Source organism: Brienomyrus brachyistius, unplaced genomic scaffold, assembly GCF_023856365.1.
Source record: "Brienomyrus brachyistius isolate T26 unplaced genomic scaffold, BBRACH_0.4 scaffold320, whole genome shotgun sequence".
Classification (NCBI taxonomy): Eukaryota; Metazoa; Chordata; class Actinopteri; order Osteoglossiformes; family Mormyridae; genus Brienomyrus; species Brienomyrus brachyistius.
In genome coordinates, this window is record NW_026042595.1 from 58,403 (window position 1) to 130,491 (window position 72,089).

General features: G+C 44.3%; 1 non-coding gene across 1 annotated transcript; it reads left to right on the forward strand.

Annotated features, from left to right (window-relative positions):
• The first annotated feature begins 17,845 nt into the window (after positions 1-17,845).
• trnad-guc (transfer RNA aspartic acid (anticodon GUC)) lies at positions 17,846-17,917 on the forward strand. The gene has a single exon. It is a non-coding gene; the product is annotated as a tRNA-Asp (tRNA).
• Positions 17,918-72,089: the final 54,172 nt, after the last annotated feature.

The window sequence follows — 72,089 nt, forward strand, 5'->3', positions numbered from 1 at the left end:
AAATTGAACGGGGTCTTTAGAAGTCAGAGGGCCTCCTTCAACACCCGCTTTAGATTGATTTCCTCTTTGTTGTCCAATCAGATTTACTCTTTAAGCAGTCACGTGACTCTTTGAAGGTGCCCTATTGGTTAGTGCTGTATCGATTTCCTGGGCCGCCCAGCGTCATGTCGGCATAGATGTAGTTTAACATAATGTTTGTTGGAAGTAAAGCCCCCTCGAAGTTTTTGAATGAGCATGTTTTATGATTTGTGGCGTTTCGTTTGACAGACCTTGGCCGACCCTGGGAAGTACGCTCTGATTGGAGCCGCCGCCCAGCTTGGTGAGTGTCCGTCCGCGGTCAGCCTGCTTTTCAGAGCTCGTCTAGAGGTGCATGGAGGCACATGAGGCTTCGGGTTTGCGTCTGTTTACGAAGGTCTTTGCCAGGTGGGATCGTGAGGATGACCCTCAGCCTGACTGTCATCATGGTGGAAGCCACCGGAAATGTCACCTACGGCCTACCCATAATGCTGGTTCTGATGACGGCGAAGATCGTGGGCGATTATTTCGTGGAGGTCAGTGTTGACGTTTCGGGTTGGAGCGGGTTGGTCCATTTGGCATTATGTGTGAGCCTGTCAGTGAGTGATGAGCTCATCGCCTTTCAGACCGTGCAGAACTTGGAATCGGGCCAGTCGTGTTTCGTTAACTGCTCCGGTCTCATGTTTGCTTTTGGTGTGGGTGGTGCAGCTAGCCACCAGTCTGACGCCATCTTTTTTTCATCTGTCCTTCCAGTGACTGATTTTGAGAACCCTTCCGTTGTTTTTGCACAGCTGTCTAACTTAAGGTGGCACATCATGCTGTGACAGCTCGTTTCGCTTCTCTGTTCCTCAATGTGCCAGCAAATCTGCTTAGAGGAAGTAAAACTTCAAGGGGTGGCAGCTTGTGAATGTTGTGCAGATGTGATCCTAAGCTCTTCTGAGTGACTCGAATTTTCCCACAGGGGCTATACGACATCCACATCAAGCTGCAGAGTGTGCCCTTCCTGCACTGGGATGCCCCAGCCACCTCCCACTCCCTGACTGCCAGGTATATTGCCCCCTACAGGATTTTCCCTGCTAATGCTTCAATGAGCCCAGTACACGCCTTTAGCAAGACATTGGTGCTTCATTCTCACTGTATATTCAGGTTTGGTGTGTCTGTCCATTCAGGGAGGTTATGAGCTCTCCAGTAACCTGCTTCAACCTGGTGGAGAAAGTGGGCACTATTGTGGATGTGCTCAGCAACACCTCGACCAATCACAACGGGTTCCCTGTAGTCTCCGGGTTGAGTGATGGCTGTGAGGTATGTCCCTCCCACTAGGGGTGATTTTGTTTTCCTGGAGATTTGTCACATGATGTACTTTGGGGCTTTGCTAATCTGAATTTTGTGCTCTTAGCCAGGGAAAATCTGTGGCTTAATCCTGCGTTCCCAGCTTATCGTGCTCCTGAAACACAAGGTGAGTGTGACCTAAGGTTCCTGCAGAGGTCAGCTGAATAAGGAGCATGTCTGTCCACACTAACACCTATCAGGGTGCTTGGTGTATATGCATGCCTGTGAATGACAGTGCGATTGACCAATGAGGGGTCTGTTTACTGCGTACACGGTTGCGAATGTCAGTGCAGCAAGCCAATGAGAAGTGTGCTCATCCACGTTGTGACCGGTGTACTCTTTTCAACCAGGTGTTTGTGGAACGGGCTCGTTCTCGTCTCAATCTGCGCAAACTGCAGCTGAAGGACTTCCGGGATGCCTACCCTCGCTTCCCTCCGATCCAGTCCATCCATGTGTCCCAAGACGAGAGGGAGTGCATGATGGACCTGACGGAGTTCATGAATCCCACCCCCTACACTGTCACGCAGGTACTAGTCTCAGTCTCAGCCTTGGTCTTGGTCCTTGAGAACCAGAGACACATTTGACTAAACAGTCATGTTCTGCGACTGTGTTCTTCTGCCTCTTTTTCAGGAGACGTCGCTTCCTCGTGTCTTCAAGCTGTTCAGGGCCCTTGGTCTGCGGCACCTCATTGTGGTGGACAGTGACAACCAGGTGCGTCTGCCTTGCGAGGTCCTCAGGCCTTCGTCATCTCCAGCACATATCTCCATTCTCATTGTAAAATTCGAAAATTACTGCATCGGTTTTCAGCCAGTGGCCGTTGGGCATCCATCTAGATCAAGGTTATCACCCTGGTTTCCTGTGCTACTCCCACCCCTCCCTCATAACATAACCAGCTATCTATGCCCTGTTCTACGTACCAATCATGTTCCCGGTGCCCAGGTGGTGGGACTGGTGACGCGGAAGGACCTGGCCCGTTACCACCTGGGCAAAGACGGCCTGGAGGAGCTGCAGCTGGCACAGACGTGATGCGTGGAAGGCGACTGCCGCGCTGCTCACCAGGCCAACCCCCCCTGCCCCCAGTCAGCCCCCGCCAGAACCCGCACCGGTCGTGCATTTCAGCAAAGTCCGGAACCCGGGATGCCAATGACTGACTTTCTGGTTTCGTTCACCGAGGGTTGGTTGTGATGGGGGAGGGGATCGATTCCATGTGTGTTTTGCGACTTTTTGTTGCCCCCTCCCAGTTTGCACATAAAATAATTTATCCGTTATGTTTTTAAAGCACTTCAGAGAGAGAGTGAGTGTGTGTGTGTGTGTGTGTGTGTGTGTGTGTGTGTGTGGTTCTACACACACTTGGGTGTCAGTCCCGCTCTGTGGTCATTTGCAAAGCTTTGGTAGCATTGTGATATACATTAGTGTAAATGTGTAAAAAGCATTTCAAGCTGTGTGTGTGAGAGAGAGAGAGAGAGAGAGAGAGAGAGAGATTAGCCAGGCCAATAACGTTCCTCTTTTACTCAGAGTTTTTTGAGTGTGGTCTATTGACAGAGGGTACCACAGTTTTCTTGTGACTTTAGTTTTACTTTAGGGGAAGTTAATTTTCCTCTCCCAGATAATTGTCTTGCACATTGTACCATTAACCAATGCCTCCCACCCCTCCCATGCCAGTGTAGGTAAGACCAACCCTGCCCCCCCCCCCCCCCCCCCGGAAAAACCCTGACTCGCTTTGACCTTTTTCTCTCATGCTGGATGCTAGCGGTTTTTAACATACAGTGTTTTTTCTCGTGAATTCGCCCATTGGCTGACTGCCACACTGCCTGCGTCCTCCCCCACCCACGCCAGTACGTGACAGTATGTATCCCCCCCACCCCGGGTGATTCTCCAGGTCCTGTGTTTTTGATGGCGATTTGTCTCTTGTTGCGCCGTACAGCCTCTAGGTGGCAGAAACCCTGGTTTCTGATATATACCTGAATAAATTATGCAAATCGGGGTCAGGTTTACATGGGTCGGGTGCCAAACAATGCCAGTAGTGTGTGTGTGTGTGTGTGGGGGGGTGACTTCACAGGTGCTCTCCTGAAAATGTGTGTATATCATTGTTTTTAAATGGCACTTACTGAAAGCAGAGTGGGGTTCAGGGCAGCTTAATGATTTGCAAGGTGACCATGGGTCGTGTTTGGCCAAGGGGGCGCTAGTGTGTTGAGGAAAGGAACTTATTCTGGTCTTTGCAGGCTGTGCTAGAAACCCAAACCCACCCCCATGGCTGTATGTGGCTCCGCACTTTAAATGCTTCTTACCCCACCTCGTTTCCCATCTGCGCCCTACAACTTACAAATCCTTGCAATGTCACGTGCAAGGGGGCCCCCTACTGGCCAAGCAAGGCCCTACAGTCGCTGGTGCCCTTGGGGGTCCAGCCGTACAGTTTTTGCCAACAGCAGAGTTTACACTTTGACTAGTTATGTGCTGTTTAGTTATTTTGTTTTTAATTAAGGTGAACTTGCCTAAGTGACCCTGATCAGTTAAATAGGGTTTTTACCCACCCAACAAGCCTATCGAAAATGGACATACCAGTTAAACGGTAAACGATGTGAATCCCTTATCAGATTTTGATTTTATTCTGAATATTAAATGTCGTGTTTTAACTCAACCTTAAATAAATTAAAGTATCTCCATTTTAAAGAGCACTGTGACTGGATGAGAGAATTGTTTCGGCGTTGGCAAGTACCACCTTAGCGTACATTTATAGAAACGGCTGAAATATACTGGATAATTTTGCATAATTTTTATTTTGCCAAGCTTGATTTTCTTCTGTGATTTCTGAAATCTAATAAAGGTTTTGATGCATATGCCTATTTGTATTGCACGAGTCAGTCATGCTGTTTAATAAGAATCATTTGTATTTATACAAACAATGATAAAAAAATTATTGTATTAAATGGCGTGTTTGATGATACTGCTGGTGACTCCGTGGCACTCTTTGAGCAACGTGTCCGTATCCTAATTTTCTACCTTCTGACACACAAATTCTCAGACTAAATGAGATTACTGCAGTCCCGTTGCCGGGGTAATGCAATTGTTTAGGTGGATGTCGCTGAATGCATTTCAGTGGGAGGTCCAGAAAGCCTGGGACGCGATTTGACGGGGTAGAAATGAGATGAACGGTTCTGTTGTACCTTGCAGATTTGTACCTTGCAGATTTCCCTCGATTTGCTTATTAGTTGCTGGAAATCAATATTTAAAAAAAAATGTGCGTTGAACATGCCTTTCCATCCCGATCCATGAACCCAGTTTTCCCAGATATCAGCAAAACAATGAGAAATTCTATATATAAAAAAAAAAAAAATCAACATTTGATTAAGTTTTATTAATGCTTGCTTTCATGTTAAAAAATTTTGGTGCACAATTTAATTTTTTTTTTAACACACAACATTTGGTTGAAATTGTAACGTGGAACATCAAGTCTGGGGCGCAGTTAAGGGGGGGAGATTAGGACAGTAAAAAACTTGGAACATAACTGCATTGGTGTGGGTTTGTGGCCCAATATGATATGCATTCATGGGGCCCAAATTCTCTAGCAGAATCACAGCATAGATTTCTTTGTATATTTTTTAGGTTTAAAGGACTCCGGAGATTGAGATATTGTGTTTTTAAAGTTTCCTTGGACTCCCACAGTAAATTTTACAGAGCTGGGGTCTCCATAACTTTTGCTGTGCAATAAATTTTGCTGACTGGGAAAGGGGGGGGGGGTTCCCCAAGATTTTTGCCGGCTCGCCTACCCATCGGCTCACCTTGAAAATGCCCAAAATGCCACCTGGCTGTTCAGCCCTGCTATAAAGTTGCAGAAAGACACGACGTTGTACTGTGACCTTACGATGTTACAGATCCGAGAAATAGCGTACTAAGCAGCACGTGTTTCCCTGCTGTGTTAAGGTGGGCCTTAGAAACCCATAACGCACTAATGCAGCTCTGGATGGCGGGCTATGCGTCAGTAATGCTGTCAGAGAAGATTCACTCATTAGTCTGATGTGAACTTAATCAGATTATGGGTCCTTTTTAGTCGCAGAATACAACATAATCCATGGCAAATGGACATCGGTGCCGTCTTTATGATGTTATGCTGACAGTGCCTTTAATCCCACCCCCCACCCCCCACCAATCCCTTTCCCAACTTCATGTTGTCTCTTAATCCTGTATGTTTCAGTAATATGAAGACGGAATTTCAGTATTCTCTGTTGCGGTTGTTTTATTTTTATCTCGCGAGTTTCATGCATTTTTAAGAACCGCGCAGAACATCAGTTAACTCTGTGCTGCTGGAATCCTGAGGATTGCCTTGATGGGTAGTGTAGGAGTTGAAGGATTTGCGTAGTCAGATTTAATTTTTTAAAAAGGAAATCTATTAAAAAGTAACATGCAAAGTAGTTTATTATTATTATTTTTTTTTTTTTTTACATAAGAATTTCAAGAGAAACTGAGAGCCTCGTTTTAATGGGCTTGTCTGGTAAAGTTAGTTTGACACTTGTACTGCATGTATTATTAAACATTTATCTATCCATCCATCCATCCATCCCGGCTCCGTCAACATGCAAACTTCAGTAATTCAAAACACTTAGTATTGAGCTTCCATTGTGAGCCTTAGCAGCCAATAAACAAACCGCCAATAATGAATATCACAGGCTTTGGTGATGGACACAGACTTCCAGACACGCCCCATATTCCTGACGCATTCCTCACCATGACCCTGTCTACTTCACATTCGCAGCCCAATATTTCATTCAAACTGGAGTTCGAAAGCTTGTTGGAGCCGAATGGACAATTTTAAAGACCAACATGGCAGAAAATTCAGTTCTGAAAGAAAGGAAGTTTCGATTTTTAATGAACTTATGAGATGCAGCAGAGATTCATCTTACCCTCAGTAATCTTTAGTTATAGCTTTCAGGGACTGGGATATAGATAATTTAGAAATGTGCTGCTTTTTAAAACACTAAGTAGGATTCCAATACTTTTCCAAGACACGGTATAATAGTATAATGTATTGTTGGTGCGCTGTGGGAGGGAGGTGCTGTCCTGGCAGGGGAGACAGGTGACTGAAACCTTTTGTAGCGATTTGTTCCGCCTGTCTGTTGGGCAGAATTTAGTTTGCTCTCTTTGTGCTTCCAGTAAATCTAGGTCCCGTTCCCATCATACCAGCAAGTCCGTGCAGGGTGGATCTCTGGCTAATCTCTTTTGTTGTTTGATTCCCTCCACGGAGGAAAAAAAAAAGAACTCGAGGTCACCTGCGGTTCCGAACCACATCTCCAGCAGGTCAGTGATCTCAGAGTAGCACATGCCGTTTATAAGCCAAAAGAAAAATGGTTGAAAAGTACGACACCTGTGTTATTCTATTTTGGTATTTAAGTGACAGAATTCCACTAAAGGTGAATTAAAAACTTGCTTAATTTATTGAGAAATGCTGAAGAAGTAAATGAACAAAGGATGAGAGAAGCTGCTGGAATCTGAAGCAGACATGATGCAGGTTCGAAACTGCACAGTTTTGATCTGGAATATGGGACACAATCCACATTATAAGCACTGAGCTAAATGCCAAGTTTTAAATGGCTATTTATCTATTACAACCATTGTTTCAGTGAAAGTTGTATGCAGATGTTTATTACTTAGTAATAAGGCAATATTTGGCTCAACTATGGTTTGTCTGTTACTAATGAAATAAACTTTTCCTATATATAGAGACACAGGACTTTTCTCACTTCTGATCTAAACCATAATTTAGTCTGTTCTTATTTAACATGACACTATAATAAAAATACATCCGAAGTTAAAAATCCTGGAAGACTGCGTCAAATAGAGCAGCAGAGCACCGCCCCCAAACAGCCTCTGTGGGGCAGCAGTGAGCTCAGAGTGCATCCCCCCCCCAGGAGGCAGTGTTAGGAAGAGCAGGCTGCTGTGGGACTTGCTGGTGACCCCAGGGACTTGGTCTTGCCGTTGTCCTCTAAGGCCTGGGCGAAAAGGGCAGGGTTACGGCTGGAGTGCCGCTGGCGTCTCACAAAGGGAAAGACACTGGGGCATGATGGGAAGGAGAACATGTTAGCGTTCCGCTAACACTTGTGGCACTGCCTTTTCTAAGTCAGCCATGTTGGAAAATCCTTGACTACCGTGGAATTACAAACAGAAACTGGAGAGCATCACAGGGGACGCAAAAGCAATTAACATTACAGAACTCTGTGTAGTCTTAGTGACGAAGCTAAGCTGAAGCCAGCAGTTCACACTAAGCCCAAAAATCCCTGGAATTAATCGTTAACAACCCCAGAAACAGAACCTGTGTGTATCCCACACCAATATGAGTCTTATCCCCTTATATAAAATACATGGAATATATTACAGAAAGACCCCTTTTATAGAAGATAATAGTTTTACCTTTTTTTGGTCTCTTGTGGTTCTATGGCTCTAGCCAGCATGTTTTTGTAGAGATCGGACTTTAAATAGCGGGCGTAGGAGTCCTGAGGGTGAGAGGAGAGGCCGAGAGCCCGTTTTAATGAAGCTGTCATCCACTTTCATGGCTGTGCACAGTTAATGCTCCTACCTTCTTCATCAGGAAATAGATGTGCATCTGGGCGTCATCCAGGACAAAACGATGTGGGCTTTTCATGCCCTGCAGGGTCTTCTCCATGGTCTTGCTGTCCACGTTTACCCACTTGCTGGCTCCCGGGGCCAGGAACTGCCTGGGGGGAAGGAAGTGATGAGCCTGAGCTTTGCAGTCCCACTGGGAGTAAGCAAGTGCCACATCAGGGCCTGCTCTAAATTCAACTGGGATGCAAACTGTCCCACTGGGCCACAAGGTCGCACTCACTTGTAGACCTCTTCCACCTTCTGCGGGATCGTAGCGCTCTCGCCGTGCCGGATGTCCTCACAGGCCTCCCAGAAACAGAGGTTCTCCACTGTGAATGAAACAGCGCATGCATCAGCTACCTGCAGGAGGCGCTCATCACGATGCCAATATGGAGGAGAATTGCCTTTCATAGAGGGATCATGATTATTAATTTAGCAGATGCTAGATCCTATTTTTTTTTTTTTTTGAGAGGGCAGGGTCAGTCAGTCCCTGGAGTAACTGATCGACGGCCCAATAGTGAGGTCACTCAGCTGACTCTGGGATTTGAGCTGATGACCTCCTGCAATGAATCCCAATCTGCTGAGTCACACACTGCCCAAATAGGCCCGCAGTGATCAAATAATGAATATGATTCTTACTTGCTGACGATGCCTCCATGAAGCTGATCTACTTGGGCGGGGGGGTCTACATGCTGCTCACCACTGAACTCCTTCTCCAGGTACTCCCTGAACTTGCACCGTCCCAGAGGGTCCCTAAGGAGCTCCGTGAAGCCGAACCCCCATCGTTCCACCCGCAGCTTGGTGGGTGTCTCCACCCTGCACCAGGAGGCGTGGAAGTGAAGAGACGACAGTCACCTCTGGGGGTGTGGCCCTGAAGAGGCAGGATGGGGCGCGGTAACGCACACTCACATGTCGGCATTCAGCGTCCAGAGTGCCGTGTCATCTGTTATCCAGGGGTTGCTGGGGGGGCAGCCTTGCATCATGGGGTCATGGTTCAGGTACTGCTCGCTGAACTTAAGGAAGCTGAACACAGAAGACCAGCCATTCCCAGTTTTAGTCCTACTTTCTATAATCCTTGCAAGTCATCAAATATTCAGGTTCAATGCTGGCATATTCCAGCAAACTGGAGCTCGAAATGGTGACGAAATGATTATACGTCATTGAACCCTATAAGGAAATTCTCTTTTCATCTCCTCCATCTTGCTCTCCATAGGTGAGAGAAAGCTTGGTAGCAAAGGGCAGCTGCCCGTAGAGGCTCCCAGGAACCTGGGGGTTAAGGGCCTTGTTCAAGGACCCACAAGTGTGCTGAAGCCAGGCTTGAACCGGCGACCTTCTGATCAATATTAAGTAATTATTTGCAGTTAAATACAGTTCAATTCAGTTTAATAGTCAACCGGTTTCAATATTAGTTAGGCATCATTAATCCAGGATATGTGTGACTCTGAGATTTATGGTGAAAGATGGATGGGCAGATGGACGAAAGAACGAAATAACGAGGTTAGATTTTCACAAAGAGCAGTCCCCAGCATTTTTGTCAGAATTAACATGAAATAGATCCCCCCCCCACCAATCAGAGGCACAGTATACAGAATACCCAGAGATATCCCCCAGTTAGGGACTAATGTGGACTGGTGTCGAACCAGTGGTCCCCCAGCTATGCTGGGACTGAGGCTGAATCACAGGTGTTGGGGGGGGGTAGGTGGGGGAGGCTGTTATCCAACCTTTCCAGGCAGATGGAGGACTTGACCCTCGAGCGGCCCAGGGATTTCCTGATGTGTTCAATCTGGTGTCGGGAGCCATGAAAAATCACACGGGGAATATAAGAGTCAGAAAAAAGGCACAGCATGGTACACATCCAAGCCCTGATAAGAGCCATGCTGTTGTACCTTTAAACAGAATTTGTCAATATCTGAGAGCCAACAAAAGAAAACGACAACACAGATGTAGATCCTTCCGAAGCAATTTTCTTATGACAGCATTCTTAAGAGCCCACTTAATCACCCTCTTTGGTTGTTCTTGGCAACCATCCCATCAGCTGAAATAGGTTCACTCTAAATTCTTTCAGGCTTACCTCTCTTTTGTAGTAGTCCGCGTTCTGTTCTGTAAAGAAGGAAGAAACAAAACCGTCTCTAAACATGATATAAGCCACATGTTTATGGGAGTTTTACTTGCGCAAAAATGTTCTGAGGGCACAAGGTTCATTGGTTCAGAGAGATAACCAATCAGACTGTAGAAGTGGTGGATACAGGCAACTAGAGGAGGGGGGGGGGTCAACCAATCAGATGTCTTGTTCCTGCCTCCTCTAGTTCCTTAGACCCACCTCCTCTACAATCTAATTGGTTATCTCTCTGAACCAATCATTTTTCCTTCTGCCCTCAGAACATTTTTGTGAGGGTAAAACTCCCACGAGCGAATCACATGCAAGGAATCAGACAGTAGGAATTCTGCTCACACTCAGCTCCTGGCTTTACTAAGCAGACATCCAGTCTAGAAACCATGAATAATATAGCACTATTACGAGTATGTATTGTGGGACTGCTGACGTACTTACGTTAGCATGGAAAACGAGAGCAGGAAGTGAGGAAGAAGTGAGACAGAAAGATGAGCACAACGAAGTGCTGTCACACTCACACACGAGCTTCCCTCGGATGCCCTCCCACCAAAAACACTGATTATCACTTCACTTCCTTGGGTAATTTGGGGGCCCAAGGCAACAGCCTATTCTGCCTATAGCTGCCATATATATATAGATATTAATATACATATTTTTTCTTCATGACTTTGATCTTATCTAGGCCCCGAGCGGCTCTCTTGTTTGCCCGGATCCGGTCCTGTGACTGACAGAGGCGATAAACAGCAGGTACTGGCATTACGGAAAAAATGTATATGCTTAATAAAAAGCTCAGACCAGCTGGACTCGGGAGTTGTGCCGGTTCCTTCGCTCAGGGCCTTGTTCTTGAACGCTGAATGTTCCCGGCTGCAGAAAATCAGAGGGTGAGAAATCCTTAGCTGAACTTCAGATGAAGAGTGAGCTCGTTTCTCTCAAGCAGACTGACGCCGGTCTAACGCTGCATTAATACCCCTTAGCACTACTGGTCACATTTCCCATGATGCCACTGGGTACAGCCCATGGCGACACTGCCCAGTAGGGGACAGTGTGACAGCTTTCCAAAAGGACCATTCGGTCCTGGAGGGCCAGTCGGTGACACAGTATCCATGATCAGGACTGGGGTACCCTGCTTTACAGAATAAACTAACCAAATGTCGATACTGAATGCAATCTGATTTAACATGGTTTCCTTAAATCCCAATTAAAGTGCTTCAGATCAGCTCAGGACTTAACAGCAGAGAGACTATTTGGCAAATTATTACGCTGCTATTTGCAATTACATCCATTATCTCTCCGCTAACATGCAGCATTAAGCCTGAGCCGCAGGAATAGAGGTCAGATAATGGATCCGGTATTCCGGAGGTGGGATCCTCTTCCAGCTCGTTTAAAAGGCCCAACAAGTGGGGGGGTGGTGGGGGGGGAGACGCAAACACAGCATGTCTGCATTTTAGCTTCAGGCCGTCTCCCAGTCCCTTCGCACTCCTCTCTCCCAGATCCAAGCATCACCAGTCTTAGCGATGCGTCTCGTGTTTCTCGGGCAAAGAGAAAGGAGGCAGGAAGCGGCCATTTTGTCATTTGCTGGTTTTAATCCCCCCCCCCCCCCCCAGCTTCCCCCGTCCACCTGGCCGTACCAGAGTGCAGAGCGTCCCTGCCTTTTAAACACGAGCAGCACCTGACTGGGGGGCCCTACGCTGCGTGGTTTTTGGCTCAACTGTGTTTCCGTCTAATTGGCGTCAAAACGGTGGGTTTCATCAATGAAGGTGGTGTGTGGCTGAGCGGGTTGGCAGTCGCCGCCTATGACTGGAAGGTTGCCGGTTTAAATCCCACAGTCAGCAGAGTGACATCACCACTGGACCCCTGAGAGAAGTCCCTAAACCCCCAACTGCTCTAGTCTCAATAAAAGGTACATCTGCAAAATAAGCTGAATTTAGGATGTGATCCGCAGCTGCGTGGCTGCCATTCCCACCTCCTGATGCCGCCCCGGATGGGGATAATGGCCCACATAAACGCTGATGCTTATTAGCCCTGAGAGATGCTGCGCACCCAGCAGAAAGGGGCCCTAGTGACGGCCGGGATTAAGCCAGATACACACCACACTCTGCTCCTGTCCCACACTTTCATTCTCCACTCTCCTGTGTTATTCATGAACTCCAAATTACACTCAGCGAGGGTGCAGTTGCTCATTCCCGCAGCCTGCTGTCCTGTCTGTCTTCTGAAAGCTCTCGTCCCACAGAACATAGGCTTCTTCCCAGCTAAGTAAATATTTCATGATCACACTGAAGCAGTAGTGGGTTATCAGGCCTGAAGTGATATATTCCTCCCCCACAAAGTATGCATGGAGACACTCTGTGTGTCTTACTTAACGAAGATAAAACTCCCCCCCCCCCCCCCCCCCCCCCCCGTGAATTTTGCTGAGCTCAATGCTCTGGAGATGACGGAGATCGAAAATTATACCGGAAATGTTCCATATGTCCTTACAGATGTTTCCTTTGCCTTCCTTCATTGAACAAACCCGTTGTCGTGGGAGAGAACTGCACAACCCCCCAGCTCTCTGTGGGGGAATGGGACCCTGCCTATGCCTTCCTGCCAATCCTGCCAAGTTTCCCCTGTAAGTTGAAGGATCTCCTAACAGGCCTGCATGTAGATTAATGTCATACCCAGGACAAAGCAATTGCAGGTTAAGGCCCTTGCTGAAAGGCCCAACGGAGTAGAATCACTCTGGGCATTCACAGGATTTGAACCAACAACCTTCCACTTGCTTGCACAGATCCCTAGGCCCAGAGCCACCACTCTGCCCCACAACCTCAAAAAAATCCTAGAATCGCCCCCAGCCTGAGGCGATATTCGAGCTGCCAAGGTGCATTGAGTTCAGGTTTACCCAGTGTGTGCTTTACTCTAATCACAGCATACTGGGTTTTCGCCGGGGCAGATGTAGGGAGTCAGGGGTTTCGGGGGAGGTGCTTACTGGCGGTCTGTTGACGAGCCAGTAGGCCTGTTCCTGACATTCCAGCACGATGCGGTCCGCCTTGCGCCTCTGTTTGGCTGCCCTGGTAGGAGCAGAGCAGTCGATGGAGAGTCAGAAAGCATACTGGGTAATTAGCATATAGCGGTAATCACTGAACTGCAAGGTAGGGTTTTCATTTTTCTGTTTCCTTTTTCACTTAGAAATGGATTTCCGACTCTAGTGTTTAGGCTGAGGTCTGATTTAACAGATAGGAGGGAAATTATGACCACACACCATGTTACTTTTTAATTTAGGTAACATCATCATCCTCTTAATACGAGATTTATTCATCCATTCTCATCTGTCCCCTTGTGTGCATTTATGAAATTGATTTCATAGCTCGATGCGACAGTATTCCCGGGCTGGGGTGGGGTTAACCTGAGCTGCTCCTTCGCCTGCATCACCACGAAGTCCCAGGTGTGGTTGATCCGTTTGTGCAACATGTTGTAGCTGTCCTGCGGAGACGATGTTTAAATGCGACATTGCCAGGTCGCACGGCTGGCTGCGTTGCTGCATGGGTTCACGTTATGACTCACAGGCCGAACCCCTCCCAGGATATCAGCTGGCAGTGTCGGATTCACAAACCCTCTTACTGATGAGAACCTAAAATGCGTTGACCCTGACGCAACATGGCGGCAAGTTGGTGGATGTCTATGTGCGATCCTACTATGTGCATAATTGGTGGGAGGTTTTCTTACACAAAAATGTTCTGAGGGCAGAAGGAAAATGATTGGTTCGGATAGATAACCAATCAGATTGCAGAGGAGGCAGGACCAAGACATCTGATTGGTTGCTCCTGCCTCCTCTAGTTGCTCGGATCCACCTCATGTACAATCTAATTGGTTATCTCTCTGAACCAATCATTTTTCCTTCTACCCTCATAATATTTTGTGTAAGTAAAACTCCCATGAGCATTCAGCTATCACATGATCTCATCAAGCAATGCTTCAGACCAGCGAATAAGAATAGCATTGAAATGTACATAAATAAAAATTTTCTCTTACCTTTTCATAGTCTATCAGCTGCCCTTGCTTTCTGATATTCTTCTTAGTCAAATAAATCGCTTTAGAAGAGCAAAAGAAAGACATGGCAAGAAACTGTGTTTTTCTATTATTCTAGTAAAGGGAAGTAATGATGTAATAGGCGAGCACATGATTAATAATTGGTAATCACCGTAATCTAGCTCGGAGGCTGGCCACTGCTGAGAGCTCCAGAAGTACGGAGTCTAGCAAAAAGGAGATGCTGTCATTTGAAACTATTCAGAAGCAGCGTGACAAAGGTGCTTTGTGATTTAACATGTCAGGGACAAGGCGGGTGGAAGGCATTTTGCTACTTTAACTGGCATTGGTTCTCATACATCAGTGTTTCCCAATCCGGTCCTCGGCGACACACAGATGATCCACGTTTTTGCTCCCTCCCAGCTCCCTACCAGACAGTCTACGTTTTTGCACCCTCTCAGCTCTGGAGCCCGGACCAGATTGAGAAATACTGTCCTACACGGTAATTCCGCAGTCTCTCCAACGAATAGTTTCGATATGCGTGCCCCCCCACATGGCCACCACCCTCTCGCGCTGCCCTCCATCTGAAGAAACCGTGGTTTTAGGTTACCTGGAAGCGATACGGCGTCTCGTCGGGCCCCAGGACGAGCGTCCTGGGGTCCTTTAGGGGGTAAATGTAGCCGTGCTTCACGATCAGATTCCCCACATGAAGTGCCTCTGAAAACACACAAAGTGGTCACTCATTTCCACGTAAACTACTCAAAGCTCAAACAAATCCACTACTCGTAGCCCAGATTTAGGCATAGTAATTCTCTAAATTTTTGTCAGTGGAATACAGTAGAACACACGATAACTAGAAACTGAGTAGGCATATTATATTTTATTTTACGGTATAGCAAGTAACTGGAAAAAACGTTGACATGGTGCACAGAATAAGCCGCGGGGATGGTGCATTCCTCATCGGAACTATAATTAATTACGAGTAATTGGGACTTTCCACTTTCCGGCTGCCTCCGCGGCCATTGGCAGTCAGGCACTCCCGGGGGTTTCAGACCGGCGCAGCAACAGCGCTGCTAGGGGGAAGCCTAGTGTTTACAGGGAGGGGTAACTGCTTACCGGGGCAACAGGTTTTTTGCCCATTCAAGTCTGTTAATGCATCTGCCATCTACTGCCTAAAAGTCCCCTCCTTTCCATTCCGACTTCTTTTCCAATCTGGGCTGTAAATCAGGGAAATCTGCTCCCTTGCTATTTAAAACCTCATCTGCATCGCCCGGGAATTCAGGACAACAGCGTCTTGCAGAAGTGCATAATGAGGGAGACGGATAGCGATATTTCTCCAGGCATGACTGACTGCCTCTGGCTATCAGCGAAGTTTGCATCGGGACTATCAAACCGTACAGCTCAGCATGCGTAGCGGCGCGACTCGGGACTGGCCTACAGATTATTTGTACTAATAGCCTCTCAGCAGAAAGATAAATAATTCAGCAGATAAATTGACGCCAGGGGAAGAAAATCCCAAAAGCTTCAGGCGAATGGGGTGTCTATGTTATGGACAAGCTCAATTCTGACATTTATTAATTCACAGGCTCAGCAATATCAATGGAACAGAACATGCTTCTGTCAGACACGTGAATTGCATATGCTTACACATAAATGCAGCTAGGCTAATCTGTTGTATGGATGACAAATTCTATTACTTCATTTGTATTTATTATTCAAAAGACTCGTTTATTTCTGTTATTTTATTACAAAAAAAAAAAAACCTGATGACGTCTTTCGCCAGCAGGGGCGCCATCGTCGTCACGAAGGGAAAAAAACAATCGATTAACCTCACATAAGAGCACCAGGTGACGCTTCCCTACATACTTCTCGGCCCTACCTTCTTCCATGATGGAGTACTTCTGAATTAGCCACTCCACGATATCATTTCCTGGGAAGGCATAGCGAGGAAGGCATCTAGTTAGAGTCGAGAAATGCATTAAGCCGTCATAAATCAAAAACGCTGAACTCGATAAATAAATTACATAAATAAATATGAGCGCAAGGAGATCGATGACAGTCTTAATGCACAGGATTCCCGAAGACCGCCGATGTATGGGCTTTCCTGTGAAGGGCTTAAATGACCATTAGGACCCGGCCCCCGGGACACTGCACGGCCGGGTGTAAGACAACCCGGGCGGCATGAAAAATTATTTTTAAAAAGTAAAATATGTATCGTGCACCTGTCATCGCATGTGGAATCACTGTGATTAACAGTCTTTGATTCTTCATCTTTATCCCCATGTCGGGATCTTGCATCGCCACAATGACTTGTTCAATCTGGGATAAGAAGAATAGTCAAAATCGTGAAATCAAGGTGACGACAGACATAGTGAAAACGTTCAACCTAGTAATATAATAATTGCTTAATGTGTGATTTGATATGTAATCGTTATATTCATCATTAAATCACCGGAGAGACACACTCATATATTTAGGCATATATATAAGTAAACTACAAGGTTTTTCCTCTGACTATCTTAACTGCACGTCAAAGACGTTATCGGATATTCCCGACTACAGACTTTCGGTTTGATCATTTATTCGCGTTATTAATTCGGCTCCTGATTACATTAAACTAAACATGCTCAGATTGTTACAACCTTTGCTTGTCGGTTATTTTTGGGATCTTTCTGGATGGGCTCAAGGCGGGGTCTGTAAGCACAAGCAAACTGCCAGCACTTTTGTTTTACATGAAAATAGTTTGATGTCGGCCTATTGCGTTATTGTCTGGCTATAATTTGGAGGCAATATTAAACAATAGGCCCATGTATTGTAAATATACATGTTGTGTTGTTTTGTTGTTATCACAAACGTATAGCCTGATCATAAATTTCATGGATACCTGGATGTTGTATGTTCCATTATATTTATGAATGAATGATTTATGTGAAGTCTGGCTTAGATTCGAGAATTAATCATATAGATTAAAAAAAGTTTTCATTTAAAACTTATCTCATATAATAAAATCCTCGTCCGAACGAACATATGTCAGAATGAAAAAACATTTAAATTATTTTTGTGATGCATCAGTATCAATAGCTACAACGTCATAACAGATATAGATATAATGCGGTTCATACTTTTGAAGTTGATGCGTATCTCCCGAAAAAAATCAACTCCAGAAGAGTCCGCGTCTGTAAATGCCTGAACTTCGGAATCGATCCTACCTTTGTTAGGCGCGGCATCTGTGTCTTGCAGCTGTTCCCTTGGATAAAGATGTTAATTGTCATGCTTACAGCATCTCGATCTCCGGCGTTTGTGAAGTTGGGATTGATGCTGTCCTGTGTTTTTTTTTTCCTTCCACACTTAAGCTCTGCTTGTTACTGCCCCATAGCGGAGCGCAAGTGAAACGGACTACCGGAGATTTGCACTGTTTTTCTGTTAGTGTGTATAATCAAAATATGACTCAGTTTGGCCAGTTAGAAAAATATGATAATAGAAAAGTATTCTTTTCCTCTCACTTTTTTTTCTTGATTTAATTACCGACTTCACGTACTTACACTGTGTCCTGTTGCACGATGTAATATTGCGAAACTATGATTTTGTGGCAGTGTTTTGTAAAGGAATTTTCCGTTTAATCATCGTCTTAGTATAAAGCTATATGGTTGTTCTGGTATCAGTGGACGTACATTATGTATTTTTTCTTCTCTTGAGCACCATGGTCATGACATGAAGCTCAGTCATTGATTACTCGCAAATGTTAGTAGTCATCCGCTGTTTATCTTGAAGATGTAAAAGTAGTGCGCGTACATCTCCTCGTTAGTATAGTGGTGAGTATCCCCGCCTGTCACGCGGGAGACCGGGGTTCGATTCCCCGACGGGGAGAGTCTGCATCTTTTTGCCTCGGTCTCAAAAGGCACCAAGCTAGAACCGGCCCCGTGTTAGTGGAAACGGGGCTTGTGACTTGTACTCATGCATAATATTCTGCGGGTCGCTCAGCAGCGCAGCATATGAAACTAGACTCGGATTGTAAGTGTGTGGTTTTGATAATTGATGTATGGATGGATGGATCCTTAATAAGAGATATAAACAATAAGGTCCAGTCGCCAACTAATCATGTAAAATACGTCATAAACTCATGGTTGTTAAACCCAGAATAAAAATGAAGACGTATAACTAGGAAAGTCAACTTGCACATTTCAATTTTGGTTCGATATAATCACGTTGTCCTTAACCCTCCAGTGCAGGAGGGGACGGTAATGCGCATCGAATGTTTCCGAACCTGTGTGTGATACAACCGAGGAAGAGCCGATGACTTCGGGGGAGGAGGGGCAGGCGACTCGGAAGAAAAAGCAGCAGAACCCAATGCAGCCTGTAGCCCATTCAAAGGCCTACTGTTGGACCTCTGCTTATTTTGCAATACGTCTTTAGTACGGACTGAAAAATGTCCGATTTCGATGAGTTTGAGAAGCAGTTAAGCGAAAATCGGCAAGGTAAGTTTGGCTTTGAAGATCGGTGTATGCTCCCTGTTTTAGGGTAATAAAGTGGCCGGCGTGTCCTAGCGCCGAGGATGGTGCGGAGGGCACTTCTGCTGGTTCCGAAAAGAAAAGCGCGGCTGGGAAATCGGTGCCTTTTATCCGAGCGCTCGCCGATTCTGAAACCTGCCCGATTCTTCTTCTCCCAGCTGCCGCAGGATCCCCGAAAACTGACCGCTTTGGTAAATCAGTGACATTCTTTGCTTGGCATTGTTATAGAGATCGCTAGGCCTGCATCCATCAGTGCCCGGCGTACATAACATGGACATTTCAATGAAACGTTATTGGGGTGCACTCGATGTGAAAGCCTGCGGTTTTATTTATTTAATTATTTACCATTATACACTTGGATCATAAATTGTGACCCGCGTATTTTCATTCGCAGTAACACACTATGCATGGATGTTTGTTGCAAGCGTTATATTTTCAAGATCACGTTTAAAGTTTTATGCAAATAAAAACGACCGCGACCACTTGATTTAAAGTCCGCACTTAATAACAGTGTTAGTTACTTGGTTTTTAAATACTACGACGAGTTTTCTATATAATGATATGATTTTGTCTCTTTCCGATGCACAATAGCCTTTCCCTTGGGTCCGAAATGCTGGCCCTGTCATCCGTACAGAATAAGTCTTTCTCACACGATCGCCGTTTCTTCATGATGTATAGACTCTAAAAATCAGCCGCGTTCCCTGGAATCATAACAACTGCTTTTAGGTCGTTATTGCAAAGTCTTGCACCTGTATCTACCTTTACAGCGGATAGCAGTAACTAACAATGATGTACAGTTATATAACAATACACATATAACTTCATTAAAGTGCAGAGAATCCAGTAAACTGAATAAACTTAAGCCATACTAACGCAACTGAAATATACAACATGCGTTACAACGGAGTCGAAAGTAGGATTGATTTATGTACCTATCAAATGGCAATCTTGTCATATCAGCTCCTTATCACTAAATCACTAAAATGTCATTCGAAACGACCTGATTCGGCTAGACGAGCACTAAGTGCCGCCGTGTTTGATAAACTAGCAGTTCCAGTCATTCATATCTGCGCTCTGACTATGCCTGCGATTGCGGTAATTGGTTATTACCGATTTACGTAAGATGCATTGGCCGCTCCGTGTCTGTACTTTTGCAGCGGTGCATTACCGTAACGCTGTTATAACTGATGCATGAAGCTGATTCCTCGAGCAGCACCTGCGTTTAAATGCTTCACTGAAAACTGCACCTTCAGGGATTTATTTAAGCTTCTATATGAAGGACCTGCTGGGATAGAAAGGTGATATTTTATTGCTAGTTTAATAAAGTGCTGTCTGTCAGATTGAAACGATATTAATTACCCATCCATCGTCCAACCAGTTATCTTAGTCAGGCTCCCCTGGAGCCTATTCCAGGCAAATTCCCCATACAGAGAGCAGAGGCAAAATTCAGGCCTCCAGACTCGGAGGCGTGAGGCAACTGTACTCACCACTGTGCTCCTATATCATTAATTAGTCTGGTTATGTTTTTATTGTTTCACAACAGACTGACATTCAAGGGGATGTCCTTGTGCCCTTGAAATTATTAGCCATTGAGAGATGGGTGTGTTTGTTTCAGGAGGGTGTGATTGAATATGTGAATTGAATGGAGGTGCTTCATTCTGGTGAGGAAACTGGGGAGTTAGACCCCGTACCACATCTTGGTCTCCGTAAGTGACTTTTAAGGCATAGCGCTGGGTCAGTCAGCATCCAGCACCCCAGGGAAGTTGGTAATATGATTACTCTGTGACTCATGGGCTTCAAACCCACAACCATCCGGACACACATTCATAATCCCTCTGAGTTACACATCTTGGATTTATCGAAATGGATGGTAGGGGGGCAGTCATGTCGCTCCGCCCACCGTCTCACTGGTACCACGGTGTCGTCCCCCAGAGCGGGAGAAGGAGCGACACAAGAAGCGTAGCCGCAGCCGGTCTCTGAGCCGTGGCGAGAAGCACCGCCGCTGGAGCAAGGACTCCAGGGGGCGGAGTCACGAGAAGCGCAGCAGCAGCCGCGACCGCAAGGGTCGTGACCGACGGAGCAGCTCACGCGAGCACAAGAAGCACAGGTACCCCCCCTCACGGTCCCGGTTACAGGCACTGAAGCTGATATCTAGCATGGTTTGAGGCCTCTTAACAAGTTTCTTTCACAATCAACAAATTGGTTTCTTCGTGGTGGGAAGGGGGACTGTACCCATATTAAATTTTAACTGGCGTTTATAAGTAGCCCCCGCCATAGCGATGGGACCTCAAAGCCAGCCTAAAAAGTGGCGCATGGTCACACCCTCATGACCTTAAACTGCCTGCGATCCAAAGTTAAATGTAAACATTCTGCCATCTGTTTGTTTTTGCCAGATTCTGAGTGTTTACACTGTATTGTTTGGGGAAAACAACCTTCTGTTTTGTGTTTGGGCAGCTACTCTCCTCGGAGAAGCCGTAAGAAAAGGACATACAAGTACTGGGATGTTCCCCCTCCGGGATTCGAGCACATCACCCCCATGCAGTACAAGGCAATGCAAGGTTTGGATGCGACGCTTCCATGTGTGCTAGTTCAGTATTGCAAGGTTATGGTATATTGGTTGCAATGAAAGCATTTATTCTGGAGTGCCCTCCTCCCCCCTGCTGGTCAAAGAGGGAATAACACTTGGGATGATTTCAGACAGTGTGAAGAGAGCTTAAACCTAGGGGTTAGAAGCAAATGAAGGCGACGATCCGGATGTTCTGGCCGTCCCTGGTTGGGGTCTTGAAGCCCTTTCTCCTCCCCACAGCTGCAGGGCAGATCCCCACGATAGCTTTACTGGCAACATCCACCACCAGCGGCGTGGCAGTGACGCCCACCCAGGTGCCGATGGTCGGCAGCCAGATGACCCGGCAGGCCAGGCGGCTTTATGTCGGCAACATCCCCTTCGGCCTGACGGAGGTGAGTCCAGGCAAAGTCCCGCGTTGCCTTCTGTCATGCATACTGGTGTCATGTGTAGCTCAGTGAGTTAGGACACTGAGCCGGTCACAAGAAGGTTGTTGGTTCAAATCCCTTGGGCAGCAGAGTGATTTCACCATTGGGCCCCCGAGCGCAGCCCTTAAGCACTATTTGCTCTAGGAACTGTCTGGTCCTGCTTCTTCAATGAAATGTATGTTGCTTTGGATGAAAGTGTCCGCAAAATAAATAGATAAATGTACTAGACTTGTCAGTCATTTTTTTTCTCGTTTGCCTGTTTTGATGTCTTCAGACGTCTGCCTGTCTTCATTCAGTGTGTCTGCCTGTCTTTTTAGGAGGCCATGGCGGATTTCTTCAATACCCAGATGCGATTGGCTGGCTTATGTCAAGGTCCCACCAATCCCGTCCTCGCTGTTCAGATAAACCAGGACAAGAACTTTGCCTTCCTTGAAGTAAGAGTCTTTCCTGCCTAATGGCTGCTGTGTCCAGGCGGAGACCGCAGCCTTCCCTGATTAACGACGTTCTTCGTTCTGCCCTAGTTTCGGTCCGTGGATGAGACCACGCAGGCAATGGCCTTCGACGGCATCATTTTCCAGGGTCAGTCGTTAAAAATCAGGCGGCCCCACGACTATCGCCCCCTGCCTGGCATCTCAGAGCAGCCCGCCTTCCACGTACCAGGTCCGTTTTGCTTGTCGCCGTCATAACCTTAATCTTTATTTACCTTTGAAGAGCCGATCGGCAAGGCCAGTTTTTTGTACTCGTTACGGACTGACTGTCCTTCGCAAGCTGCGGATGTCTTGTCATATAAAGAGGGAGACTTTCACTTTTATTTACTTAATGTTGTAAATATTTAGCAGACAGTTTTATCCAAAGTGAAGAATGTTTTTTTTTTTTTTTTTTTTTTTTGAGAAATCAGGGTCAGCCTGTCCCTAGAGCAAACTCGCCGGCCCAGTGGTGTGATCACCAGTGATGTGAACCAGTGATCTTCTGATGATAACGCTGGCATCCTAACCAGCTGAGCCACACACACACACACACAGCTCAGTCACTCACTTCTTACTGTTAACATAGGGGTGTTGTGTGGCTCTGTGATGTTTGCCCATGAAAAGAAGGTTGCTGGTTGGCAGGGTTGGCAGAGTGATTTCACCACTGGGCCCTTGAGCAAGGACCCTAACCCCCAAATTGTTCTAGGGTTGCTGGCTCCTATTCTAGTTAAAAATTCTGGACACACCTACTGAAAATGACTTGTTTTTCAGCAAGATAATGACCCAAAGCCCACCTTGAAGGTTATGCAAGTAGCTTATTACCTTGTGAACTAGGAAAGAGATGGTCCCCACAGCCCCCCAACCTAAACTCTATAGAGCTGGTTTGGGATCAGTTGGATGAGAGTAAGAGTAAGGTAGCCAGCTTGCGCGCAGAACTTGTGGAAACTCGAGGACTGTTGGAGAAACGGTCCAGGTGGGTACATATGTTAGCTGGTTGAGTCCGCAATGCTGTCATCGAAGCCAATGGCTCCTATTTTGAAGAGACAAAAATTTTGTCTTTGCAGTACTTCATATGCATAACTTCCATGCCCAAAGGCCTTTTACTATAAGGTGAATAACAGCTAAAATAGAGACAAATGCATTAAGAGCAGGTGTGTCCATACTTTTGACTGGTGCTGCATGTGTCAGCATCTCCCATGGAGAGCAAGATGGGAGAGACAAAAAACAGTCGTCAAACTGCCCCAGTATTTAGGTATTTTTTTGCTGGAGTTACATTTATCTGATATTATATAGGAGATAACGACGTCATACTGATTTGAAGTTGGCTTATTTCACTCGCGCCGTTTGCTCGTGGTCATTATCCGGCATGTTGACGGTTTGCTGTGATCGGCCGGCTTTGGGCGCCGTGCCGCTCTGTCTGCAGGGGTCGTCTCCACCGTGGTTCCAGACTCGCCACACAAGCTCTTTGTCGGAGGCCTGCCCAACTATCTCAGTGACGATCAGGTACCCCGCCCTCAGTCTCTGTCGCCGGGGAGCCGACCCACAACCCTCCTGTGTTTCTGTCCCACTGCTGCACGTGGAACTCAAGCAGGCATGCACACACACGCACACGCACGCACGCACGCACGCGCACGCACATACATACATAAAATAAACACTCGCCTCTGTGTAACTGATTAGTAGGAAAAGAAAGCCTGTCAAAGTTACCTCACCGCTTAAAATTCATTACAAGATACTGGGGGGTCAAATGTCAGCATCATGTTTAAAGCTAGCTGCTGAAAATAGCCGCACATTTGAGGTTTTTTTTTTTTTTTTTTAAAGATATTCATGGGATTTATTAAACATTTATTAGACATGTAGGTAATGAGTTGACAGTTACATTACGCTCATTGTTTATCCAGCTGTAAATTATGAAGATATTGAGACCCCGCTAATGTAAAAGGTACGTTTCCCAAAACCTCATGTTATCGACTTGCATAGTTGGAACCATTCAGTTGTTATCTAATGTTGTTAGCAAATAACCTTATTAGCAACAAAGGCTTTGGGAAACGTGCCTTACAGCTGGCGGCTTGCCAAACCAGTCACGTAGCCAGTCCCTGTGCTGCCTGTTGCTGGGTACCCTGGAATATTTGTATATCGGGTTAATTGCTGAGTGTTAGTCGGATGAATCAGCCGCGTCGTTTTGCTGCATGAAAATTTAAAATCGAGTCATCTGCGCGTCACCTAACTGACGAATACCTCCACATTGCCGTACACCTGTGTTTGCCCAATCCCAGTCCTCGGGGAACCGCCGACTGTCCACATTTTCGCTCCCTCCTAGCTCCCAGCCAATCAGGAACACCGAATACCTGGTACAGGTGTGCTGAGAGGAAGCAAAAACGTGGACTGACCGGGGGGGTACCCCCGAGGACTGGGCTGGGAAACACTACCATAGACTGTGCTTGAAATGTGGGGGAGATCGACCAAGTCCCCAAACGCTTCAGTATTCGCAGACGTGCCGTGTCTCACGTCCATGTCCGCACACTGAGAACGATGACTTCACATCCCGTTAACAGCGATGGGGAGCTGCGGAAGAATCGTTCCCTACATTGCTGTGTCGCTCGAAAGGCAGAAAATACTTCGGACCTTTTTCCCGGTGAACGATTATCAGCTTCACTGGAGTTTTCACATCGTGCCCCATGCCCTATTCTGTTATGACGTCAGTGATGGATAATATTACCATAACAACATGCACAGATGAGGTCGTCTTACTCTGAAAGTGTTGAAAGGGTCACATTTTAGACATTTTCTACTTCTCATTAGCATCTTTTATGATTTTTTTTTTTTCTTCCTATATCGCCACCCCACTGAAATCGGCCCATTATAGACATAATCCATACAGGCATTTAATAGTTTACCTATTTATTTTGCAAAAGTTAATCGCAAAACGTTTTGCGTCCACCCCTGCATTGTAACATTTTGAGCTCCGGTGTCCCACTCACTTTAGCCTAAACTGTTAAAAATGGCAAGACTCAGCCCACAAGATAGTGATCGCGGTTTCAGTGAAAGGTAAGTGAGAAGTGCAGTCAGTTTGTTTTTCTTTGATTTTTTTCCTCCTTTTCGGATTGTCATCGTAATCTTTCTTATCCAGTGTGAGTCACATGTAATCCAAGTCAAGAGGAAGGCTGTACCAAAGCAGCACTGGGGGGAGAGAGTTTGAATCCAGCAGAACTGTTAATGTATTTCACGTCAAAGCCAGTAAATGTGCCATAGACAGGTGAAATGGAAACCGCTGCTTGTATCCTGGTGTTTACATTTTTTTTGCAGTCCCTGCTACCGCTTTGATACTTACAGCTCTTTCATTTTTGTTCCCCACTTTGTCCCCAGCTAGGGGCCTGTAAGATCGTTAAGTCTTCGCTCATAATTTGTTCAGTAGTACTGACCTACTGCTGCCATGCCAACATGTAACACAAGGCAAGTAAGACATTCCGTCCCTCGCACGGATATCCTCCCTGTCGACGGCCTGCCCCTGTGGGGGGGCTCTGTCCTGGAGTGCTCTTAAGCATATGGGGTCCTTTTTTTGGGGGTTGAAGGCTGGGGAGAGACTTATTATGCTGATCACAGGGTATAAATTTGATTTTTTTTTTTTTTTGCCCCTAAGAGAAGGTAGGAGGTAGCGCCCTCTTGTGGCTGCCAGTGTCCCAGGTGACTCCTTTCTGAAGTCAGTGGTTAATGCGGCTTTACAGTAGATTCCTGTAGAATAAGTGAGGAATGATGTTAGCAGAGCTATTTCGTCCTGTTTGGCTTCAAGCCGTGGCCCCTTTAGCAGGACCCTGTGGCGGCTCTTAGCTTTACCTGTGAGTTTATCTCCTGTAGGCTTTGTCCCTCTAATTAACTGCACCAATGTGGTTCTTGGTTTTAAGAACAGGAAGTCAGTGATTCGGCTGGGTTTGTGTTCTGCCGAGTCGCCCCCCCCCCCTCCACATTGTATACATGGAACACTTAACATATAATTAGCTGTTTTTATTTAGTTTTTTTTTTATATACCATCTAGCTTAATTATTGTGGCCCTTAAAATCAGATGCAACTCGGTCCATATTTCAAAATTCGTAGTTGGAATTATCAGAGAACTTGATTAGGAATTCAGTTGTGTTGTATATGCTGTAGGATGGGGGGGGGGGAATCTGTGTTATCATTCATTGACAAGAATCAAAATAGTTACTTTTGTACGCTCCCAGTAAGTAAGTCATGCAGAAAGGGCACAGGGGGCTTTGAGCTCTAGTGTTGCACCGTAATGTCGAGCCACTTGTCATAAAGCCATTTTCCTGATGTCTTCACTGTTTCCTCATGTCGTTTTGCAAAGTTTAACATGCTGCTTCTCCCACAGTTAAGATTAGCATTTCTAGCGAGGCGCCGTGCCTGGACTGTCGGGCTAATCGCCCCCCCGCGTCTCCTCCTCTTGCCCAGGTGAAGGAACTCTTGACGTCGTTCGGACCTCTTAAGGCCTTCAACCTTGTGAAGGACAGTGCCACGTCACTGTCTAAGGGTTATGCTTTCTGTGAATACGTGGACATCAGTGCCACTGACCAGGTGCGTGAGGTGGGGCAGCAGCTGGAAGGTCTGGGGTGACTCGGGGCTTCCGGATGGAATTGCTGACGCTTGTGTGGGATGCATCCCGCAGGCCGTGGCTGGACTCAATGGCATGCAGCTCGGAGACAAGAAGCTCATCGTCCAGCGGGCAAGCGTGGGGGCTAAGAATGCCAACGCTGTGAGTATTTGCCCTCGGCTGCCGCCTTTCTGATGTCCTAAACCCAACTTGGTTCCTGGGTGCCTCCCAGGAAGCTTAATGCCCCTATTTCTTGGGTTTATTTGGGTCCATGTAAATTTCTCGCTGTTACTCGAGACGATTGGACGATCAGGGGGTATCTGACACTCTTGTCGCCCCCCGGGACAGACGGCCATCATCGAGACGCCGGTGACGCTGCAGGTTCCAGGGCTGCAGCGGCTGCAGAGCTCCGGCATGCCCACGGAGGTGCTGTGCCTCCTCAACATGGTCATGCCCGAGGAGCTGGTGGACGACGAGGACTACGAGGAGATCCTGGAGGACATCCGGGAGGAGTGTTGCAAGTACGGCAACGTGCGCTCCATCGAGATTCCGCGGCCCGTCGATAGCGTGGAGGTGCCTGGCTGTGGCAAGGTGGGACCCGTACTCTCCTGTACCAGTGGCAAAAAGAAGACCTCTGTAGGCACTAAACACAGGCTCATGGGAGCATTTCTTGCACAAAAGTGTTTTGAAAACGGAATAATTTTTTGTGTAAGAAAAACAATCTGATTGGTTCAGATAGACGACGGACGATCTGATTGGTTCAGATAGGCGACGGACAATCTGATTGGTTCAGATAGGCGACGGACAATCTGATTGGTTCAGATAGGCGACGGACAATCTGATTGGTTCAGATAGGCGACGGACAATCTGATTGGTTCAGATAGGCGACGGACAATCTGATTGGTTCAGATAGGCGACGGACAATCTGATTGGTTCAGATAGGCGACGGACAATCTGATTGGCTCAGATAGGCGACGGACAATCTGATTGGTTCAGATAGGCGACGGACAATCTGATTGGCTCAGATAGGCGACGGACAATCTGATTGGCTCAGATAGGCGACGGACAATCTGATTGGCTCAGATAGGCGACGGACAATCTGATTGGCTCAGATAGGCGACGGACAATCTGATTGGCTCAGATAGGCGACGGACAATCTGATTGGCTCAGATAGGCGACGGACAATCTGATTGGCTCAGATAGGCGACGGACGATCTGATTGGCTCAGATAGGCGACGGACGATCTGATTGGCTCAGATAGGCGACGGACGATCTGATTGGCTCAGATAGGCGACGGACGATCTGATTGGCTCAGATAGGCGACGGACGATCTGATTGGCTCAGATAGGCGACGGACGATCTGATTGGCTCAGATAGGCGACGGACGATCTGATTGGCTCAGATAGGCGACGGACGATCTGATTGGCTCAGATAGGCGACGGACGATCTGATTGGCTCAGATAGGCGACGGACGATCTGATTGGCTCAGATAGGCGACGGACGATCTGATTGGCTCAGATAGGCGACGGACGATCTGATTGGCTCAGATAGGCGACGGACGATCTGATTGGCTCAGATAGGCGACGGACGATCTGATTGGCTCAGATAGGCGACGGACGATCTGATTGGCTCAGATAGGCGACGGACGATCTGATTGGCTCAGATAGGCGACGGACGATCTGATTGGCTCAGATAGGCGACGGACGATCTGATTGGCTCAGATAGGCGACGGACGATCTGATTGGCTCAGATAGGCGACGGACGATCTGATTGGCTCAGATAGGCGACGGACGATCTGATTGGCTCAGATAGGCGACGGACGATCTGATTGGCTCAGATAGGCGACGGACAATCTGATTGGCTCAGATAGGCGACGGACAATCTGATTGGCTCAGATAGGCGACGGACAATCTGATTGGCTCAGATAGGCGACGGACAATCTGATTGGCTCAGATAGGCGACGGACAATCTGATTGGCTCAGATAGGCGACGGACAATCTGATTGGCTCAGATAGGCGACGGACAATCTGATTGGCTCAGATAGGCGACGGACAATCTGATTGGCTCAGATAGGCGACGGACAATCTGATTGGCTCAGATAGGCGACGGACAATCTGATTGGCTCAGATAGGCGACGGACAATCTGATTGGCTCAGATAGGCGACGGACAATCTGATTGGCTCAGATAGGCGACGGACAATCTGATTGGCTCAGATAGGCGACGGACAATCTGATTGGCTCAGATAGGCGACGGACAAGCTGATTGGCTCAGATAGGCGACGGACAAGCTGATTGGCTCAGATAGGCGACGGACAATCTGATTGGCTCAGATAGGCGACGGACAATCTGATTGGCTCAGATAGGCGACGGACAATCTGATTGGCTCAGATAGGCGACGGACAATCTGATTGGCTCAGATAGGCGACGGACAATCTGATTGGCTCAGATAGGCGACGGACAATCTGATTGGCTCAGATAGGCGACGGACAATCTGATTGGCTCAGATAGGCGACGGACAATCTGATTGGCTCAGATAGGCGACGGACAATCTGATTGGCTCAGATAGGCGACGGACAATCTGATTGGCTCAGATAGGCGACGGACAATCTGATTGGCTCAGATAGGCGACGGACAATCTGATTGGCTCAGATAGGCGACGGACAATCTGATTGGCTCAGATAGGCGACGGACAATCTGATTGGCTCAGATAGGCGACGGACAATCTGATTGGCTCAGATAGGCGACGGACAATCTGATTGGCTCAGATAGGCGACGGACAATCTGATTGGCTCAGATAGGCGACGGACAATCTGATTGGCTCAGATAGGCGACGGACAATCTGATTGGCTCAGATAGGCGACGGACAATCTGATTGGCTCAGATAGGCGACGGACAATCTGATTGGCTCAGATAGGCGACGGACAATCTGCCAATCAGATTGTCCGTCGCCTATCTGAACCAATCAGATTGTCCGTCGTCTATCTGAACCAATCAGATTGTCCGTCGCCTATCTGAGCCAATCAGATTGTCCGTCGCCTATCTGAGCCAATCAGATTGTCCGTCGCCTATCTGAGCCAATCAGATTGTCCGTCGCCTATCTGAGCCAATCAGATTGTCCGTCGCCTATCTGAGCCAATCAGATTGTCCGTCGCCTATCTGAGCCAATCAGATTGTCCGTCGCCTATCTGAGCCAATCAGATTGTCCGTCGCCTATCTGAGCCAATCAGATTGTCCGTCGCCTATCTGAGCCAATCAGATTGTCCGTCGCCTATCTGAGCCAATCAGATTGTCCGTCGCCTATCTGAGCCAATCAGATTGTCCGTCGCCTATCTGAGCCAATCAGATTGTCCGTCGCCTATCTGAGCCAATCAGATTGTCCGTCGCCTATCTGAGCCAATCAGATTGTCCGTCGCCTATCTGAGCCAATCAGATTGTCCGTCGCCTATCTGAGCCAATCAGATTGTCCGTCGCCTATCTGAGCCAATCAGATTGTCCGTCGCCTATCTGAGCCAATCAGATTGTCCGTCGCCTATCTGAGCCAATCAGATTGTCCGTCGCCTATCTGAGCCAATCAGATTGTCCGTCGCCTATCTGAGCCAATCAGATTGTCCGTCGCCTATCTGAGCCAATCAGATTGTCCGTCGCCTATCTGAGCCAATCAGATTGTCCGTCGCCTATCTGAGCCAATCAGATTGTCCGTCGCCTATCTGAGCCAATCAGATTGTCCGTCGCCTATCTGAGCCAATCAGATTGTCCGTCGCCTATCTGAGCCAATCAGATTGTCCGTCGCCTATCTGAGCCAATCAGATTGTCCGTCGCCTATCTGAGCCAATCAGATTGTCCGTCGCCTATCTGAGCCAATCAGATTGTCCGTCGCCTATCTGAGCCAATCAGATTGTCCGTCGCCTATCTGAGCCAATCAGATTGTCCGTCGCCTATCTGAGCCAATCAGATTGTCCGTCGCCTATGAGCCAATCAGATTGTCCGTCGCCTATCTGAGCCAATCAGATTGTCCGTCGCCTATCTGAGCCAATCAGATTGTCCGTCGCCTATCTGAGCCAATCAGATTGTCCGTCGCCTATCTGAGCCAATCAGATTGTCCGTCGCCTATCTGAGCCAATCAGATTGTCCGTCGCCTATCTGAGCCAATCAGATTGTCCGTCGCCTATCTGAGCCAATCAGATTGTCCGTCGCCTATCTGAGCCAATCAGATTGTCCGTCGCCTATCTGAGCCAATCAGATTGTCCGTCGCCTATCTGAGCCAATCAGATTGTCCGTCGCCTATCTGAACCAATTTTTTGTGTTTGTGAAAACGGGTCTTTAATCGGGGAAACGGAGCGGGTAGAGCAGGACGGAACGCAGGCATTGACAAACTACAATGACGGACAGGGCAAACAGGTAAGACCAGGACTTAAAATAGGTCATGACTAATCAAAGTAATCGGGCAAAGCAGGAGACGATCAGGGAAGCACACGTGGGTAATCAGGGGGCGTGGCACACACGAGGAGCGGACAAGCCGGGCATATATGTATATCTATATAAAACCTCATTAATGAGGGACAGGGAACAGAACGGACAGACAGAACTGGCACAGGGGAAGGAGCCAGGACAAGACTTGACATAAGACAGGAAAGGCAGAGAAACAGATCAGAAAGGGGGACACGGAGGGAACAGGCAGGACAAAAGGACCGGGAGTGAACGAAGGGAACATCGGGGAAAGAGGAGCAGAAGCCAGAGGGACGAGGGACAAAGAGAGGAGGGACAGAGACAGGAGGAACAAAGCGAGGGGGAGCAGAGGCAGGAGGGACAAAGACGGGAGGCCAGGGAGAGAAGGAGGGGGAACCAAGAGGAGCCCGAGGGAGACCCAGCGGGCGACGGGAGGCAGCCGGAAGGGCTGCAGGCGGCCGGGAGGCCGGAGCCGGAGGGGCCGAGGAGATGGGGTGAGGGACAGACGCAGGGACGAAGGAGGGAGTCGGAGGGGAGACCAGGGAAGGGGACGAAGGAGCTGGAAGGGACCCTGGCGAGGGCAAGGAGAGAGGGGGAGCCGCAGCAGACGGCGACGTCCTCCGACACGCCAGAGCGGGAGGACCAGCAGGCGAATGAGGAGCCGCCGTCGGGGGGCCCGCAGGCAACCGATAAGACGCCGGAGGAGGGACCGAGGCAGGGCGACGAGGCCGCGGAGGGGGACCCGCAGACGACAGCCGACCCGGAGGGCCAGGACCCGCAGGCGCCGACCAAGCCCTAGCGCCGGCGAGGGAGGGCGAGCCAGGGGGCTGGGCGGGTGGGACCCCAGCCGTGCGTCTGTGTCCTCTCCCCTTATGGGACACAGACATAAGGACCCGTGGCCGGGGTCGGGCTCGTCGGGGTGAGGGTACCAGAGTCACAGGGGGAGAAGGGACTGGAGTGGGGCCAGGGACTGGAGCTGCAGGCTGCAGAGGGGGCGCCTGCCCGGGAGCTGCAGGCAGGGAAAGCGCCTCGGACGTGGGCGCGGTAGCTGCAGGCAGCGGAGACGGCTGCTCGGGCTCTGGGGCCGCAGGGGGCACTTATTTTATTATATAAAATAAGTGTCACACAACCGGGGTGACATGCCTTGCCTGCTTGTGGGATGAGGAAGACTCAGGGACTGGAAATGGGATTAAAACTGAAGATGTGCTCATTCCTTTGTGTATTTACAAATTTTCCTTCCGTCAGACATGAGGAGTTTGCTGCTATATTTGGCACTAATAGAGATTCTGATGCTGCTATTTTTATTGTCTATTAGTTTGTTATTATTTACAAGTTCTGTTGTGTTTTTGCATTTTTCTCTTCTGGTTAATTAACTGCTGTCTGATTGCTGTGAAGTATGAGTGTGGTGAGTAAGACTCAGGGACTGGAAGTGGGATTACAACTGAAGATAACATGCTTATTCCTTTTTGTATTGTTTACAAATTTCCTTCCGTCAAACATGAGGAGTTTGCTGCTATATTGTGCACTAACAGAGATTCTGATGCTGCTATTTTTATTGTTTATAAATGTGTTATTGTTTCCAAGTTGAGTATTCAATAAATGCTAAATTGAGAAATTTTGTGTATCGTTTGTTATTATTAGTGTGATATTTTACCATGCAAATAGAGGGGAAAACGTCCAATTATCGGCCAAAAAAAATCAGCAGCATATATCGGCCATCGCCTGACCCTGACTCCTAAATATCGGCATCGGCTATTGAAAAACCCATATCGGTCGACCTCTAGTAACAGTACATTCTGTCCAATTCATCCATCGAGTTAAGTCACACACCCACTTGAGGGGGCACTCCGGCAGACGTGAGGATGGGGATGTTCTTTCCGCTATAACATCCACTGCAGAAGTACATCTCGCTCCTGTTCACAGGGCTTACTTCAATGATGAAGCAGGGCTGGTTGTCTGGACAAGTGAAGTTGTCCTGCTGCTGGGTCTCGGTGCCGTTTTTCCACCTAAGCTTGAAGGTGGAAATGTGTTCCAACTTGGTCCCTGGGACTGCAGCATAGCCAAACATCGCGAGCAGCGTCGGCCACACCCACCACCAGAACCATCACACCGTCCTATACACATAAAGAAGAACTAAAACATAGAGTGTTGTGACAATCTATGCGTTAATGTTTGGTAGCATAGGTGATTCGTTAAAATTATACCGAAGAATGGAAAATGTGATATTTAGAATATTTTTTGCCATTTAGTAGCTAATTTAAGCACTTACCCAATGCCTCAATTTGTTTTAGGTCAGTAATGTCTGAGCCAAAAGAATGAATGTATGAATTTAATACAATTCACCCACTCCCACCCACACACAAATCTGAAATTCAATTTATTAAGACACTTCTTAAACATTAGTGCATTAACAAAAAAGGAAAATCTTAAGAGATTCAGTAGGATTTTCTATGTTAGACTTAAGTTAATAGTTCAATAGTTTTTATATATTTCAGTATACCAATTTGACTTTAATGTTGAAACAGATGCTAAAACATGGAATAATTTCATAACTAGAGAAACATGTTATTCACAAACACTAGCAAAGGTAGCTTATAGTTAAACTTACTTAAGTCAGCAAGTCAGGCTACAGTGTGTAAGAATTGTCGTAAACGATAATTTGTCTCAGTCTTACATGACAGAATAAGTAAACAGAAAATATAAAATGGCTGAAACAGCATCATTAACGCCAGCTACAGTAGAGGCGCAGAAAAGGTGTCATGACTGAAGTATTCCCAAACTTTGGAAGACCGCATGCGAGCCTTTTTTGCCGCGTGTTTCTCCAGAGGCTCCGGAGCTCCGCTGGTTGACGCAGCCAAGTTGGCTCATGTGCAGGGGGACAAGCGGCAAATTTCTTTTTTGCAGGGTGGTAGGTGATGTCTCATTAATATTTCTGAGAGAAGTGCTACATGATTGGCCAGTGCATGCCTTACAAAATGGTGCGGCACTGCATCCAAGCCTGCGGCACTCAGAGTCACAAATACAGTGGAAACCATTTGTAGTAATTACGTCTGTCTGGCTGATTTCCAACTAATTGATATTTGTATATTTATTACATGAATATAAGGTAATATAAGGTAATAGAAGAGGTATTTAATGGTTTTCCGTCTGAGGAATTTGCAAAAAACTGCAGTGCATGATGGGTCGGATCTAAAGGCTGCCTAACGTCCTCATCTGTAGGACGACTTACATCAAGACTAGGAAGGTGCATAATGTTCATGCCTGGTTGCGTTTGTTGGTCCAGAAAGTAATTCAATTTCGCCATGTAGGTTACGTTCTTAAAAACTGCTTGGAATATAGCCCGATTATATGCTGTGGGCCTTTTAATTTCTTTGTTTACCAGGTAGGCTACCTTCTTTAAACTGCGTTTTGTTAGACTACATATTTAGGGAGGTCTTTATAAATTTATTGTAGTCTTTATAAATATGTACATAGTTTAGCCTAACCCAGCCACTTAAGGGAGCAAGCCAGCTCAACTAGGTGTCGGTCCCAAGCCCGGATTAATGGGGAGGGTTGGCGTCAAGAAATAAAGAGACTGTATCTTCACTGCATGACTGATGTCAAAATGTGTGAAATATGTGGTTGTATAAATAAATTCATTAAAGTAGGTTAATGATTCTGTGCTGTCTAAATTGTATAGAAAATTTCTACATATAGCCAAACAAATCTCCTCCTGTTTGAAAAGGCATAGAAAAAGCAATTTAGCCACTAAAACTTTACAGTTTTTGTGAGGGACAGTCGAATTCTCTCGTTAAGTTTTTTGTGATCCTGCACCTACACTTTGCCGGCCCCAGGAGGATGGGCTCCCCCTTTGAGTTTGGTCCCTCCCAAGGTTTCTTCCTTCTTGGGAGTTTTTCCATGCTATCGGCGCCTATGGCTTACTCACTGGGGGCTTTGGGTGGGCATGATATAAAGCAAAGCATTTTCCCTTCCAGTTTCCTCCTCTGGTCCACATTGCAGGACCATCAGCCATCAGAAACAGCCCAGACAGTCTCCTTCAGCTTCTTTAGTGTCCTTGGAAGCCAAGGCAGTTTTAGATCTGAGAGGAGGTTTATCAGAAGGACACATATTACGTCGTTTGTCCTGAAATGTAACATGGGGAGGAAAAGTTAAGCGGTTTAGTCAGATTGGAGTCGTTTATTCAGCAGTGGCAGCGCCAGTGACTTAATGCTACAGGTGCTATAGGGGAGTGAGATGATTTAGAGCGGGTGCTTTAGCTTTTCAGCTTATGTAGATGCTGTATAGAAGCACACAGCACGATAAGCTACAGCATGGATAAAATATGATAAAATATGAAATTCTAACGTCTAGCTCACAGAGCCTCTATGTGTACTTTGAAGAAAAAATACACTACAAGTATGCTATAAAAACCGCAAAAATGTCTTACACAATATACAGATTTTACAGATAGTTAAAGAAAAAATGAAACCAATATTTTGGGGGTGCTGTGGGGGTACTATGGTCATTGGAGGAGGAGCTAGAGCCCCCCCCCCAAGCTTTTCCCTGGTGCTGCCACTGTTGTTCAGATTAAAAGTAACCTTGTCATTAATAAACAGTACTCTGATCAAATTTTTGCATGTACAAACACAATCAAAGTTTAACCACATGTTTAGACACAATTCACACACCTGTTACATTTCCATAATGCTAAGACTCTCTACACTTACTTCATCCACTTTCTTGTTTGGTACACAGTCAATTGATGGATGTGTAAGATTATTACCAGACCGTCTGCTGCAAACTCTACAGTTAATGAATGGCTGCAAAAACACACAGACACACAAAAACAGTATTTAAAGAGTGGTGGGCAATAAATACAGTGAGAGAAGGTGTAGTAAAGATATATCTAAAGATTTAAGGCAGAGCTGCTGGACTGCAGGGTTTAATGACACAGAACAATTTTAGAGGAAAGAGCTTCCAAAGCAGGGTCACCTTAAGGCTATATTATACAAAGCAAGTTCATCTAAAAGTATGAACAACAAATCCCGTTTAACTGAACACTGCTCTGTATTAAAATACTGTCCTCCGATCAAGCTAAGTGGTCCTGTAGTTCACTATTTAAAGAGGTAAATTTAAAGGGTAATTCACACTGCGCATCTACCCTGCTCTGACCAGATTTAATTGCCCTTTCACCACAAAACACCACACTGCCATTTAAGGCTGATTTCAACTGCCTGGTAATCCAGCCTTTAAGCCTGTAAACCTACTAAAATTTGAGAATAAGGTGATGGAACTGGCTGTTTGAGGCCACCTATCTATTTGTTACTTTATTGTTGGCTAACTTTCCTCCGCAGGGCATCAAAAAAGTTAACATGAACCTAAATTAATTTGCTAACTGATATGTCCAATGCTCACAGTCACAGTGACTCTTTACTTACCCTCTTGTCCATGAAAATACAGTCAGCCCGATGGTCTGTTGCAGTTGACTTTGGACATTTTGTTGCTCTCAAGAGAATCTCAATGTCAATGTATTCACTGCTGATCTAAATCACATAAACACGTTATATACAAAATTGCCTACAACTGTTTTAAAGGCAATATAACAAACAATAATCACCCAAAAAATGGCAAACTGTCACAGACTTGACTGCAGCAGATTCAGAGAGAAACTGTGAGAAGGTAAAATTGACCAGGGCTGAGATATACAACCATCACTTTCATTGTGAAGAGACATTAAGCATCATATGCATTGAAATTAAAACATCAAAATCAATGTGATTCTCATTAGTTCAGCTTGCAGATGATGAAAGTTTCACACTTTTGTAAACACTTTCTCAGCAGTTACCTTCGGACGGCCCTGGATGTTATAGAAATTCATGTGCTGACGGGTTCCTTGATGAGCATTTTCGACTGCGAGTTTAATGGCCGTCTTGTAGAGTGCAGGGAGACTGTGGTAATCTTGCTGGGCCTCTGTGGAGATAAGCAGAGCTCCATAAGCCAAAACCAGAACCAGCAGGCGGGTCATCTTCCTCTCAGCTTTGAAGGGAGAAGCAGGACTGAGGACACTGATCTGTGGTCCCCTTATCCAGCACGTCCAGGGGCGTGTCCTTCACCCGAAACAAACAGACCTTTGAACAACATTGGAAAACTCTTCAGGATGAATCGAGGCAGGTGGTCAAGTGGGTTTATTGTTATTTCAGCAATATACACAGTACACAGTGAAAGGAAACATTGTTCCTCCTGGACCACGGTGCAAGACAAAGAAGAAAAACAGAAACAACACAAGATGACACAAGTGCGGGCAAGATAGAACTATACAGAGTGAAAGGAGCACAAACAGAGGGAGAAAGTGCAAGATAAACACAAGAGCAACAATACAATACTACAGGACAAGACAGCGCAGTCAAGAACACAGAGTGCAGCCAGAGCTAACCTGAATAGGGGCATCAAGGTTGCCAGGCAGGCAGAGAAACAGAAAATAGAGGTCTACTTCACATACAACAACCCACAGTGGGTGTGGCAGGGAATACAACACATTACAAACTTCAAAGGCAACAACACCGTCACTGTTAACAGCAACGCCCTTTTAGCAAAGGAGCTAAACAGCTTCTTTGCTCGTCTGGAGGAACACAGAGCAGACATAGCCACACTGCCCCCTCCCCCAATCTCCAGCACTCACAGACTCCCTCTGCAGGAACACCACGCGAGAAGGCACATTGCATCTCTAGGTGTGTGGAGTTTAAGACAAGGCAAGTGATGCTACGATAATATAATTCCTTGGTAAGACCCCACCTAGAATATTGTGTGCGGGTTTGGTTACCATACCTTAAGAAGGACATTGCTGCCTTGGAAAAGGTGCAACGTAGGGCAACGAGAATGATTCCTGGTCTTAGAGGAATGTCTAATGAGGAGAGGTTAGCTGAGCTGAATCTGTTTAGCCTCGAGCAAAGGAGACTAAGGGGGGACATAATCCAGGTGTTTAAGATTCTAACAGGTCTGGATGCTGTTCAGCCAAATGGCTATTTCAATGTTAGTTTAAATACCAGAACTCGTGGCCATAAGTGGAAATTAGCTGGAAAACATTTTAAAACGAATTTGATGAAGCATTTCTGTACACAGCGTGTAGTTAGAGTATGGAATAGTCTTCCTGTTATTGTAACACAAGCTAAAACCCTGGGTTCTTTTAAATCAGAGCTAGATAAGATTTTTGAGCTATTAGCTAAGTTCTCCTCAAAGGAGCTTGATGGGCCGAATGGCCTCCTCTCATTTGTAAATCTCTTTGGTTCTTATGAGTCAGCTTACAGAGATGAGGTCCAGAAACTGATAGGTTGGAGTTCAGCAAACAATTTGGCACTAAACAGCACAAAGACAAAGGAATCACTGACTTCAGGAAGGATGGAGGCGACACTGGCCTGCCTAGATGGATGGATGGATGTTTTTATTGACATTGTAAGTACAATGAGATTTAGTTTGGAACGCGCCAGCAGCTACACAGTATATTTACAATTATATAGATTGTGAGGCATAAAATAAGGTGTGAGTAATATAACATAACGACATAATATAAGTAATCATTAATTAATCATTACAGATGGTATGAGGTGTGAACCGCTAGGCTGCTATGGCATGTTTGGTATCAAACCGATGGAAAATCACTCCAGTTTCCAAATCTGGTCAGTGGTTACCACGAAAGTGAATATATCAAAAGTTACACCAGCCTAACGAAAATCATCAATACAAGGGAAATCACTCTGGTCATAAATCTCAAAAGGACTGATACAGACCCCCTTCCGAAAGCCCGCCAAATGGATGGTCAGCCATTGGTCCAGGAGTCGAATTCCTGGTCACTCCTATTCACGAACTTTACACTATAAAACCTGGCACCTCAGAACAAAGCCAGGAGAGGAGAAACAGAAGGGAGGAGAAAACAAAAGACCATCAGCACGAAGAGAGGCAGAGAACATCAGCCCAAGAGAAGAGAAGCCCACAAGAAGCCCTCCTGAAGCCTATCAGTGAAGACCCAGCTGGACAGAGAACTGCAACCAAGCCCAAGCTTCACCAGGAGAGGGAATCAGAGGGGCTCCACTCCAACAACCGCTGCAAACACCGCGCCTCCCTGAGTGCCATCACCCATCAGCTCATCAGCCTCCGCAACCAACTGCCAAGACCCCCCCCCCCCCACTCTGCAACCAAGTAAACAAACTTCCTTTCATTTATAACAACCTAAACTCCTATTCACCTGCTATATTACTTTAGGACAGTATTTCCACAAATTGCTTGCTTTGCAGAACAGTATTTTCCCTTTTAAGGTTACTCATTTTAAATCTGGTCATTGCATTTTCATGATTACATTGTTTGTGTCCACTCCGTTATTTCGTGTTTATTGTTTGTTAGGTGTAATGTCTGTCTTATGTTAGTTATAGGAATAAATGCATGTCTTTTACACAACTTCAGCCTCCGTTCATTGAGTGCTCACAAGAATCCCTGCCTGTGCGATCTACGCTCTGAAACCTCAAATTCGCCTGAAATATCGCGAGACTCTCTCTCATTGGCCGTGAGGGGAGCTTCGCTACCGATCGTTTACATTACCTGGTGACGCAGCTCGTTGGACAAGCCTTCTATTCTAACCCAGGTTATTACGTGATACTGGTTATTAATGAGTTCCATTTAAGTCACACATTAACAGACTCACGGTGTTTCGCAATTGAGTTTGAGCCGACCATTCAGCATAAAAATTGGTTAATAATCACAAGGCACAAGGTTTAAACTTATTCTGAGCACACAATTTAAACTTTTTATGACCGAACGTGCAGTGAAGAAGCGCTACTGTGAACTGGTTGCAAAAGTCGCACTCATGGCAATCTGAAGGCATTTAAGCGGGATCATATGGGCTTATTATAGTTATTTTTATTTCTATTATTAGTAGTTATATTATTTTGTTTTATTTTCGGTGATTTCATTGTAGTTCTTTCGTATTAAACTGCAGTAAACTTTAACCCTATGTCTGACGAGATTCTCAGATGTAGCGCTTTGTTTCCAGGTTCAATTCGGACGAGTGTCTCCGTTTCTATATATCCTGGGAGAGATCTCTCTATTAGCGAACGGGAATACTTGTTATGAGGTTCTAACCTAAATTATGTTGCGCTTGGACATAAGACCGATAGCTTAGTTACCTATCAGGATCATACTCGTATGTGTGTGCCTGCTTTAGACAAAGCAAGTTTAACACAACTTTGCGCTGTGAGCCAAGTGTGTGTCATTTAGAAATTGGGAGTCTCCTGTGCTTGAGACCCACCGTGGTTAAGCACCATTTGCGACGAGATATAGTGCACTCACAATTTAAATCTGTCGCCGTAACGCGTGCGCCGTCTCGCTTCAGTAATTGTTTTAAGGGGTTTTATACTGTGCAAGGCACAGAAGAAGGCCACAAGCAGCATGCGCATGCATTAAATGTGTGTGTCACTCATCTAGCGTCGGCAACCGCCTAGCTATATCTTTGGTTACCTCTAGTGGTCAGGCATAGAACTACCACTCCATTTCGAAATTGCGCCTCTAGTGGCTAGGCATAGAACTACCACTCAATTTCGATATTGCGCCTCTAGTGGCCAGGCATAGAACTACCACTCCATTTTGATTTTGCGCCCCCGGTGGTCAGGCATAGAACTACCACTCCATTTCGATATTGCGCCCCCGGTGGTCAGGCATAGAACTACCACTCCAGTTCGAAATTGCGCCTCTAGTGGTCAGGCATATAACTACCACTCCATTTCGAAATCGCGCCTCTAGTGGTCAGGCATAGAACTACCACTCCATTTCGAAATTGGGCTTCTAGTGGTCAGGCATAGAACTACCACTCAATTTTGAAATTGCGCTTCTAGTGGCAAGCCATAGAAGTACTACTCCATTTCGAAATCGCGCCTCTAGTGGTCAGGCATAGAACTACCACTCCATTTCGATATTGCGCCCCCGGTGGTCAGGCATAGAACTACCACTCCATTTCGAAATTGCGCTTCTAGTGGTCAGGCATAGAACTACCACTCAATTTTGAAATTGCGCTTCTAGTGACAAGCCATAGAACTACTACTCCATTTCGAAATCGCGCCTCTAGTGGTCAGGCATAGAACTACTATTCCATTTCGTAATCGTGCCTCTAGTGGTCAGGCATAGAACTACCACTCCATTTCGAAATTGCGCTCCCGGTGGTCAGGCATAGAACTACCACTCCATTTCGATATTGCGCCCCCGGTGGTCAGGCATAGAAGTACCACTCCATTTCGATATTGCGCCCCCGGTGGTCAGGCATAGAACTACCACTCCAGTTCGAAATTGCGCCTCCAGTGGTCAGGCATAGAACTACCACTCCATTTCAAAATCGCGCCTCCATTGGTCAGGCATAGAACTACAACTCCATTTCGATATTGCGCCCCCGGTGGTCAGGCATAGAACTACCACTCCATTTCGAAATTGCGCTTCTAGTGGTCAGGCATAGAACTACCACTCAATTTTGAAATTGCGCTTCTAGTGGCAAGCCATAGCAGTGCCACTCCATTGAAATTGCACCTCTAGTGGTCCGCCATAGTAGGTTAACAACATCTGAGTTGGGTCTCTGGTGGTCAACTGCGGTGATACAACACGCATAATTGGACACACAGGTTCTTGCCTGAAAGCAGGAATCAACTTCACGGACTAAATCAGTTTGATCACAATACATTAACATCCAATTAGGTTATTGTTGCATAACTAATTGATGTTTACAATTGAATAAGAAACACAATTCATTTGGTTTGATTCCCGTTTAACCTTTTTGATTTATTTTAGGTTTTATTTCACCTTATGCTTTCATTCATTCCCTCTCCCCCAACAAGGGGACTTGCATAGAAGTTCAACCACTATTAACAACAGTAAACCAGTTACGTACACAATCCCATCAGGAAGTCGTTTGGATGTGATCAGTTGAGCCCTTCGGGTGCTGGGTGCTTACCATTCGCTCTCTGTTGGTTGAGCTTGTCTGTGGCTCTGCTGTCACTGCTTGTGATCGTACAGTTTGTCAGAACCGAAGGGGAGTTCTCAGCAATTGGATGCCCAAAAGCGTGTCAGCCCGGCTACACCCACTGACTCATTACGGGCAAGGCTGACAGGTACCTCAGGCGGTCATTACAACTTTTGAGCAGGACTTCGTTTAGGGTGAGTTCTGAGAACGGCCCTAGCTTGGACTCTCACTAGGGTGGGTGATACCTGAAGGCAATTTTGCCAGCCGATAAGCTGAGCTCCACCTGGGTTGTCTCAGTTGTGCATACAGAATACGCCCTTCCAAGTTAACATTGCTGGGGATCGGGGGAGTGGAAGCCGGACTCAGGCTTGCTTGGCTGGGAGAATGATTCCTGGTCTTAGAGGAATGTTTAATGAGGAGAGGTTAGCTGAGCTGAATCTGTTTAGCCTCGAGCAAAGGAGACTAAGGGGGGACATAATCCAGGTGTTAAATCTGGTCATTGCATTACATTTTTTTTGTATCCACTCCTTTATTTCGTGTTTATTGTTTGTTAGGTGTAATGTCTGTCTTATGTTAGTTATATCCATCCATCCATTTTCCAAACTGCTTATCCTACTGGGTCGCGGGTGGTCCGGAACCTATCCCGGAATGTGGAATGGGCACGAGGCAGGGAACAATCCAGGATGGGGGGCAGCCCATCACAGGGCACACTCACACACAAATCGTGATTATATTATTGCACTATACTATATAAATAAAAAGTAAACTTAATACCAGTTGTGGTAATAAAGTGCACAGAGAGTAAGAGAGAGTAGGGTTTCACATAAACGTATGTTCATTAGCATTTAGTATTCTGATGGCTTTGGGGTTAGAAGCTCTTATTAAATCTGGTTGTTCTGCAATGCATACTGCGGTAACGTTTACCAGAGGGCAGAAGTTCAAACATCTCATGTGCTGGGTGCGTGGGATCTTTTTTAAATATAATTATGCATATGTAGAACTAGGGATATGATCCTGTTAAGTATGATAGTTCTGTCTCATTATTGCAGGATCGACATCCATAGTAACTGTGGTGATCTATCCATTTGTGTGCATGTCTGTGTGTGTGTGTGCGAGCGGGTATACCTATCCTACCCCATAGCGTGATAAATACCTGTTTTTTTTTTCCCTTATGGGGACCACGAAACTGAAAACCAGGAAAACTCTATTTTATAAAAATCTGTGACTGCTGTGGAAAAACTAAAAATGCAAAACCTCTTTTATTTTGCTTGGTTACTTATGGTTATGGTTAGGGCAGGGTGGGGGTTAAGATTGTCATAGTTAGCGTTAGCATTTATCCAATAGAAGTCAATGAGCGGGCCCCATAAGGATAGGTATACCCTATGTGTGTGCATGTGTGTGTTTGTCCCATATTGCCTGGGCTTCAGGATACCTCATAACCCGGAACTTCATCAGAAGTAGTTAGAAAATGGATGAATGGATGGATGGATGGATGGATGGATGGATGGATGGATGGACAGATCAATAAAAGTACAGAACATCCATTTTACAAAGAACCATCAACACTAAATGTATGCACTGGTCATGCTCCTGGAAATTAAACTTTTCTGAAAAGCAGCATGTTCATAAATTAGCTGCTGTTATACCTTGGGGGAACAAATGCAGATGAAATTGTAAAACAAACTGCAGTGGCAAAACAGTTCTGGCTGCCTGTGCTGCCCTGCCTGCCCGCCCTCCTGCCCATTACGTCCTGCCTGTGCCACCCTCCTGCCTGCCCTCCTGCCTGTTTACGTCTTTCCTGTGTGCCCTGCTGCCAGTTATTCTGTATTTACATCCGGACTTAACTAATTGAACCATATAAACCATATAAATCAGGACTTTGTTAACCTGACTTCTGCCCTGTGGAGGATGGGCTCCCCCTTTCACTCTGGTTCCTCCAAAGGTTTCTTACTATGACTGAGTTTATCCTTGCCAATGTCGCTTTCTAATTTTTCAGGCTAGATCTTGCTCACTGGGACAATTGGGCAGGGACAAAGTAAAGTGCTTTGAGACAATGTAAGGCTATGAAAATGTACTATACAAAATAAAGTGAATTGACTTGAGTAATGTGGCACAAAGCAACCCTTCTTTGCCACAGGAAATGTCTGGTGCAATTTCTTTTTTAATTGTACATGTCAATTGCATAATACCCTAAACTAATTCATTATTATTTCTATTATTATCATCATCATCAGTATTTCATTAGTATTCCATGGTATTTAGATTTTTCAGGAATCAGTGTGTGTACTGTATACTTTTTAATTTATTTGCACTATGTGTAGTGTCTCTGCAGCTGTATATACTTGCTGCATTATGCACAAGAACTTCCCTCAGGCATCAGTATAGTTAATCAAATGTAATATTTCTTGCTTGTTTATTAAGTTGTTTTAGGTATTTTGTGTGTTCCACTTAATTTAGTGTAATTAGTCCTAGTTGACTCAGGTTTAGTTAGATTTTTCCTTCTGTTGTTCCTCTGCATCATGCTACTGTCATAAAATTTCAATGTCTTACCTAACTTAAGAGTTTTGTGCATTGTGTTTTGGAGAGAAAGAAATCATTACTTTTTTTCTTTAGATTCATCCACTGATTCTATCACCTATGACACATTCCCCCTGAATATTTGTTTGTTTATTTATGTATTTGCTTGGGGGATGGAATTAACAAACAGAAATAACTGAATGAATCAGGGTAGTGAAAAACATTTATAAACTTATCATTTTGGTATTGGTACGATCCTGTTCTGGTTAGTTAGCCGAGGGAGTAAATCATCCGGAGTTTCATCTCTCAATCTCCTCCTACACCCACTCAGCATCACAGTATGGACTCCCCAATGCAACTGATCTGCACGTATTTGTACTCTGGGAGGAAATTGAAGCCCCCATAGGAAAAACTCAAAGCCTACAGACATATGCACAAAACCAGGGGACATGCTCAGTTCTGCAGGCCTGGAAGTGTGAGAGAAGGCTATTTATTGAGTTTCCCCTCTGCCCCTGGTAAAGATGAAACATGCACAAGTCATTAAACACACATATACTTACATGAAAGTCTGACTGATACTGGAGCTTCCAGTGCCCGTAAACCAGGTACTGGGGTACTCCATTTCCTTCTTGATAATTAGCGCCATTGAAAAAAAAAACGGTGCCTTTCCTAATATTAACTGACTCTCAGACAAATGTACTGCTTGAAGACCCTGCCACTATTCGCATTTTCCAGCAGGAGTCACAAATCTTCATTGCATTCAGTTTATTCTCAGATGAGCTCATGCATGTTTCTATGTGCATCTTTACACTTAAACAAATACAGCTAACCTCTGTTGTTATATTCCATATATATTTGTCGTGACTGGCCTTTTTTCTCAAATGATGGATTTCTGAAACTAAAACTGACAGTATTCTAAAATATTTATATTGCCACATCATCGACACATGTTCTAATATGACATAGCATTCCCCTGGACCATAGTGCGACTTAGAGACAAGATATAACATGCCCTTCACGGTAAAACACTAGATAGGTGCAACACTTAATGTCAACGTTGTCAATGTCAATGTTGACTTAATGTCAACGTTAAATTCATGGATTCGCAAATTAAGTAACACGGTTACAGTACAAAAACGAGCAGAGCTGTGTATGGCATGACTATCTCGCGGCGGCGACAAAATATGCTTATCCTTCTAATTATTCAGAAGAAAATATATTTGCAAGCACAGCCGTTCACGGCTTCCGTACAAAAAGCTGTCACTACGCTACAGGAAGAATACACGACCAATATAGGATTTACACAAGTCTGCTTCTTTTGTTTTATTTAGTAACAACTTTCACAAAAATTGACAGCAATACTGCTAAAAGTGCAGATCTGTTGCCAAATTAAATAAACAAAGAAATTAATCATAAAAATATTCAAAGTATATACAGCCAGGGGCGCCGCTAGCAATTTTGGGCCCTATGACAAAATATGAGGTTGGGCCCCCCTACCACACCCATTCAGATCTCTGGGGGCCCCTAAAGGGCGTGGGCCCTTAGAATTGTCCCAACTTTCCCCCCCTTAGCGGCGCCCCTGTATACAGCTAACCATTTCCAATCGAAAAGTACATACAAGTCTCCAATATAAGTTATACAATGGAGCGCAGATAAAACTTTTAAATAGTAATTAACCAAACTATATAAAGAATACAAGTTTGAATACAGGTAATTTGTATAAATTTTACTGTGTTCAGACTGAAAAATCAGCACCAGCCTTACACACATTGCAGTTCTGCTTTTTTCTTCTTTTAGCATAATTACCCGTTTCACGTTCACGAGGCAGAAGATCCCTGCAAATGTGAAAATTCACAAGTAACAGGCACCATTAACCTCAAGCCATAACAGTCTGCTAGCCTGAACAATAGCAAACTCTATGTATTACCAATTATTACGCAGGTTGTCACTTTATCAAATCATGACTGTTACTAAGAAGTGGGAGTGAAACGCGTGTCACGAGATCTCGCGATATTACAACATGACGAGATTTCTCGTTGGAGCGAAAAGCCGTTTCACGAATGCGCTGCAAATGAGCTGCTGTAAATATGTCGGCATCTGACTAAATTACTATAGTAGATACCCCAGACACTTTTGAATCTTTTGTGTGTCAGCATTTCGGGTGCCCGGCGGAAAATATAAATGGCGAAAGGGAGACAGACAAAACACGAACCATCTGTAAGGACTGTAGAAAGCTAATGCCGCACACAGCGGCTAATGCTACTACTAACTACTATGCAAAGCCATTTGCAGCACCATCATAGCTCTTTATTTAAATTCACTGCACCGGTGAAGAAAACATTTTTTAAAAAATGTTATGTTTATTATTGGGTGCTTTCCACTTCATGCACCCACATACAGCGCTAGCTTAAAGCAATGCATTCTGGTCCTGACGCAATGCATCATGGTTATATTTTTTATCGCCCGTTGCATTACGTCACCATGTCACATGGTACCAAAACTCCGCGAGAGCAAGACACATCAGGCAGCACCTCTTAGCAGGCTGCACAGGCTGGATCCGCCTCCATTACGACACAACTTTGCCCTTATTGGCTTAAGATTTTAGTTACATACATGACGTTTGTATATCTGCTATTTCTCCCGAGAAGCAGGTAAAGCGGTAACTGCTTTTCAATTAATTTACTTGGTAAAATTAAATTTAAATAAATGATATGAATATTGTAATAGTACTCGTGAGCTTTGTTTGTTGTTAGTTACTATAATGTTGCGCTGCTTTATTTGTTTAATCGTCTTGTCTGTGAAGACATTCAAGTTAATCAAATAAGAACTGCACTGTACACTGTACATGACCATAAAAACTTTGAATCCTTGAAATAAATGTTTTTGATCTTTTCCTTGGCAGTTATCTTTTTACACAGGGCCTCTATGTACACAATAGTTATTTTTTTCACGACTAACAGTATGGATCAGGAGTTGGTTATTGTAAAAGAAGTAATGTGCATGCAGGTGATATTTGTATAGATTTATATTTACCCCTAGGTGATAAGTTTGACAGTCATTTCTTTTACCGTTTGGCCTCTCGGTTGAACATAATAGTGGCGCGAGCAGCTCCACTTGGTTTTTTAAAAATACTCAGCCATGAACTTTTGGTGAACTCAGGTGAATCCCTTCCTTCAGTAGTAAACCTTGGTAGTTTCAGCCGTTTACACATTGTCTCACTAAAAGGTTGATAATATATTTGTCCTTTTACATAGTGATAAAATATACGCGATAAAAATGTGAATATTCATAGATTCAGGACTAACAAAGTAGCTAACAGAAACTCAGACTAACAAAAGGTGCAAATACATACTCAGTTGGTTCCATTGTGTTGATTACATTATAATGTTTACATTGTAATGATTATATCATGGATATTTGGCATACTTTTTATAAAATCGTAATTCTTATATTCTGCGTTATATAGTGCTAAATAATATTCCATAGATGGATGGACTTTATTAATCCCCGTGGGGAAATTGTGTTTTTTATGTCTCCCTCAACTTACTCTTTGTGGAGTAAGTTGTCCGCGAAGTGCAGCTACCTGTTGGGGCGCCCAGGGAGCTGGGGGTTAAGGGCCTTGCTCAAGGACCCACAGACGTGCTGAGGCTGGGTTAGTTTCAACTGGTGACCTCATTACAGGCACAAGGACTGACCCCTGCCCCCCAACTGTGTATGAGTAGCATTTATGCTGTTTCTTGAGTGTGAGCTAGTACATAAACCAGCTAGTGCTCACCATTGCAAAAATACTCTAGCTTTCTGTCATACACATTTTTTTATTTTCTTACATTGTCCGTTTTTGTTCATAGTCTGTAATATTCTGAATAACGACAATGTAGAGGAAAAACAGATTAAATTCTCCTTGTTTGTAATTTCCCCATGTAATCCACTGCCTTGTGGTAAGAGGTGCAAAAGTCAGACGCGTTGAATGATGAGGATACGATATTGAGTTTAGTTCTTGAGAGGATTTATTCATATGATATTTTAACACACAGTACTTTGAACTGGTTTGTTTGGCGCAAAAGGGCCGATATGCAGACACCATCACACATGGCAAATACGGTCAATGACTGTTTCACTTTGCACCTTCAGCCCTGAGCCGCGTAATCTCAGCACCTTTAATAACAACCATTGCTGCCTCCTACAGGTGGGAATACACTTAGACAATAGTAAATATCACTAAGGCAGGCAAGTACCTCTCGTTTCAAGTGTTGCAATACTATATAACATTATATTATAAACAATAAATACGAATAAATAAAAACATTAAACAAATAAACATAATCAATAATATTCATGAATAATTATGCTTAATATACAAATAAAAGAATAGCTCCTGCAGATGATTTCAGATAACTACTGGAACAATGAGTTCTGGAGGGGAGCAAGCTCTGTTACATGCTATAGAAATGTTGATCTGATTCCTTTCATTATCAGATTGTTACCACTGTTAAAAACCACAGATATTGTATTCTGATTGTATGCATTTCCTTATTAGGGCATGTCAGTTACTTCTGTTAAAAAATCCGTTTATTCTGACGTCGTAAATTTCCTGATCAGAGTTTACCCTCTTTAAAGTGATGGAGGTCCACTTGTGCCAAAGATACATCGATATGCATATGAGATTTCGTTTGTGCCAAAAATATGTAAATAGCACACAGTCCATGTCGACTGAGCATGTGACAAAGAATTTTTCTGTGACAATTCTATTTTGTCAATGAGTTTGTCTGTGGAGCCCCTGAAGGGACCTAATGGTGTCCGCTAATTAGATACTCAGAAATAAACTGTGTGGCTCCTGCCCAAGCATTGCTGCCCAAACAGCAGCTTCCTCCTTATGCCACCGAGGGAGGAGTAGCCAGTGGTTCCCCTGCCCCTTCCCCTCTCCCCCCTGCAGACGAGGATCATAACCATTCAGCACCCGACTCTACCTCCTTCTCGGTGAAGAAGTGCCGTGGCGAAACGCTCAGGCAGCAGGACGAGGTAGCAGAAATTCTTGCCCCTATGTTGGTATGTCCAAATCCTCAAGGGGGAGATAAGGTTTGCTCATCTGACACTGTAGATGAAGGAGTTGAACATAAGAACATAAGAACTATACAAACGAGACGAGGCCATTCGGCCCATCAAGCTCGCTTGGGGAGAACTAAACTAATAGCTCAGAGTCGTTAAAATCTTATCTAGCTCTGATTTAAAGGAACCCAAGGATTCAGCTTGCACTACATTATCAGGAAGACTATTCCATACTCTACACGCTGCGTAAAGAAGTGCTTCCTTAAATCCAGCTTGAAATGTTCTCCCGCTAATTTCCACCTATGGCCACGAGTTCGTGTATTTAAACTAATGCTGAAGTAACTATTTGGTTGAACAGCATCCAAACCTGTTAGAATCTTATATACCTGGATCATGTCCCCCCTCAATCTCCTTTGCTTGAGACTGAACAGATTTAGCTCAAGTAACCGTTCCTCGTATGACATTCCTCTAAGACCAGGAATCATTTTTGTGGCCCTACGCTGCACCTTTTCTAAGGCCACAATGTCCTTTTTAAGATATGGTGACCAAACCTGCACACAATATTCTAGGTGAGGTCTCACCAAGGAATTGTATAATCTTAGCATTACCTCCCTTGACTTAAACTCCACACACCTGGAGATATACCCCAACATCCTATTGGCCTTTTTTATTGCTTCCCCACACTGGCGAGAATGGGACATGGAAGCATCAACATACACACCAAGGTCTTTCTCATGATCAGCTACCTTTATTTCAGTGACACCCATGAAATACCTGTACTTTATATTTCTGCTCCCTAGATGGAGTACCTTATATTTATCGACGTTAAATTTCATCTGCCAGGTATCGGCCCAGTCACTAATTAAATCAAGATCCCGCTGTAGCTGCTGAGCCACTAATTCAGTATCTGCTACACCACCCACCTTGGTGTCATCTGCAAATTTCACCAGTTTACTGTATATATTGGTATCCATATCATTTATGTAAATTAGGAACAATAGTGGTCCTAAAATCGAACCCTGCGGTACCCCACTATGAACGCAAGCCCACTGTGAGTTGAAGGACATTGCCAGTGACCTGCTGGACCCCAGGCAGAACAGGCCTCACCATGCGACAGCCCTTCAGAGACTGGTCCTCCTGCGCATGGACTGGGGCATGATGCATCAGTTTAAACAGGAGCCTGGTAAATCCTGCGAGTGCTACACCAAGCGACTGATGGCAGCATTCTCCAACTACAGTGGGATGGACTCCACAACGGACCGAGAGTGTATGTGATGTAAAATACACTAAGATAGGTAAAAACTCTTTTGTGGACTAAGTAAAACAAACATTTTATGTTCTAGTTTTCTTAAAACTACTGAAACAAATAATTGGCTACACTGCAGTTCCGCTGTTTTGTTTGGCACCCCTGCATGTCGTGCATTGTGTGGAAAAAACCTGAAGGCTGAGGAATGTTACGTAACACAGCTAGAATGTAAAAACTCTCTCTGGTGTAATTCACTGCATAAAACCAATGGTGTTAAGTGTGATGTCTTCTTCATAACACTCCCTGATGTTTGTGTCCGTGACCATGAGATAGGGTGGGCTGCTTTTCTTCCTTCCTTTGACTAGTATTCCTCCTAAATTGTTCATCTGTATTTGCTGCATTGGTACTTGATGTGCGTGTGCCTTGTGTCACGATCGCCATTTAACGGGAGCGGCGGACGGGCAGGAAACAGGCAAGGCAGGCAGGATACGGGGATTTATTAGGAACACGGGGTGCAGGAAACATCTCACGCAGACGGACTTCAATGACGGACACTGAACTCTAGTAAGACATGAACTCAAATAGACAGGACTGATTGAAAATAATCGGACACAGCTGGGTACGATCAGGGAAGCACACGTGGATAATCAGGGGGCGTGGCACACACGGTGGTCAGACTGTCCGGGACCTCCTCGGGGACTAGGGCAGGAAAGTCTGGAGCTGGGTCAGGGACAGGAGTGGGGCCAGGAACAAGAGCCCCAGGGGGCACAGTCATTTGAGGCGGAGGGAGCGCCTCGGGCGTGGGCTCTGGGGCCGCAGGGGGCAGCGGAGGCGGCTGCTCAGGAGCTACGGGCAAAGCAGGCGGCGGCTGCTCGGGCTCTGGGGCCGCAGGGGGCAGCGGAGGCGGCTGCTCGGGCTGCGCAGGAGCTATGGGCGACGAAGGCAACTGCTCAGACGCTGTAGCAGGAACCCAGGACTTTATGCTCAGCCCACTGCTGTTAACTCCGATGACTCACAACTGAGCAGCAATGCACATTTCGAATTCCATCATCAACATCAGGCAGATGACAAGACTGTTGTGGGTCTCATCAATAAAAACGGTGACTCAGCATACAAAGAGGAAGTGTGATGACTATCGGACTGCTGCAGAGCCAACAACCTGTCTCTGAATGTTGACCAAAGAGATGGTTGTTGACGTTAGAAGAACACAAAACACAGAGTGACCACTCTCTGCTGCACATCGATGGCTCATCTGTGGAGATCGTAGAGAGTACCAGATTCCTTGTTGTCCATCTGGCGGAGAATCTCACCAGGTCCTTCAACATCAGCTCCATAGTAAGGAAAGCACAGCAGCACCTCTACTCTCCACGGAAGCTCAGAAAAGCCCATCTCCCATTCTCACACTCTATTGGGGAACTGTTGAAAGCACCCTGAGCAGCTGCATCACGGTCTGCTTTGAGAACTGTGTCGCCTCAGATCACAAGTCCCTACAACAGATAGTGATGACAGGTGAGAAAATCATTGGGAGTATCGTGTTAGAGAAATATGTACTTTTTTTATCATCATTTTGCTAGACGCTTAGAAACAACACCCTGCCGCAGCTTGATCTTAATTGAGCAATAACACGTCTCAAGAACTGTCGCTTGAATATTTCCACCCCATATATGGTGACAAACAATGTTCAATGTCAGTTGCATATCCTGTTTGTGTACCTCAATAAAAGACACTGCGAGGGGAGTTACTCTTTCGAAGTTGGCTGAGTTCGACTGAGAGGCTGACACCTCGAGGTCAGGACCGGGCTTCCCTTTGTAAGGAAAAGTGGTAAAAATGTCCCAAGGTTCTTGGTTGATCATTTGAATGCAGACAATGTTAGGAATTTATGATCATGGGGGAAGCCAGGGAGAGAATGGGGGTTCCAGTTGGCACCACTATGGTGATAAGGATAAGATAAGGTGATAAGAATTGAATTACAATGATCATAAAAGTCTCCACCCTGTCCTGTCCCGTCCCTGTCTCAGGATCCTCACACTCCAGGGGGTCACTCTTTATATGTAAATTCACTCACAACACCTACACACAACACCTTGGTGGGGAGGGCCTTTTTGGGTATAAAGGGGGGTGAAGAACTGTCTTCAATTTGTATCTGAGCTGCCTTTCAGTACCCGGTGTGTCTCTACACTGTATTACATTGTATTATTTTTGCTGTTCAATAAACCATCATTTTGCTGAAACTGCGGAGACTCTGCAAGTGGATTCCCTACACCTTGCAGCAAGTAAAACGTCATCACAGCTGTCTGTGTTGTTCTGTGTTCAGAGACTGGTTTGTTTCCAGCGCATCTTCAGAAGAAGATAACCCTAACATATCTCTCCCCTCCATCACAGATATTCACACCACACACTGCATCCGCAAAGCCACCACCATTGTGGATGACCCCACCCACCCCTCACATTATCGTTTCACCCTCCTGCCTTCTGGAAATAGGTCCCGGAGCATTCGGGCCTTCACAGCCAGACTCAAACAGCTTTATCCCCCATGCCGTCAGACTACTGAACTCTCAGGGACTAATCTGATACCACACACACATACACTCATTAACACACTTTATTATTTAACTACTATTTTTTATCTTATTGTCGCCATGTTTACAGTTACTTTTATTTATTTTTATTGCTACCTCATTGGACAACCAAACTGCGCCTTCTCAGTACTGGGTTTACTGTGCTGTTTGTGCTCGTTGGTGTCAGTTGTCCTCTCTTTTTGCACTGTCCTGCAATGTTTGCACAGTTTTTGCTCATTATGCACCATACAGTATGTTGCTAGGTTGGTATGTGTTAGTCTTCTGTTAATTTAAGTAGCACCTTGGTCCGAGGGAAACAGTTTCTTTTGTAACTGTACTATACTCAACTGTGTAAAGTTAAAAATAACATTAAAGACCTACTTGACTTTTACTGAACAGGTGCTAAAGTGAAATTACTTGCTTCTGGGAAAGAACTCCAGCTGAAATTCTGTACAACAATTATGGGAGACATATGGGAAGGACGCGGTGTCAGACCTGCCCCAGTGGGACGAATGTGGTTTTCCTAGTAACAGCAGCTTCAGTCCCAATCAGATAAGCCAGATGCATCTGAAATTAGAGGAACGGGATCAGACTGGTTGCTCAGGGACTAATGTGGTAGAACTAAAACAGAGACAAATTGGACGGTGTTTCAATTGTGGGAAAATGAGACAAAGCAGGCAGAGGAGATGCGGGTGGCAAAGAAGCATGAGATAAGGAATGCAGAGAATGTGGATGAGGGTGAGACTCCTGTGAAAACTGTGTATTGAAAATTAGGGCCATAGTATTGTCATCCATCCTGTCAGGGTATGGAAATACACTGAGGGTAAATGGCCTAATGCAGGAAGTGTCTTAATCCTATAACATCCAGCTGATTCAGGCTGTGGGGGACAGTGTAGTACTGCACTCTTCTGGCTGGGACCTTGAATAAATGAATGAATGTTACATTTATACAGCCCTTTTCTAAGATACACAAAGAGCTTTACAGAAGCACTGGGGAGCCACTTCAACCCAAACGTGAGGCAGCAGGAGAGGGGGCCCAGGCAGAGAGAACAGCCAACAAGACGGGTGCTTCCACAGACAGGACGGGGGCCCCGGCAGACCAACGCTGACGACTCCTGGGACCAAGTCAACAGAGCAGCTGTCGTCATTGTGACTCACCCTCATACATCCATCCATTGTCTAAACCGCTTATGCTACTGGGTCGCGGGGGGTCCAGAGCCTATCCTGGAAGGATCTGTGCACGAGGCAGGGAACAACCCAGGACGGGGGGGCAGCTCATTGCAAGGCACATTCACACACCATTCACACACACATGCACTCCTACGGCCAATTTAGCAAGAGAGAACATGCAAACTCCCCACACATGTGACCCAGGCGGAGACTCGAACCTGAGTCCCAGTGGTGGGAGGTAACAGTGCTAATCACTGCACCACCAAGCAGCCCCACCCTCATACATGATTTCTGATTCTTGATTTTAATCCCCTTTTCTGTTTTTGGCAACATATAAAGTGCTGTGAATGTCACTGTCAGATTGTCATATCATCCTCCAGTTGTCCCTTGTCACCCTGGATGCACATTGAGTGTTTGCTAAATATTTTATCTTGTAGTGTTCCTGATTTTTTCCTGTGTTTTAATTTGCAATTCTCAAATTTCATGACTGGCATCCGTGGGGACGATTAATTAAACCTGTTAACTCTGCACTTCAATTTCAAACTGTTGGTAACATGTGTACATATTTTTGTCTGATCTTTTCACCACCAGGTGGCGATATAGCAACTCCAGAGTTATTGATGGCTAGAACAAAAAAAACACAGTAACACAGAGGTGTAGCTAAAAATTCTGGTCCCCTGACAGAATGTCACCTTGCGCCCTCTGTCGAATTTTACATTCTGTGAAAGAGATTTGTTGAGCCATCTTCCAATGTAATCCAATCCAGCTCTTTATTTGAAAAGCACTTTAAACAACCTTATGGACCAAAGTGCTGCACAAAGGAATAAATAAAAACATTCACACACTTAAAAACGAAGTAAAAGAAATTTAATAAAAACCAAAACATTCAATGTGAGTAAAAGGCCATTAATAAAAATTTTAAAAAATCTATTAATTAATAAAGAAAAGGCTAAGATTAAAATAAGATTTACTATTAAAATTAACATCTCACAATGTGTCAAAGGTGAAGGAGAAGAGATTAGAAGAGATTTAAAAACGGACAGAGGGGATTCCTCTCTAATGTGAAAAGGCAAGTCATTCCACATTTTAGGAGCTGCGACTGCAAAGGCTCGATCCCCTCTAAGCTCACGCTGAGTCTTAGGAACCGTCAGGAACAGCTGATCAGCTGACCTGAGAGAGCGGGTGGGGGTGTAAGGGTGAAGCAGCTCACACAGGTCAGATGGAGCAAGACCACTGAGGGCTTTAAAAGCAAATAACAGAATTTTAAAATGAATCCTAAAATGTACGGGCAGCCAGTGGAGTGAGGCTAAAATGGGGGAGACATGCTCATATTTCCATGTGCGGCAGCATTTTGAACCTTCTGGAGGTGAACAATAGTGGAGCCTCTAACCCCAACATAGAGGGCGTTACAGTGGTCCAAACTAGTAGTGACAAAAGAGTGGATTACTGTCTCAAAGTGCTGCCTAGAAAGAATTGGCTTTATTTTGGCCAACTGCCTCAATTGTAAAAAGCTTGACTTGACAACTAACCTTATCTGAGTGTCAAACTTAAGGTTGGTGTCGACTTTAACCCCTAGGTGTGTGATGACTGGTTTACAATATTGTTCCAAGGAACCTAAAATTACAGTGGAGGTCAGAGGAGTGGAGTTACCAAAAACCAACACTTCTGTCCATTACCTCCCCACTTCCTTGTTAGTTACAATATTTGTTCTGCATTACTGTACTGCTTTGGAGCCTTTTGATATTAAGGTGAATAACACAGGTGAAAAATTAAGGTGAAAAAAGAGACAGATGCATTGACAGCAGTCGTGGCCACACTTTGGACTGGGAGTGTAAGAGCAAAGGAAACTGAATCCACTATGTTCTGTCCTGTAAATTTTTATTAAACACCACATGACACACATACGAGTCCTGTTTTAACTTTCAGGGCTGATGGTCTGCAGCCTGGCTTGTGTTCTACAGTGCAGCGCAGGTGCAGTCACTGTGCTGAGCCCGGCGTTATATTAATGACGCAGCCTTTCACACTGACCAGTGAGAAATAACCTTGAAAATGACTGTGCTCTTTGTGGTTCTCCTTTTTTCTTACCACCAAGCAAGAGACTAAACATATTTTCTACTTATCAGTTATCAGAAATCAGAAATGTCATGCAGTAATCAGAGGTTAGACAGCAAGAATGACTTTTGTATTTTTATCTTTTGTCAATCTTTTATCCAGCGACTACTAATTCTCATCGGGGTCTGGAGAGGGTGGGACCTGTCCCAGGAAGCACAGAGCACAGGCCTGCATGGGATGCCATTCCACACAAGCAAAAACAATTAAGATGGTCAGATTTGCCTCACTGTGTGATTTTGACTGAAAGATGAACTAAGCACAGTCTTGTGTGTATAAAAATGCGTAGATTCATTTAACTTTAACAATGAGATTCAGCAACATGACCTTATAGTGTTAATGATCGGTATCTTACTGGTATTAACTGAATTATGCAAAATTCTACATTATTCTATATTATTGCACCCAAATTGTTCATACTGACTAAATGTAATTACTGACATCCTGGACATACTGCTTTTTAGGTTTGAATTTAAAATGTTAGTAGACAAATTCATGCTGTCAATAACATCTCACTTGCTCACCCACTTTTAGATAAAAATACCCTTTGTGGTTTTTCTAGTGAAGCAGTGGGCCTGAGCTGAGGACCTGATGGTTGTGTGGTTTTCGCTCACTGAGAAGAGAGACACAAACACCCTGCTCTCAGTCGGTCAGTCTTCCTGTAAAATGCAGAGGTGAGACTGCTAGTGGAAAATTACTGACTGCAGCGTCAACAACACATATAAACAGCAGCACAAACAAAATGTTCCACAAATGCAGGACATCTGTATGCTTACAGCACACATCAGACACGCTGACCCTCAGCACTGAGCTCCTCCAGGCTCTGTGCTCTCCCTCTTCTCTTCAATTTCTACACAAATCACTGCTGCTCCAGTGAAGATCCTGAATTTTGCAGGTGATACTACTGTGTTTGCCATCATAACTGAAGGTGATGAGTCTGCCTACAGACTGGAAGTCGTACAGCTGACCATCCAGTTCTGAACTCACATTATCCCAAATGTCCACATGCTTAGACTCCTCTCATCATCAGGGAGGAGCGTCCCTTGGCACTGTAGAGTAGATGGATGAGAGCAGGCTGATAACAAGGCTGTCATCAATTTTATGTGACACCTCTCACCCCCCCAGCAGACTATGGAGGCCCGTAAGGGCAGCTCCTTCAGTAAGAGACTCAGACACCCGGCGTGTGACAGAACGGTACCGCAGGTCATTGGGCCCCACAGCAGTCAGGCTTTATAATCTGCACTCTGCTCATTGAACTTTTCCCCTGTTCACTGTCTTCTGATACAGTTTCTATCTGCTGCTGATCTGCAATATTGTTCCTCCTTATTCACTGATGTGCAGTGTTGCATTGAGCCAGTGCATTATGCCCTGTGTGGCAGCTTCCTTTGGGAGGCTAATATCTGGCACATGAGCAATAATGTTACATGCAATAGGATTGTGTATAAGTTAAGGATTGTGTATAAGTTAATTTTAATATTCCTATAATATTCCTCTGTATGTAATATATTCTTATTTTTTGTTTCTATTATTACCCTATATTTATATATACATCCATTTATTTTACATTCATAATGATGTTGTTTGTTGTTTTGTGCCCCACTGCTCTTGTAACAAGCCTCAGTCTTGACTCTCCCTTTTAAGGTCTTGGCCTTAAATCACACTCGATATAGGTGGTGTCGTCCCCATCACCCTGACCAGGATACATGCTGTAAGATTAATGGATGGTGTTTATCTGTGTGATGAAAAAGAATGTGAATAAAACAAAAATGTACCATTATAAATGGGAGCCCTAGGATGTGTGGTGGTTAGAGATGTGGACTGATGAGAATTTTGCTTTTCTAAAGTTCTGTTGTGAAAACTGTACATTCCGTTCCATGTACAGTAGTGATATGTAGCAATCATGTGCTCCAGTCAAATGTCCAGCTGCATGAATAATAATGGTGGCTTGTTTGGATAAAATAACTTAGGCTGAATACTTGAAAGCGTGACCTGGGTGAGGTAGAGAGGAAACAGGGTCTTACAAGAAGCAGATATTGTTCTGTCTGTGTGGTTTTTACTCTTTGCAAAGTGAGTCCAGCACAGTGCAGTCAGTGGGTCAGTCTTCCTGAGCTGCATCTAACCAGTGGAAACATCTGCAGCACTGCAGAGAAGCACTCAGCAGACAAACAAACCCAAACAGCTTACAGCTGTATGTCACTTTTGGACAGAGGTGGACAAAGTACACAACTTCACTACTTGAGTTAAGTATAGATACTCCTCGTCAAATAATACTCAAAGTTTTTCAGTTAATTTTTTACTTCAGTTAAAGTACTGGAGTATTTGCATCTAAAAATACTTAAGTATTCAAAAGTACATTATGTTTTAAATGCAAGACATTTTTCAGAACCTAATGACTCCTGAACACCCCACTGAATACACTGACTGGCTTGTACATCTTGTAGAATAAAAAGCTTGTGGAATATGATACAATGACTATAGAAACACAACTGACATAACAAAAGTACAGCCATTGTCATTTTCATCTTATTTAACACCCCCCACCCCACTCACACAAAAGAGCATGGTAGTGTTCTTACAGAGCCGTAGCAGTGTGTGTGTGTGCATGTGTGCATGTGTGTTTGTGTGTGTGTGTGTCTATGTGTGTGTGTGTTTGTGTGTCTGTGTATGTTTGTGTGTGTGTCTATGTGTGTGTATGTTTGTGAGCCAAGTAACAAGACAGGGAGCAAGAAACAAAACTCCTCTTTCTTAATTATCCACATCGTTATTAACGACACAGGTATATATACAGGTACATATACAGGTACATGTATATACTCAAAAATACATCCAGAACACACAATTAAATGAAAAACGTAATTTAAGAACACTTGAAATTTTCATTCAGTTTCTTTCATCTGTTTAATATAATCGATCAGACCCTGTGCGTTTGCCCCAAACCATTCAGCATGGTACACAAGGGAGACAAGTAAGCATGTGTGACATCAAAGAACTGATTGCAGCAACTCAGCCTTTCCACAACATTAAAGCCGCTTATTCCCCCCCATGCCATGAAGAAATAATCTCTGTGGCTCCCCTCTCCCCCTCCCTCAGCCCCCAGTCTGGCTTGAACATTTGCACTTCCAGTAAAAATGCGCCCCAAACACACTGACACCAAACTCAGCACCGGTGCTCCGTAAAATCCCGTGATTCAGTCTCAGAAGCACTGGCTCCCCTGCCCTCCTCTGAACATTATTAAAGCTACACCCTGAACACTCTGTGTGACTGACATGAATGAGAAGCATCTTTATTCATAATCTCTGTAGCGGAGGTCAGAATACAGAGTGTCATTATTCCCGTCTTTCTTCTGTCTCCTGGGTTTTGGCTTCTTAAGGTTCAGGGCAGCGTAATTCAGTGTGTCCTCGTCATGGCACTGTGGAGACAAAGATGGCAGAATTGGATGGATCAAATCGGTTTGCTATTACCTATTTTCACAAATAGCACTTAAAATGCTGATCCCAGGATGGAAATCAGTCTGAGGTTCATTTGTTTTACTGACGATTTGTAATTTGAAATATTTATTACATACTTGCTTGCGTGACCATTCCACTTTTGATATATCACTGTTCTTTTCATCTGTTTAAAATATATAACACATCAATATATTATTTAATTTCGCACGGTATCATACCGTGGTCAGATAACATTCCGAATTTTCAAGCAATCAACATCCTTTTTGTCTCAAAAATGAAAGTAAAAATGACTTCTGTCAATTTAAGTGTGCATGTTTGGATACGTGTCATTTGTTCTCATATATCATATATAATAAAATTGCTATAAAGGAGATCTTGGTAATAAAAGTTATTGATATGCAACTTATTGCAACATGTATATTTCAATAGATTTTGCAAAATATGAAAGATATAATACAAAAATGTAAATCTTACAGTACAAAAAGGTTTATATAAATAAGGTGAGATTTAATAATGGATTTTAAAACTGTATTACCTGCAAGAGTGGTTTTAATATGAAAATGTTATCTATCATAAAACAATTTTATATTTCTATAATTTGTTAAAATCTACATTTTGTCCTTCTGAGTGCATAAAGCCGGGCAGCGTACCTGCACAGTGTGTACAGGTCAGTTTACATCTTATACAAATGAGAGCAACGTTCAGAATAATGCTGCAAGATAAAACTATCAGCAAGCCAGAGTGAAGAGGATCCAGCAGCTTCTGAAAGCCTGTAACAAAGAGATAGATTTCAGCATAATGATATAGAGACACATTTCCCATTTGCTTACATTACATTAGTTAAAGATCAAATCGATAACACATTACAGCAGTTGTTTTGTAAATAGTCCATTTTTAACATGAACTTCTAGTATTTTGTATTTTAACAATTTATATTAATATTTGAAATAATTATTAAATTAGGCTCCGGACCCCCCGCGACCCAATAGGATAAGCGGTTTGGAAAATGGATGGATGGATGGATATTAATATTTGAAATAATTATTAAATTAGGCTCCGGACCCCCCGCGACCCAATAGGATAAGCGGTTTGGAAAATGGATGGATGGATGGATAATTATTAAATTAACATCTGTGTAATTTAATTTAAGCACTTAAATTAGAAAATTCATTACATTAAAAAAAGAAATAAATGTCTTAATAGCAGAATAAGCTAAATAAAACTTTGAAGCAGATATACTCTCCACACTGGGTGCTACCATCTATATCCAGCTGTGTGCCGTTCCCAAACAGCATCTCCCCACACTGGGTGTTACCATCTATATCCAGCTATGTGCCGTTCCCAAACAGCATCTCCCCACACATGGCCACAGCGCAGTAGTAAGTCCCAGCATCGGAGAGGCTGAGGTTCCCCTTGGGGAGGCTGTAGACGCAGCTCCGTGTAGGAGATCCAGCCTCAGGGCTCTTCTCACACTCATCACTGCTGTTTCCAGGGCTGTAAATGACTCCAGGAAGGGATTCTCCTGATCCATGTCTGAACCAGTAAACACTGTGTTCTCCTGCACAGCTCCCAGTCTCTATCGTACACTGCAGGCTCACAGAGTCTCCTGGCTGCAATGTGTCAGACACAGGCTGCTGTACCACAGTCCTGCTGTTGGAGTCTTTACCTGAAAAGCAAAATAGTCATGATGACAGCCCTTTGAGAATAACAATGGAAAATACAGATCCTCAAAAATTGTTCTTACAGATTTTTGGGAACTGAATCGATGTTCTTCTAGCCATCCAAGAAATCAGTAACTTCTTGGAGAACAGCTGACATTCTTCTCTCTTTTTATTGTATTACTGCTTATTAGTATATATCAGGTAACACTATACATTAACTGCACCTACATAATACCTAAATAAAAATTATATGATAATAACAAACATTATAATCATATAATGTCTTGTATTAATGTATGAAGGTAGATGAATATAATTAATTTCAATTCAAAGAAATGAAGTGTGTAAAGTGTACTTTATATTTTCATGATTTTCGTGACTTTACATTTGGTTTATGTTGCCCCTTTTCCACAGGAAGGTATTTATTGTTTTTGCATATTTAGCTCTTGATGTGTTTTGGTATTTTTGAGCATTTTGCTGTAGTACCTGCATAATTTAATTCAAGAGCCGAAGAGCTGTTTGCCCATTACTAGTTTGTCTATCTTTTAACATTAAAGAAAAAGTATACATAGTAAAAGGAATTACTTGGTTTCGTAGTTCCTCCTATTTATTTTCTTATGCACACAAAAGTAAGTTTTTCCGTTCAACCATAGCACTACAGCGAAAAGCAAAACGTCATGGCAAATACAATTATGCTTTATTCCAATACACATTGCTAATTTTTCATTATTATTACATTTATTCAGCATAATATCTTCAAAGGTTTCATGATTTAATTTGCAATCTTCTGGCCTGAAATCTTTTCCTGCTACACTGAAGACTCTCTCAGCGTGTGCAGAGAAAGCTGCAGCCAAAGGGTTGGCATCCTCTGATAAACATGGTTGGTTCAGGTATCGGTGACATTATGTGAACCTTTCATGGCAGGAATAGGGACTAGTTTGACTTTTGATGCAGGAAAAGTGTTTGGGACTGTTAGGTTGAAGAAACAGTTGTTAATCATTTCTGTATGATCAGCAATGAGTGTAAATATATATGTATACGTTATTTCTTATCTTCTAGCCACATACTCTTAGCTATTGTACTCTAAGTAGGTGGTTAACAGCTGCCTACTTAGATAAGAATCTCACTTCCCTCTCTTGCGCCCCCCATTGACTATAAATAAAGAAGACAAGGGGAACCACCCTTTGTAACACATTCTGCTGTAGTTTGCATTGCAGAGAGTGTGGGTACCCTTGCAAGTAAAACTGTAACCTGTGTGTGTCTCATAAATGTGGAGTTGGGGTGGAAACGCCGGGCGCTTTCCCCAACATAGAATTTGGTCCTTCGAGCCGGATCCGAGGAACCCCGAAGACGTCTCCAGTACGCCGAGAGAAGCGACACCGAAGTCTGTCGACAGCCACTCGAAGTCGGGTGCAAGAAAGACCTGTGATGTGAATTCGTCATCAGGCCGGTGGTTAGAACTGCGCTCGACGTCTGGTGATGTCTGAAGGACCTCGGTGACGGATCAGAGAGCACACTATACAGGTGAGAGATATGGCACCTAAGTGAGTAGGTGGCCAAGTGAGAGATACGGCACCTAAATAAGTAGGTGGCCAAGACATGCATGTGGTTGAGGTTAGCCGAAATTAACCGGGAGAGAAAGTAGGCGTTGTTGGAAATATATACAGTGTTGTATGTGGATGTGTTTTTATAGGTTTTAGATTAACCTACACGATCCACCCTAAAAGCAACAACATACTGGTGACTGAAGGATCAAGGACGGGTTTCATCCCTGAAAACTAACACCGCTGCTCTAATAGGGAGCAGTAGAAGGCCGTGTTAGTGTCCTCCTGAGGTCTCATGCCAGAGACTTGCTTTTAGGATTTTTTATTTTTTGTAGTGTATCCATTAAAAGGTAACAATGGGGAAGAATCAAAGTAAACAAATGGAACTAGAGGGAGATGAGAAGTTTATGGAAGGATATAAGCCAGGATCAGGACAAATAAGTAGTCAGAGATGGAGGAAAAAAACATGGGTTTGAAGGAAAACTCCACACTCCAGATATATTAAAATTACAGGGAAACTTAAAACTGGAGATGTTACAGACTACCAATAAGAAAGAAGGTAAAGACAGAAAAAAAGAATATGTTTTTTCTGATGCATGGTTAGAACAGAGTAAATTAAGAGATAATAAAAGACAGCAAAAAAAGGGAAATAAGGAGAAAAAATTACAGGCGACTTTAATTACACTAGATGAGGAGACGGCAACAAAATCTTCTGCCGCTCCAGTTCCCTTACTGCCCCCACAAATTCCAATGATTGCGCCTGCACCAGTTCCAGCTGTAAATAGACGACAAATAGGAGGAGGGGAATCATCTCGAATGATGACCCGAGGGTCTAACCCTTCTCTGTATCCGTTAAAGGATCTGGAGACAAGTAAAGTACGCTGGCATCCAAAAAATGACACAGAACAGGAAGACTGGGAGAATGATTTGGTGTGTCCACTCGTAGAAGTGGCAAATCCAAATCGAGGCCCAAATAATGCAGGACCCGAAACTATGTTAGTATATAGACCCTGGACCGCTGAGGATAGAACAGCGGCTTTAAAAGGAATACCCCCGGTTGAAGAAGGGGTACCCGAGTTTTGGACTGCCATCCTAGAATTACAAAGTAGTTTTCATTTGAACGGCAGGGAAATGTATAGATGTCTCAGACAGTTGTTTACCCATAAATGGGGACGTGTAGCGGGAGACTTCACAGGACATGGTAATAATGATGAAGTCTTAGCACATGACTCGCAGGAACTCATACAAGCATTACGAGACTTGCGAAACAGGGTAGAGACAGCCTTCGTAAGACGCGCAGACTATGGACGAATAGCGCAATGTAAACAAAAAGATGGAGAGGAACCTGAGGATTTTATGGATAGAATGAGAGTTGTATTTAGAGGAAACTCAGGGATCCCATTTGATGAAGAGGCAGTAGGAGTGTACCAACAACAGCTAAAACGAGCTTTTGTCGCAGGCCTAAAGCCCGAATTGCGAAAATATCTTGACAAACATTGGGTACATCAGAATACTGGTTCAGTCCAACAAGCACTATAATATGCTCAACACGCGCAGAAAGCGCAGAAACAGGAAAAGACAGACACAATATTCAGCGCCTCAGAAGTAGTAGCGCTAGTGCAAATGAATCCTCCGGGGAGGGGAGGATTCAGAGGAAGGTCAAGAGGCCGAGGAAGGGGGAGAGGTGTTTTCAGAAACAATTACAGGAATTCGTCTCAGCAAGATAACATTTGCTGGACATGCAGGAAACCTGGACACTTAGCTAGGAATTGTAGAGTAGGGAAACAACCATATAACCCAAACTCCATTGAAAACAATGATCAATGACCCCCCTCGGAGGCCCCTGTTACCGACACCATCCGAGGCAAAACAGAGGTGATTTTAAGAAAGGAAACGGAGGTCACTTTACAAGACCTTTTAGATAAGGAAATAGATTTACAAGCAGTGTGTCAGTTATTAGCAGAAAGGCAGTGGGAAACCTTGCCAAGTCGGAAGTTAGTCATAAACGGCAAAGTATATGAATGTCTGTGTGACACTGGAGCATGTAGGACTGTCCTAACCTCCAGTCCTCCCGGAGTCACATATTCTTCATCAGTCATAAATATAAAAACGGCAGGAGGTCAGACAGACAGACATCAGTTAACAAACCCAGTTGCAGTAAAAGATAAGGAAACTGGACTTGAATGTCAAGCACAGGTGTTAATAAGCCCTTCTTGTCCTGTTAACTTGTTAGGCCGAGACCTTATGGTACAAATGGGCATTAGCGTGGTTGCCACAGCCACTGGCATGAAAGCAATCGTAAATGAAGAAGCTTATGTTGTGCAAGGAACCACAACACCACAATATTACTGGTCTCTGGACCTAGGGGGAACTGCACAGACACGAGAATTATTGCGGAAAACTAGAGAAAAGCAGTCCCCTAGACAGGCCCAGTTCATGCCTGACGATGCCTTACACGTCACTATGTGGTACAAAGACACCCTTGGACCAGATTATGTCTATGACAAAACGTTTCATGCCCTCCAAGACACTTGTATTACCTTACAACATATGTATGTTAACCCCACCACTGGGTTTTCAGCAGCCTCAGTCATTTTATCTAACAAGCAACAGGCTGTATTTAGAGAGAGAACACCACACGTATCTCTTTCAAAACCACCCCAGATGCAGTGGAGAGATGTAGAGATGTTCTTACGAGATTCTATGCACAGTTACAATGACTACCAACCCGTATCTGGCTCCTGTTGGAGCTATGATGAGAAACACAATGTGTGGCGGTTTCCTTTGGGATGGAGAGTTCAAACCACTCCCACCACACACTTAAAGGACCCAACCTGACAAATTTTTTCAACCCTGGAGGAGGGATCATGTCCAGATCTAGATCGCCTCCCAGAAGGGTTGTGGTCGTCCTCCCCCACTGATGTAGGGCTGGTAAAGGGGTTTCCACCTTACAAAGTAATTGTGAAATCAGAACACCGTCCGGTAGTTAGGCAATACCCATTAAAACCTGAAGCAGAAAAAGGTATAGCCCCTGTAGTGCAAGACATGTTAGCATCAGGAATATTGCGAGAGGCTCCTGAAGCCACTTGCAACACTCCTATCTTTCCAGTCCAGAAGGGACATACAGGGAAATGGCGCATGGTGCAGGATTTAAGACCGGTTAATAACATAGTGCAACATGCAGCACCAGACGTGCCTAACCCACACTTATTGCTCAACTCATTGACTCCTGATAAAAGCTACTTCTCAGTAGTGGATCTTAGTAATGCATTTTTCTCAGTACCATTGCACCCTGATTCTCAACATTTATTTGGATTTACCTATAAAGGGAAAAAATATACATATACTAGACTCCCTCAGGGATTTTCTGAAAGTCCACATGTATATACCATGGCCCTTAGATACTCTATGAGTACCTGTGAAATACCATCACATAGTCAGGTATTACTATACGTGGATGATATCTTAATAGCAGCAGATTCAGAACAACATTGCAAAGAAACTACCCTAACTGTGCTTCAGCATTTATACAATACTGGACATAAAGCTTCTAAACAGAAGTTGCAGTATTGCAAAAAGACAGTTGTCTATTTAGGGCATAACCTTTCACAAAAAGGTCGCTCGCTGCTAGAGATAAGGAAACAAGCTATACAGGAAGCACCTAAACCACAGACTAAACAACAGATGATGTCCTTTTTAGGGCTCTGCAATTATTGTAGAGAATGGTTACCAGATTATGCTTTTCTAGTTCAACCTTTGCAAAATTTAATATACGGGAAGGAGATGACTCTAAAGGACAAAATACAATGGACTGAGGACGGAGAAAATGCTTTTACAAATTTAAAAAGAATGTTGCAAACCAATGTGACCCTTGCTCTACCAGATTATCAACAACCATTCACCCTATGTGTAGATGCTAATCAAGGTTATATGAAAGCAGTATTAACACAGCCATTCGGAGCAAAAGAGAGACCGTTAGCATTCTATTCAAAACGATTAGATGCAGTAGCAGCTGGCTTTCCACAGTGTTTACAGGCATGTGCAGCTGCTGCAGAAGCAGTAAAGGTATCAGCAGAATTGGTACTTTGTCACCCCCTCATACTTAAAGTTCCTCATTCTGTGTCTCTAATCTTGTTGCAGACACCGCTTCCATTCTTAACACATACAAGACATCTTACCTTAGTGTCACTTTTGCTCTCACAACCTAACATTGAACTTCAGCGGTGTGGCCTATTGAACCCTAGCACGCTCCTCCCCACCGCAGAGGATGGGGAGCCACATTCTTGCAAAGCAACAATAGAAGAACAAACAAAACCAAGAGCAGATATTCTGCAAACTTTTATACCAGGATCAGAAGTTGTTTATGTAGATGGCTCAGCATCAAAAAATGATATGGGAAAAAATAAAGTTGGGTATGCTGTAGTTACATCTACTGAAGTGTTAGAAGCCAATGCACTCCCTTCTACTTGTTCAGCACAAGCGGCTGAACTCTATGCTGTGATCAGGGCATGTGAACTGTTCAAGAACAAGTCACTTACTATCTACACTGATAGTCAATATGTGTTTGCAGCTGTCCATCACCATGCAAGAGTCTGGAAAAATAGAGGTTTTAGAACATCACAGGGCACATCTCTTACTCATACAAATTTGCTACTTAGATTATTAGACGTTGTGCATTTACCGACTCACTTTGCACTGTGCAAATGCAAAGCACACCAGACTGATGACTCTGCAGAAACCGCAGGAAATAGTTTTGCAGATAAAACCGCCAAAGAAGCGGCACTGAAACAACCTACCTTATCAGTGGCAGACATTCTTTTTATAGATAGCGATGTGCTATGTGATGCACAGATTCATGCTCCTAAAATAGAAGTACAAAGTTGGATCAAAAGAGGAGCAATACAACGAGAGAAAGTTTACTATATGAATGACAAGCCCATCCTACCAAAAAATTTATACAAAACAGCTGCTTTGGTGAGCCATGGAAATACTCATGTCTCAACAGGAGGGATGGTACATATCATACAACAATATTTCTATGCTATAAATTTTTCTGATTATGCAAAACAATTTTGTAGGACATGCTTAATTTGTTGTAAACACAATGCACAAGGAAACATCAGACCAAAACGTGGCCAGTTCCCCACAGCTGAGTATCCGTTTCAAGTTGTACATATGGATTTTATTGAATTATCTTGGTCACAAGGAAAGAAATACTGTCTAGTTATTATAGACACCTTTTCTAAGTGGGTAGAAATATACCCTGTAAAGCATTGTGATGCAATGACCGTTGCAAAATGTTTGGTAAGCCATTATTTCCCTACCTATGGCATACCTCATATTATAAGATCAGACAATGGGACTCATTTTGTAAATCAGACTATGTCCCTTTGCTCACAAGCATTAGGTTTTACGCTTAAGAATCATTGTGCGTATCACCCTCAGAGCGCAGGCTTAGTGGAAAGGACCAACGGCACTATTAAAACAAGGCTAAGAAAGACAGTGGAAGAGACAAAAAGGCCGTGGCCAGAATGTTTGTCTCTAGTAAAATTATGGATGAGAATAACTCCCACTCCTGCAGGATTAACACCTTTTGAAATAGTGTATGGTAGACCATTTCCCCTAGCAACTGAAATGAATGACATAGAAAAAGCAGACCGAGAAAATACGCTGGCCGATTGGATGCGTAAACTACTAACATCACAACAAAAACATAGCCCCAGTAGTCTGCCGGTAAATTCTGTTTCTACTCAACAGGATAACTTGCAGCCGGGAGATTGGGTCCTGGTCAAGGTCCTGTTGCGGAAAGATTGGAGCACACCTCGGTGGGACGGTCCTTATCAAGTCCTCCTTACAACACCAACAGCAGTAAAGATCGCAGAACGACCTTCCTGGATACACAAAAGTCACTGTAAACCCATCAAGCCCTTATCAGAGGCCTCAGCAACAGAGTAGCAGTGGAAGTCCGCTACAAAGGCACAGTAACCAATAGGGTGCTGTTGTCTCAACCCGGTGAAGAAAACAACTGAGCTGCACTCTATTTAGGATGGCCCTGATAGGGTGGGGATGTGGTAAAGTGACTCTAGGGGTCATTCTTGTTGTAGGACTTGTATGGTTGTCCTGGCTCTCACCAGCTCCATTACAGCACCTACGGCGATGGACCCATGATGACTTCCATCTACGCCCGTTGCCCGCTGACCACTCACATCCATTTATGCAAAACTACTGGTACCGATATGTACATGATACTGTAACAGCGAAAAATGTGACAAATTGCTATGTTTGTTCAGTAATGCTCACTCATAGTGAAGGACCTACGGTGTATGGCAGAGCTATGAATATCTTCTGCAGGTATAGGATATCAAAGTAATGTTTCACTTATATTTTCTTTTGTTTTTCATTTTATTTTTCTGTTGTTTTATTACTGTTATACCATGTTTGAAAATGTTTATTAATCAAGCTCTTAACGCTGCTTTTCGGACACGCAGTACAATGTTTCTCTCCCTTACCCAAACTATAGAGACAGAGCCTGTTTCCAGCGATGGCGATGAAGAAGACATATAATTCATAATGACGGCCGAGCCGAAAGCACCCGTGCAGGGCTCGGACCTGAAGAACCGGAATTAAATGTTTTCCAGGATAATGACAATGTGGTCTAAATGAAGGTTGTACCTAAAGTGCTTTTGCAACTTGTACAATGTTGATGCTTCTGATCATACTGTCATGATAAACAGGAGGGACTGTTAGGTTGAAGAAACAGTTGTTAATCATTTCTGTATGATCAGCAATGAGTGTAAATATATATGTATACGTTATTTCTTATCTTCTAGCCACATACTCTTAGCTATTGTACTCTAAGTAGGTGGTTAACAGCTGCCTACTTAGATAAGAATCTCACTTCCCTCTCTTGCGCCCCCCATTGACTATAAATAAAGAAGACAAGGGGAACCACCCTTTGTAACACATTCTGCTGTAGTTTGCATTGCAGAGAGTGTGGGTACCCTTGCAAGTAAAACTGTAACCTGTGTGTGTCTCATAAATGTGGAGTTGGGGTGGAAACGCCGGGCGCTTTCCCCAACAGGGACGTTTCTTAGGTTAGAAACTGCCGTCACTGCAGCCAACACTGACTTTTAAGGAGAGACACTCAGCTCTTCCTATGAGCAGATCCACCATGGTGCACAAAATGACAGTATAATTATTATTTTAGGTGACACTTCAAATGTTGCATTATTTCATTCTTTACAAAACGACATTTTTATAACAATGATGTATAACAATGTTAATGTGTTTATGTATAATTCATATTTAAATTAAAGTTCATATTTTAGTTAAAAGCTACACCTACAGTACGTATATGAACTTGAATTTGAATCCAAACCCTTTTTCGTTCTTCTTCTTTAAATTCAAATATAAATTTCAATGCCACAACCTGTTTTCAACCACAATTCAAATGTAATTCAGATTAACAAAATGAACTGAAATTCAAGTTCATATATGTATTCAAAATCCTGAATTTTAGGATACGTATTTGAGAATTTCATTCTCAAATCAGTTCTGAATGGTGCACATCCCTAGTTCATATGTTAAATCATGCATTTTTTTTTTCAGAGTGAATACACACTGACTGCTCAGATAAATAACGTCAAAAATAATTTTCTTTTGTTGCTTAAGATTTTTGCACAGTCCTATACTGTATATAACAACTCAAACATTTTTTTATGTTATTTGTTTTAAAGAGGCTGCAATGTGTAACATTAACATCTGTATAAAGAGAAGGTTAGGCTTTTGGCTGACAGCAAGCAAAATGCAACAAATTGTATAATAATAATAATAATAATAATAATAATGAATGATTTTTGTTTGATGTTTAGAAAAACATTTATGGAACAAAGCAGACAATAAGGTATCTTTGCTAATTTTATATTGACAAACAACTAAACTGTCAAAATTATTTTGCAGGGAATAATCTTACTGACATTATAATAAAGCAAATATGAAAATAGTTGGAATCTCATTTACCTGTGATTATGACAAAGGTTCCATTCCCGAAGGTGACCTCATGAAGAAACACAGCAGCACAATAATACACTGCAGAATCTGACGGCTCCACGTTAGAAATAGTGAGGTTAAAACTCCCCTCTGCATTCAGTAAGGAGTAACGTTTTATGCTTTTATATTCCTTGTAAAATTCACCAGGTACGTAGAGAAGTGCTTTCGCCATGGGCTGGGGCTTCCGACCAACAGCTTGCTTAAACAAAGTAACAAAAGTTGTTTCTCCTTGACAGAAGCATGTCAGGGTCACACTGTCTCCAAGCTGAACCCTCATCAGGTGACTGGGCTGAACAACATCTGTAGTCAGTGCAGTGTCTGCAAAAACAGAAAAACAAAAAAAATCATAATCAAATAAGACATATAATAGTAATCTAAATAACTATTAACTATGATGCAGATTAAATGGCCAAATTCCACTGATCACATCATACAGATAAATGAAAATATTAAAATCCCAAAATAATTTATATTATAGGGCCTTACTAATGAAAATGAGAAGACCAAAGAGTCTGAACATTTTTGTGCTTCCACTGTTTAGAATAAACTGCTCTGCTGCTAAGTGAGAGATCATGGTCGTGGTCGGGATGAAAGGGCAGGAAACAGAGAGGAAACAGAGAGACACACATCAGGCTGATCTGATTGGCTGTTCACATGGGAACTTAAGTAACAGTGAAAAAGCATTTTAATGTGCACTTACATGACGTTTATTAATTTACTCCTT